This window comes from Dipodomys spectabilis, unplaced genomic scaffold (genome assembly GCF_019054845.1).
Source record: "Dipodomys spectabilis isolate Male_0828 unplaced genomic scaffold, ASM1905484v1 ptg000069l, whole genome shotgun sequence".
Lineage (NCBI taxonomy): Eukaryota > Metazoa > Chordata > Mammalia > Rodentia > Heteromyidae > Dipodomys > Dipodomys spectabilis.
Window position 1 is genome coordinate 18,831,171 of NW_024870746.1, and position 69,859 is coordinate 18,901,029.

Genomic DNA, 69,859 nt, shown 5'->3' on the forward strand with positions numbered 1-69,859 from the left:
TTCTAAGTCTCTTTGGGCGCCAGCTACGTCGCTTGGGGTGAGCGGTCACAGCCACGCCGGTGAGAGCTTTGGTCCCCGGCCCTCCCACACCCACCCTTCACTTCTGGGAGGCCGGGGAGGGATGGCGGGGTACCCAGCCAGCACCCTTCTGTCGCTACTCTGAACCTGTCAGTTCGAATCACATTAAACTCTGGCCGATGCACCCTTTTCTCGTTCTAAAAGCAATCCTGACACCGATCTCTCCGTACCACACCTGCATGGAGACACACACACACACACACACACACACACACACACACACACACACACACACACACACACACACACACACACACACACACACACACACACACACACACACACACACAGAGCGGTCTTTAAAACACACCGCCTGGGCTGGGAAGGTGGCTCAGTGGTAGAGCGCTTGCCTTGAGCTGAAGAGCTGAGGGACAGCGCCCAGGCCCAGAGTTCAGGCCCCACGACGGGACCCAAAAAAACAAATAAATAAATAAAACACACCCCCTTTCAGGCTAACCTTAAGTTTAGACCATTTATAATAAACTACAAAACACAGAATCTGTTAGCATAGTGAGCTCCCTTCCCACAGCTTCCTTAGTACACTCCCTCCCTTCTCTACAGCTTAGTATGCTCTCTTCCACTTAGTAAAAGCAGTAAATAACCAGCCTCCGACCCCCCTCTATTTGGGGATGGCACTTCTCTGGGGCAGATATAAGGCAACAGGAGCCCCTTAGAGCCCCCTTCATGTCTGGGCAGCTGCAGGGGGCTACTATTTGGATAGCAGCCATAAATCCTAATTTGCCATGATGAAGCTCCTAGCCTCCTAGCGCCTTCTAGCCCCTCCTAAACCTTCTAGGTTATATAGGTCACCCCAGACAATAGCTCGTTGCTTCTTCTCACTTCTCCCTTGTGAGCTTTCCCAGCAATAAACCTTTCTTTGTTCTCTGTACCTGGTTGTCTTCTTCATGTTCTCTGTACCTGGACGTCTTCTTTGTGGTTCTCTGGTATGTCTAATAATCTTTCAGAATCAATCTCTCTTTCCCTCCTTCCCTGTTTCTCTGTATTATAGTTTAGGCATATAGTTTAGGCATGGCTGTGAAATAAGAAGGGGGTCTTTTGAGCTTTTTTTCTGCCCAGCTGACCTCAAAACTTTCACAATTCCATTTTGAAAAGCCCTTTATTTTCATAAAATTCACTAAGTACTACAACGGTAAGGATCCTTGAAGAGGGAAAAAAAATAGCAGAACTGTCACATAAAATTTTATTTCCCAGTTGTCATGTCGAAAACGAGCTTTACAACATTGGTGGGGGGGGAAGGATTGGGTGGGGGGATAGGGAGGAGGCTAGGAAGGGATGTGAAGGGTAAACAAAGGAGGAGGCTGCAATGCTTGATAAGAAATGTACGCATTATCCTGCCCATGTAATTGTAACCCCTCTGTACAGTATGTTCACAAAAAAATTAAATTAAAAAAAATTTTATTTCCCAGCAAAAAAGTTATGAGGTACATATATATGTGTCTATATGTGTATAATACATACATATATGTGTGTACAAGCATATTTGTAATGTATAAACATACACATACACATCTCCAAGAAATAAGTTGGGCTTAGTGGTACACTATACCACCTACTCAGGACACAGAGACATTAGAATTGAGAATTTAAGGCCAACCTGTGCACAGCAGGAATTTCTTATGAAAGTGGAGAGTACTTGTCTAACAAGCATGAAAGCCTGGATTTAATCCCAAGTACCAAAAAACACATACACACAAGAAAATATGGCTCATGGGGGCTGGGAAGGTGGATCAGTGGTAGAGTGCTTGCCTTGCATGCATGAGGCCCTGGGTTTGATTCCTCAGTACCACATAAGCAGAAAAAAGCCAGAAGTGGTGCTGTGGCTCAAGTGGAAGAGTGCTAGCCACCCAGGCCCAGAGTTCAAGCCCCACGATTGGCAAAAAAAAATTTTTTAAAGAAAATATGGCTCATAAGCAGGGGGGAAAATTAACAGAATGGCCTTACAATAATTTTTAAATGGCCTATTTCAAATATATTAAACCAGCCAGGCATAGTGGCTGAAACCTGTAATCCTACCTACTTGGGAAGCAGACATCAGAGGATCATGGTTCATAGCCAGCCCAGGCAAAAAAAAAAAAAAAAAGAAGTTTGCAAGACTTCAACCAACGTCTGGATGTAGTGGAGTTCACCTTGTTTTCATCAAGGAATTACCGCAGAACATGTACTCATAAAGGACTTTATTTGCTTTATTGATATCTTACTATTGTAAGACCTTTAATTAAATTCTCCTTCCAACTTGAGGCTTTAATTTTCTAAGTCATTAGCAAGACCAGATGTAATATTAGGCTGGCTGAAAGAATTAGAAACAGTTTGAAAAACAAAAGGAAGTATTCTAGAACCAGGAAGAATTAGAATCCTACTGCACAGAACTACAGAGTTGTACAAGGGAAAGAACTATGTCACCATGACAACGAGATATTTTTGTTGAGAGAATTGGTAGGCTATACAGAAACATTTTCCAGAATTTGGAGATGGAGAATGAAATATAAGAACATATGTAGGAGTTGAGGGACACTTGGAATTGTATTTTCATCCTAATTTTTTTAGTTTTCCTTTCCCTCTACATATTACCAAATCTCATTTTATAAAAGCAAAATGACAAAAATAATTTGTATATCCCATAATTATAGATGAATGTTATGAACATGTATGTATAGTTATGCAAGTCATAACCAGGGAGACTCATTTAATAAGGATACTTGGTTTCTTGAAGAACAGAAATTTATATCAGTCAATAGTTCAAAATATACTACAATAGCATTCTTGGAAACATTTGAGAAATACTTCCTTTATGTATTGAAATTGAACTATTTTGATTTTTCATCATTTTGTCTCCTGCTTTTAATTTTTTTTTTTTTTGGTCGGTCATGGGGCTTGAACTCTAGGCCTGGGAGTTGTCCCTCAGCTCTTCAGCTCAAAGCAAGCACTCTACCACTTAAGCCACAGCTCCACTTCTGATTTTCTGATTGGTTTATAGGATATTAGTCTCATGACCTTTCCTGCCCAGGCTGGCTTTGAACTGTGATGCTCAGATCTCAGCCTCCTGAGTAGCTAGGATCACAGGCATGAGGAACCGGTGCCTGGCTTTCTGCTTTTAATTTCTCTGTACTATTTTCCCAAGGGTCTACATAAAGTTCTGTTTAGGTTCACAATATTTTACTAGCTAAGTATTATCAGTGTTATTTTACAGATGAGGTAACTGATCAAAGAAGGACTATATTTGCCTAATGCCACAGCTGGGAAGGTCAGAGTATGTGTAGAAATCCAAGTATATTTGACCCTTAGGAGTCATTCCATTTCACTGTTGTAACATTCTGATGTATAACTTTGTCTTTGTCCATTTCCAGGTACATACTGTGATTTGTGAAGATGTACTTGATCCTTGTACCTGTTTCCTGTCAAGCAGCTGCTAAACCATTGGAATTGCTTAAGTGCTAAATATCTTTTTTTGTATACTAATGAGTTGATTTGTTGCTGGGGCTCCTGGATAGCCTAAGAATGAGGATCTGGTTGCATGAATAAACACGATTTCTAAATTAGAACTGTTAGTTTCATCATTACACCTCAGGTGAGAGGAGAGTGCTGAAGGTTGAGCTGGTTGCTAATGAAAGAGATCTAATAAATCATGCCTATGAAACCTCCATTTAAAAAAAGAAGACTATGATTCAAAGAGCTTCCATAGCTGAACAACACATAAATATCTGAAGAGGAGTAGGCAGGAGTGGGCATAAAAGCTCTATTCTCCTACCTACATAGCCTACCCTATCCTATGAGCCTTCCATCTTTCTGTTCATATATACTCTCAAATTATAATACTCAAATTGGCTAGGTTTGGGGCACATCTTGACTTTAATGCCTTAAATTAAGAAAATTCTTAGCCAAGAATTTTTTTTCCTTGGTAATAATAGGTAAATTATGAAAATAATGTGCCATGGCCTTTGTTCACAAAGTACGTATGTCATTACGGACACACAGGAAACTGCTAGCCAACTTTAATAAACTGCAAAGTTGTGAGCACAATTAGAAAATATAGCAGTATAAATCAGAAACAATCTTCACTATTAAAGAGTCTACATTTTCAAATTTGCATGGTCACTGACATTTAGCTACAACCTCAAAATCAAGTCTTAAAGTGCAGAGTGACATTTTTAGATTTTCTCTGTTTTCGTATGTGTTTGTTCCTAGCTGAAACTGAAGAAGAAACTCTGCCTTCTTTTTCAGCCCTTATCCTGTAAAAAACTGTCTTTATAGCCTATTTATTGCCACTTCATTTATTGATAATGCTGTTTAGAAAGGGGGGGGGAGGTTCCCCCAAGACAGGTGCTGGCAATTCACATCTTGTAATCTAGCTACCACAGCAGGCTGAGATCTGACCATCTAGGTTTGAAGTCAGCCATAGCAGACAAATCCAAGGACTAATTAACCAGCAGAATATCAGATGTGGAGATAGGGCTCAAATGGTAGAGCACCAGCCTTGACCAAAGAAGTGCAAATGAGAGCACAAAGCCTGACTGAGTTCATGCCCTAGTACCACCAACACAAAAGAAAAAGGGTCCTCAAGAAAAGTACAGTCGAGTGTTCGTAAGTGAGAGAGGGTTGTGATGTAACTTTGAGGAAATACATGTATTGAGTTAACGTTGTTTAGGTATGGGTTATAGTATTGTTTGTTGACCTTGAGCTCAATATTGATGAACTAACATTAAGAAAATTTTAAACAGAAACACACAAAACACAATTAGGTATTGGCTGGTTGATAAAAATGTGACCAGAAGGAATCTAGCTTTATGCTTCCTCTAGGAGCAGTGGTTCTGAAATCAGTAATTCAGTGTCCTTTGCAGCATTAATAGAACCTAACACTGAAAATAAGGAAAATCAACCATGCGCGGGAGGGAAATTATTTTCCAAAGTTAGAACAAGGGGGAAAAGCCTCAGGAAATCACTAACTGAGCTCCCAAAGGACCCATGAAAGGAATAGTCCGTCCTGCTTTCTAGGATCCTTTGCCAGTCTTCTCTCTCCATTGTATTGTTCCTGTGACCTCTTTCTCCACTTACTGTTTTCCAAGGCTCTAGAGTCTTGTTCCTGAGATCAACACTCCAGACACACAGATAGACACTAAAAGTTTTTTGTCTTTACACAATTACTTGTAAAAACTTGTATCGTTTTCTCAGCATGGATATCTATCATATAGCTAGCTTCCCAAGTACCTTATGAAAACATGATACAATAATTCTTTTCCTCTTAACTCCCGCGAAGACGCCGTCACCCATGTACTCCCATAGGTCTTCGAAATGAAACCCGCCCGGCGCCGCTTTCTTTTTTCTCTCTGTTTCTTTAAGAAGGAAGTCAGGAACTTTGCCCAATACCAAGATGGCTGCTCCTGCTTCGCACGCCCTGCGCATGTCTCCTAAAGCGCGATTCTCGTTTAAAGAATTGGAATCTCACTGGGCAGGATGGAGACTTGGCCGGCGAGACTACATCTCCCAGCAGGCGTTGCAGTCTGGCTTCGCTGGATGGAGAACGGATGATTCTGAGGGTGTTGTAGAGGCTGAGGTGGATCGCGGGGCCTGGAAAACACACGGAGTTGGAAGATGGAAGCTTGGCGCTACGTGAGGAGAGGCTACGGCCGCTGTGTGGTGGGGAGAGGCCGGTCAGTTACGCCGGGGCTCGGAGGGAGGAGGAAGGGGCGGGGGGCCCGGGTTAGCCCGGGGCGGGGCGGGCTGGGAGGAGGAAGGAGGAGGCAGAGGGTCGGGCCCATGGCGGTGTCGGCAGGCGCCTGGGACCGTCCGGGGGATAGGTAAACCCGGGCCGCGGCTGGCGGACGCTGCGCTGCGCCGACGCGCTCGGGAGCCCGGGTGCGAGCACGGCGGCAGCCCTTCTGGAAAGCTCGAGCCTCGGCGACTGGCCCTTGGAGTCCGCCGTGCCAGCGTGCGGTCTCGGCCGGCTGCGGCCGCCGCCGCGGCGGTCCGCGGGAGGCCGCCGGCCCGCTGTAGGTCCCGGCGGGCCGAACCTGGAGGAGGGAGGCGCGGGTTGTGGATCGCTGCGGTGATGGTGGTGTCGCCTCGACTTTGGTCCCTTGTATGCCAGCTTGTATGGTTATTGCCAAGTTCTCGTTTTATCCGTGTTGTTTTCTGGGTATCTCTTTTCTTTCCATTGAAAGGGGTGCTGCCTCCGAGGGTACCCGCGGAATCGTGGCTTCAGGGTACTAACGATGTGTATGTTTTCCTAGTAAACTTTAAGGTAGGACCTAGATACGACCGATCAAAATGTTGACTCGGATAACCCCTGAAGCCAGCGGGTATACCACGCGTGGGAAACACGCCAGTCTGTTACATAAGTCATGGGGATCTTGTTTTCACTCCCATACAAGCCTGGGATTTGAGGGCAGTTCAGTTCTATTTGTGTGCTAGGCACTTGTGAAGAGACTGGAATTAAAATGAGTAATAGTGTCTAGGACAGAGTGGCTAAGGTCCTAAGTTCAAGTCCCAGTACTACTTTAAAAAGAAGTAGTAGTAGTAGTAGTAACAGCAGCAGCAGCAGCAGTATGTCTGAAGTCCTGGGTTCCAAACAGTACCAGAAAATTAATTTGAAGATTCTAGCCTGAAAGGAGCCAGCCTGCTTACAAAAGAAAAAGCATCTATCTAAATAACTGTGAACAGAAAATAAGTATTGTAGTTCAAGTTTTATATTTCAATAAGGTAGCCTGTGATCGAAAAACACATGAATCCAATGACTAAATTCCTGTGGCTTTTACAATTGTTACAGAATAGGCTAGAGTGCCCATTTCTTCCCTTTAAAAATATACAGCTTATTTAATAGGACAGATTTGAACTGCATATATGCAACCAAAATGCCTTTAAAGTAAAGATATGAGTCAAAAAATACTAAATGCAATTTTAACAAAATTCCTTTAGTGATTGATAGACATTATTGACACTAAGACATGTATTTACAGTGAGTTTATATCTTAAAAATCTTCATATTACTTTGTAGAACTTCTGGATGATACATTAAATTGATGCTGCTTGGTTTAGAGTTTTGGTGACCTAGTAAATAATCGCTACTCTCTTTGATTTCCCTCAAAGAGAAGAATGTCTAAAATAAATAAGTAAATTATGGAAAAATAAAATTTCCACACGAGGAAGTAGTTTGGTGTCTTAGCTTACATGTATTTAGAAAAATATAACCTTGACAGAAATTTTTTTTAAAAAAACTATTCAGGTATGTTTTTACTCTAAACCAAGTTGGAATAGAGATTCACTTTAATTGTAGTCTGAAATGTGTTCCATATTTGATGTATTATACTTACTGTGGATTTTGTTTTTCCATTGAGTTTTGTGGTGGTGGTGCTAGAAAACTACTCTGAGTACAATTAAGCTCTCAGTTGGAGTGTGGACTTTTTTGAGAGGTCTGTAGGGTTTGAAGAACCAGAGTGACATTCTATTAGCTGTTTAAGGGGAAAAGTATTAAAGTACTGGTACTACTGGTTACTTTTTCTTTCACCTTTCAAATTTAGAAGTCAGATTTTAAATATTAGATGCTCTCTTGCCTTAAGGAAACAGATTAAAATTTTGTATCTTGTAGCTTAATAAAAAGTGGTGCCTCAAAATGTGTATTTATTTCTTTTAGATACCCCATGTTTCCCCATCACCCGAAGAGTGTGGGCAGAGACTGGACCACACCATGGGAGAATCTACAAAAATGTTGCTGGAACAGACATTTTTCTAGTTGTATGAGGTGGCCTGGACATTATTCTCGTGTTCCATACCCATACTTGAGTAGTAGGCATTTTTCACTAAAATGGAGACCACCTTGTTTGTTTGAGTCTAGGACTCAGTATCAGTATTATAATTGGAGACCTGATCAACTGACCCAGACATCCTGGATTCATCTCTCTAGTTCCATCATGAACTCTGAGGGAGATGAGCCTTCATCCAAACGAAGAAGACACCAAGGTAAAGGTGTGAAGTTTGTGTTAGTGAAGAAATAGACATAAAGAATTAAGCTTTCATATCTAATCCTTAAAACTTTTAGAGGCCTTAATTTTCTGCTAGGAAAAAATAAACCCTTTTTTTAATGAAGGCATTTATAACTTTAAAAGTAAAAGTGTCAGGCTGGGAATATAGCTTAGTTATAAGAGTGCTTGCCTAGCATGCATGAAGCCCTGGGTTCAATTCCTCAGTACCACATAAACATAAACCTGGAAGTGGCGTTACATTATAGCAGTAGAGTTCTTGCCTTGATTGAGCAAAAGAAGCTCAGGGACAGTGCCCAGGCCCTGACTCCAAACCCCAGGACTGACAATTAAAAAAAAAAAAAGACTATAAATAGAATAAGGCTGAAAAAGAATGGAGAAACAGATTAAAATATTGCGTTTAAGAATGACTTTCACATCCACTGTTTTTAACATGAAACAAAAGTCCTTTGATGACTTAGGAAGCTGATAAATGTATTCTTGAAAGTCAGAGATCTAGAAAAATGTGATTTTGTGCTTTTATCTGTAATTGTAACTTTTTAAATAAGATAAAAAGATTCAGTAGAAACTTACAAATGAAAGAAAAAAATTTTTTTTTTTTGGTCAGTAATGGGGCTTGAACTCTGGGCCTGGGCGCCGTCCTTCAGCTCTTCAGCTCAAGGCTAGCTCTGCCACTTAAGCCACAGTGCCACTTGCAGTTTTTTCTGCTTATGTGGTGCTGAGAAATCAAACCCAGGCACTCTGCCACTGAGCCACCTTCCCAGCCCCCAGAAATTATTAAGAATCTGTCAAAATATCTTCTAGAAAGGATATTCAACAGTGAGAAAGTTTTTTCACTTGTTGTCTATGTTTATTTTTTTCGTATTCTTTTATTCTGAACAAATTATGAGACTTTCTCTGTGCTGCCACCTTCCCATATCCCCACCTAACTCCAACCCCAGAAAGTATAGATAGGTTGTCTTACGTACTATAGTTTTTAATGACGATAGTTCTTTTAAGGATGTTTGAAGTATTAATATATAGGGAGCTGACATACAAGTTTGTTGAAGAAAGATACTGTCAGTGAGTGTCCCAAAAGTCAGAGTGAGTTAGTGTGCTTTTAGGTTCCTTCTGCTTTTGTTGCCAGAAGTAGTCTACAGGCTTCAACTGGGTTCCAGATAAGAGTTGTGAAACTAATGAAAACTAAACAAATGAATAATTTACTGCTACATAGTTACAAAGAATCTACTTAGAATGAATAAACATATAAATAGCCATTCTAAACACTCAAAATTTAAAATGTGCTGGGCACCAGTAGGGCCTTACAATCTGTATTCCTAGCTGCTAAGAATGGTAGGATCATGGTTTGAGAATAGCCTAGGCAGAAAAGTTCATAAGACCCTGTCTCAATAGCTGGAGGCTCTGGTGCACCTGGCTTCTTAAGTAATGTAGGAGGCTGAAATTGGGTAGGATCATGGTTCCAAGTGAGCCCAATCAAAAAAATCTGTAAAACTCTACACATTGGAGGAAAACTGGATGTGGTAGCACATGCCTGTCATTCTAGCAATGACAGGATGCCTAAAATGGACAAATTTTTAGGAACAGGAGTCAGACTCTGTAAAATAACCAGAACAAAAGCCAGGCACCAGTGGCTCATGCCTGTAATCCTAGCTACTCAAAGAGGCTAAGATCTGAGGATCGTGGTTCAAAGCCAGCCTGGGCAGGAGTCCGTGAGACTCGTAACTCCAATTAAACACCAGAAAACTGAAAGTGGCGCTGTGGCTCAAGTATAGAGCACTCACCTTGAACTGAAGAGCTCAGGGACAGTGCCCAGGCGCAGAGTTCAAACCCTATCACAGACAAAAAAAACAAAAAACAAACAAAGTGGTATGTTTAAAGGCATTAAAATCAATTCCTAACAACGATTATGTATGATATGTATGTCCAGGTTTGTATAATGTGCTCACATTCCTTTGTATTTGTACAAAGGATCTGATCTGAGCATTAGATCAGCACATACTCTTCCTTTGTCCTCTTGTAAGTCTGATGTGCTCTCAGATGGAGCTATGACAGTGACATAAACATGGGCTTAGGAAACAGTCTACCTCCACCACTTGGAAGGAGAGGCTACTTAACCTCTTTTCTCTTTGGTTTCTTATATTGTAAAATAACACCCACTTTAGAAGACTGTTGAGGGTAAAATGATGTATGTCAAATTATCTAACACATTGTTAGCTTTATAGTAGGTACGCAGAAAATTGTGATGATGTTGTTTTCCCTTTCATGGATTGTGGAGACATTGACATACTAATAATCATTCATTGAAACCTGACTCTTTATATGTCCATTCTTCCTAGGTGTTGTGAATAAGGAAAAGCTCTTCGTTAAGCCATATTTGTGACTTCCGATATTTCACTAATACTTTTCAATCAAGAGAACTACATTGCTAACTTGCCTATCACTTTAAAGTGGTATTTGAAGGATTTGTGTGACACAATTGTGACTTTTTAATTAGGCACCCCAAAAAAACTGATCAGGCCTATTGCTTACTTTCTTTGATTCATCTATCTTCTCTGCCGTGATCACCTTGTTCCTCCTGACATGGAAGGTATATAAGTTTTTGCAGTGTGAATTTGTGTTGTGAAGTATATGAAGGCCAAAGACTGTTCACTGTTAGTAGTTTTGAAATTGTCTTCCAGGGAACCCTACCATTGAACACATTTATGCATGGTTGTTAAAAGCAAATGCAGGGGCTGGGAAGGTGGCTTAGTGGTAGAGTGCTTGCCTCGCATGCATGAGGCCCTGTGTTCAATTCCTCAGCACCACATAAGCAGAAAAAAGCCAGAAGTGGTAGGGCGCTAGCCTTGAGCTGAAAAGCTGAGGGACAGCACCAAGGCCCAGAGTTCAGCCCCACAACCGACCAAAAAAAAAAAAAAAAAAGCAAATGCAGTCAGGATAAAATGTGTGTTTATCCCTTTATCCTAGTCCTAGTCCTGACATGCTAGAAATGGGCAGCATGCCATAACATCAAAAGCAATACCCAAAGGATTCTGTAAGCTATAGGAGTTTGAAAGTCACTGTATTGACTAGATAATACTGGTCCTGGTTACTTAAAAAGTGGAATGGTAAAGCAATTTCTAAACATTCATAGGACCATAAAAATCTTAACATATTTATATGCTGCTATATGTGCATGTTATGTACTTGTCCATAGGAACTAGAAGCACCATTATTTAGGTTTTTTGCTTTTTTTTACTATGGCAGGCATAAAAGGATACGTACGGCTTTTATTTATGATGGTAGCTTACACAATAGAGACTTTTATAATGCATAGGTTAAAGATTGATTTGTGAGCCGGGTACTGGTGGCTCATACCTGTAATCTTAGCTGTTCAGGAGGCTGAGATCTGAGGATCCTGGTTCAAAACCAGCCTGGCAGGAAAATCCATGAGACTCTTCCCTCTAATTAATCACCAGAAAACCAGAAGTGGTGCTCTGGCTCAAAGTGGTTGAAGTACTACACTTGAACAAAAAGCTCTCGGGGACAGCAACCAGGCCCTGGGTTCAAGCATCCAACCAACAACAACAACAAAAGATTGAATTGTGACTAAAACATCATAGATAATCTTCAATTTATGAATGGTCTTCCACAAATCTTAAAGTAGGTCTGTGAAGCCTTAGTTGTGAGCTTTTTTTGGGGGGGGTGGGGCGAGGCGGTAGGAATCTTCATGTTAAGTGCAGGGTAACGATGGTATTCGTTTTCTTCCCTGGGCATAGGACAGGGACTAAGCAAAATTCTGTAATAGTTGAGGACTTTTGTTTATTTGGTTTTGTTTCCTTCCACCTTTTTCCTTACCCTTCTCGTAGTACTTTCATGGCATCATCAATTTTTTTCCTTGTTCCATTCAGATGTCACTAATTATATAAATATCTCCTATCATCTGGTCAAAATTTCTATTCCTTCAATGCAAAAGTTATCAGATAGTTAAATATTGAGAAAGCAATCTGATTAATCTGTCACAAAGTGTCTTAGACTGTTACTTACTGGCAGTTGTATATAGCTTATTGATACTTTGATTGTAAACACATCATCATTGTAGAAGGTTTGGAAAAGTCTTCCACAGTCCTGTGATTCAAATGACTTCAAAAAAAAAAACTTCATGTATTTTCTTTTTTTTTTTCACTTCATACATAAGTGTATAAAACAATTTAACCTTAATTTTTTAATTGATAAGATTTTAGGCATTGTGATCCAAGAGAAATGAACATCTTTTTATAGAGTCGAGGAAGATACTCTAGAGCTGAAACTTTTCATATAATGTATTCATTCTTGGCATTTTATTTCTAAATCTATTTTTTTCTCATTATTATTATATTTCTCCTCTTGAGCTCATAGGTTTGCTAAACATCCTGTTTTTCTTCATGCTTCCGTGGCAGTAACATCCCTTTAATGGTGGGGTATGGGATACAAGATCAAAGGTGCATGTATGTATATAAACACATACACACATGCAGTGGTCATTTCTGAGTTGAGACTACCTGTAATTGTAGTAGTTCATGTTTTTCTATCCTTATTTCATCACTTTTTAAGAGTTTGTGATGTGTTTGCAGAATATAAATAATGACACATTTGTGCTTGTTGTATGCTTGATTTGTCAGTCATTTCATTGACTAGCATTTTGTAACAGTTGCATATAACATAGACTTTGGTTTACATAAAAAGATTTTTTGCTTTACAAATAAGTCACACGTTGTAAATTGCCAATTGCTTATAACTTTTTAAAATATTTTTATTATCTTTAAGTAGCTGTACAGAAGAGTTGCCATTCAAGTTTATGAGTATAATACATCTTGATCAATATCATGCTTTTCAAAACATTCTTACCCTAAAAGAATTTCTCAGGTTCATTTTGTTCAAATTGTTCTCTACTTTGCTGTTTTAGACATTAAATACTGCTTTTACATATTGCCATTCCACAACCTTCATTTGTATGTAAACCAAAATTCTAAGTGTTGTTTCTAGAACTTGATCATTTGATGATCTTATCTTTCTAGTAGGAAATAAAATACAATATTAAACCATTCCACTGAAAAGCCAGCTTTGACATGGCTACAACATAATGGTTATTAAGCTTCTAAACATGTCTCACTTCCATAGGGAAGTGAGAAACTATCCACCCTTAGGTCTTAGCTTTGTTAGCACCTACTCAGTCTCCAGAATGATTTGCTTGATCCCTTTAAAACTTGATATTCGTTGATCAGTCTCTCATTTTACTGACAACATTGTAGAATTTCAATGCTATGTTACCATTTTCTTGGGAAAAATATTTTATAGACTAGCAAGAACATTCTTACTGGGAACTGTGTAGTCTTTTTATTAATTTTTCTTATTTTATCCAATATATTTTAACAGGCACAATAAAAAGGAATTGGGAGTATATTTGTAACCGTAATAAAGAAAAATCAGACATCCTGGGAGATAAAAATGTTGACCCCAAATGTGAAGACAGTGAGAACAAGTTTGACTTTTCAGTGATGTCCTATAATATACTTTCACAAGATTTATTGGAAGATAATTCTCACCTTTACAGACACTGTCGACGGCCAGTGTTACATTGGAGTTTTAGGTTTCCCAACATTCTGAAAGAAATTAAACACTTTGATGCAGATGTAAGTACAACATAATCATCAAAAAAATTTTCACACACAAAAAAATTGATAAATATTTTATTTGTGCCTTTGTAGAATAAGAAGGAAGATGTTAAAGCATAATGATGGAATATTATTTCATGACATACGTGACTTCCTTGCTAATGGTTATGGGTATAAATTGTCATCTGATTTCACTGAAAAGGATCTAAAGGGTTTTAATTATTTTGAGGTTGGGATTGTTTCAATAATATAAAGCTCTTATCTGAATGATAATCAGATAAATCAATCTCTTTAATTTTTATTAGCATAAATTAATTGTACAAAGTAAAGGATTTCACAGTGATATTTCCGTAATGTACTTTGATCATACTCACTTCTCTGTTACTCTTAAAAGAAATCAGTCTCAAGAAAGGATTCAAAAGATTAGTGCTAGTGTCTATATAAATTCAGGAAAGATAACCTGACATGTAAGTTAAAAATATTTCTTTGAGGAACTGGAGGAATGGCTAAAGTGACAGAGTGCCAGCTATGAGCACAAAAGGCAAGTAAGTACAAGGCACTGAATTCAAGCCCCACTACTAGCCAAAAAAAAAATTTGGAGGTTGTTTAGGATAATAAGCAAGTGCCGTGTGACTAAAAGTTAGAAATTTTAAGATTGATGATATTTGAAACCATTAATCAGATCCATGTATACATAATAAAAAGTGTATTAAGTGTTTGATTTGAAATTGATTTTGGAATTCTGGAAGCCTGTTTTTTAAAGATGAAAGAAAGCACCAAAAAATTTGTATTTGTGCCTATATGTTTTAATTTGAGCCATTTTTTATCTCCCAAGGTTCTTTGTTTGCAAGAAGTTCAAGAAGACCATTATGGAACAGAAATCAGGCCAAGTTTGGAGTCACTGGGTATATATAACCTGTTTTAGCCAAATTTACCTTTTTTTAAATTAGTATGAGCTAGTTATAGGGGATATGTGACATTTTTATACATGTTTATAGCATATTCCAATTAATCTCCCCTCTGTCACTCCGTATTTGTGGGTTCATGCATAACTTGCTAAAGAAAGGTATGTGACACATATGGCCTCAAAAAAATCTTAATTTTGAAACTCTTGATACATCTTTTAAATGATCAAGGCAAGATTGAGGTATTTCAGTAGGAAAATTTGTGTGGAGACATAATTTTAATTCAAAGAGTAAGGTTATTAGAATCCTTTTTTAGTAGTTTCTTTTCTCTGAATTGCTATAGTTCTGCCCACCACTAGATCTCTAAGCTTTTGAGCTCCATGAGATCAGCAGAGCTACCGGTAACTCATGGGCAAAAACTACAAACCCATGTGAAGAAACTTAGAGACAGGTCATCTCTGGTCACACAGATTTGAGAAATCTGCATTCATTCAGCAAATATTATTTGAGTCCCTACCACTTACTGTGCATTGTTCTAGGAAATGAAGTAGAGCATTTGGCCAAACAGGTACTGCCTTGTAGAATGTACATGCTAGTGGAGAAAAGCTGACAATAAAACAAGTGAGTGAATTAGTATATTAAGTAATAATAGTTTTCTGGAAAAGAAGCAGTAAAGTGTTTTAAACAATGATTAGACAAAGTGATATTTCAACAAAGACTTAAAGAGGTGAAGGAAGAGGCATGCCTAGAACATCCCAGATGATGCAGAGAAAGCGGGACTCTGATGTTGAAATGTGGTAAGGGCAGAGTAAAACTAGTATGGTTGGAATGGAGTGAGGAGGAAAAGTTCAAAAAGATGAAAGATTATAGGTCGAGTATGAGGACAGCCCATTGTAAGATCTTATAGTCATTGTCCTGTAAGTTTTACTATGTTGGAACTGAGAGAGTGATAATGCTCATAATCCATATTAAGGACTTAAATCTGCCATTAAAGAGACAAGTTAGATTCAAGTGTAAGCATTTTGTTTTGTTTTTAGCGTGGTTTTGCTATGTGGCATAGGCTATACTCAAACTGGATCTTCCTACCTTCACTTCCTTCCTGAGTGTTGGGATATCAGATATGTGCCACCAAAAAAAGTTTTGCCTAGCTCAAAAATGGATACTATAAAGTCCTACACATTTGTAATATCAGTACTCAGAAAATGGAGATAGAGGAGGATCAGGAGTGTGAGGCCAACCTAGACTACCTCTAAAAACATAGAAGAAAGGAGAAAAAAACTGAGAAAAAAATAGGATACTTTCCTGTCATTTTTTTCTTCCTCTAGTGCTGGGGATCAAGCCTTACCCATACTAAGAAAATGTTCTACCATTGAACTGGGTCCCCAGCTGTAGTCCTAAGGCTTTTGTGTTTTATTCCAATACTTAATAGCATTGTATTCTGTTGTGCAGAATACACTTTACTAAACATTGTCCAAAAATATTAGCAGAGCTGTATTTTGACAAATGTGTTGTTACAAATCTATTTCTCTTTTATAGGTTATCATTGTGAATATAAGATGCGGACAGGAAGGAAACCTGATGGCTGTGCCATTTGCTTCAAACACTCCAAATTTTCACTTTTATCAGTGAATCCAGTGGAATTCTACCGCCCTGATATTCCTCTATTGGACAGAGATAATATAGGATTAGTTTTACTCCTACAGCCTAAAATTCCATGTGCTTCCACTTCTTCCATCTGTGTAGCTAATACACATCTATTGTATAATCCAAGACGAGGTGATATTAAGCTGACCCAGTTGGCGATGCTGTTGGCAGAAATTTCCAGTGTTGCCCATCAAAAAGATGGCAGCTTCTGTCCTGTTGTTATGTGTGGTGACTTTAATTCTGTTCCTGGTTCTCCACTCTATAGTTTCATAAAAGAAGGGAAATTGAACTATGAAGGACTTGCCATAGGAAAGGTAAGTGCTTGTTTCATCATTCTTAGGTGGTTGCTCTATTCACCATAATGTGAGGGTAGTCATTAGGTGGCTGTTGGAAAACCTTCATGACCCACTATTCTATCTTACCTACAATTGGTCATTGGTAACTTAGTAAAACTTCATAGCATCTTTTCCAATTTTTTTTTTTTTTGGTCCGGTCGTGGGACCTGAACTCTGGGCCTGGGCGCTGTCCCTCAGCTCTTCAGCTCAAGGCTAGCACTCTACCACTTGAGCCATAGCGCCACTTCCGGCTTTTTTCTTTTTGCTTATGTGGTGCTGGGGAATCAAACCCAGGGCCTCAGGCATGTAAGGCAAGCGCTCTACCACTGAGCCACCTTCCCAGCACTCATCTTTTCCATTTATCCATGGAAACACTCTGCTTAGAGGTATTACCAGTCAGTCAAAAAAAAGGAAGAAAATCACTAACAAATATGGGTATCTCACAAGGAACTGTTTACAAGGTGGCAGAGTAGAATTTTAAATGCTAGATAGGGGCAGTATGATTAGCAAAACGGTAATATAAATTCTCCTTTACACAATAATAACTTTTAATTCTTCAGTATATAATTTACCCACATTATTTTCATTATGCTTTCTTCTGCCTAATTTACATGATTTATTCTTTACATTAAACCAAAATTTCCTTGGATGGTAGTTTTAAATTATACAAGATTTTTAACTCCTTTAGTATTTGATGTACTAGGAACTGTATAGCTGCTAGAAAAAGGGAGAGGCAATATTAGTTCAAATGAAGAAAAGTATATGTCAGAAAAGATTTATCATTTCATGAAAATGGTAAGCACTTTCTGAACTATATTTGAACATGATAAGCACAAATAGTCATTTAATATAGTGAATAAAAGGTAATAAGTTTTTAATTAGCTTTAAGACATGACTTTTTCAGTACATAAATAAAATCTATTCACTTAAGACACCTGTTGAAATTTTGTTTAGGTATCTGGCCAGGAACAGTCTTCACGGGGACAAAGAATTTTATCTATGCCCATTTGGCCCCCAAACCTAGGTATCTCACAGAGCTGTGTGTATGAGGTACAGCAGGTGCCAAAAGTAGAAAAGACAGGTAAGTGTTTGCAGTACATTTGGCAGTCTGCTGGGTAATAATTCTCCCTTTTGAGACAAAACTAAATTTTCAAAGGGATAATGTCTCATGGAATATACATATCTATATATAGTTACTTACTTTTATTTCAAGTTCACACGAAGTTAAACTTCCAGAATTGTCTATGCATGACCTACTTGCATGTTGCCTTAGAAATGCTTTTATTTTTCCAGTCTAGACTATGAGATAAAACATTTAATTCAGCATCTGTCTAAGCTAGATACATCTTAAGCATCATTTCTAGTGTAAGAGGGCTAGAACCCAGACAGAGTAGAACCGAATAAACTCTATGCTGATAGGACTAATACATTTCTCTCTTTTCTTTCAGATGGTGATGTGACTCAAGCACAGCTGGGGGAAACTGATGTCCTGGTAACAGCTGAAAAGTGAGTTCTGAAGAACAGCAATAGACATTTTCTGACTGCATGGGATAAAAATTACTTCTCATATACTTGGATCAAAATGAAGATGATGATAGTCCATGCTAGTAGAAAGAACTGAACCTTACGTCATGATAGGAATTTCACTCCTGACTGCATTTTTTGAGATATTTGCTTGTGTACAAGAAATTTAACATCTCTTGAGTTCAGTTTCCTCGAAACTCTAGAGTTCACGACCCAGTACCAGCACACGCAGACACACACAAAAAGTGTGTTTATATGTATAGTTGTTATCTATAAACAGAATTTTTCATAGTAAGATAGCAATTTGAAAGAGATCCATTTACTTTTATGTATGTTTATTGTAAGAAGACTCTTTTTTTGGGGGGGGGGGGGTCCAGTCATGGGCCTGAACTCGGGCCTGGGCGCTGTCCCTCAGCTCTTCAGCTCAAGGCTAGCACTCTACCACTTGAGCCACAGCGCCACTTCCAGCTTTTTTCTTTGTGCTTATGTGGTGCTGAGGAATGGAACCCAGGGCCTCAGGCATGCAAGGCAAGCGCTCTACCACTGAGCCACCTTCCCAGCCCTGTAAGAAGACTCTTACTACATAGCTCAGGCTGTTCTCAACTGACAAGATCTCTAGAGTCAACTTCACAAGCTCTGAGATTATGGATATGCACCACATCACCTGGCCCTAGTTAAATTTTCTGTGTGTCCGTGTGTGGTGTGGGCATGTATGTGCACATGCCAGTCCTGAGGCTTAGACTCAGGGCCTGGGCACCATTCCTGAGCTTCTATGCTCAAGGCTAGCACTGTATCACTTGAATCACAGCTCCACTTCTGGCTTTTTGGTGGCTAATTGGAAGTTGAAGTCTCACAGACTTTGCTGTCTATCTGGCTTTGAACTATGATCCTCAGAATTCAGCATTTAATAATGCTATATAAGTAAATAAAAGTTATCAGATACCAAAAGTTGCTAAGGGTGGGGACATGGCTCAAGTAGTTGCATACCTGCTTAGCAAACTCAAGCTTTCAGTACAAATCTCAGTACCACCAAAATAAAAAACAAAATTAGAAGTTAGAAGTTCAGAGTACGTTCAAGGGATTCTTTGTTCTTTGACATGAGTTTATTAAAGCAATGGCCACAGTTTTTTGAGTATCTCCTCAGTACCTAAAAAGGGTGCCTGGAACTTAGTAGATGTTTGGTTATCATTTCTTTTCAGGGCCTGGGCGCTGTCCCTCAGCTCTTCAGCCCAAGGCTAGTGCTCTACCCCTTGAGCCCCAGCGCCACTTCTGGTTTACTGAGTGGTTTTTTGTTTTTTTGTTTTTTTTTTGGGGGGGGGGTGTCCAGTCGTGGGGCCTGAACTCTGGGCCTGGGCACTGTCCCTCAGCTCTTCAGCTAAGACTAGTGCTCTACCACTTGAGCCACAGCACCACTTCCAGCTTTTTTTCTTTTTGCATCTGTGGTGCTGAGGAATTGAACCCAGGGCCTCATGAATGCAAGGCAAGCGCTCTACCACTGAGCCACCTTCCCAGCCCTACTGAGTAGTTTATTGGAGATAAGAGTCTCACATCCTTTCCTGCCTGGGCTTGCTTTAAACAGTGATCCTAAGATCCCACCCTCCTGAGTAGCTAAGATTACAGGCGTGAACCACCAGTACCTGTCCTTAGTTATCATTTCTTGAATTTTTAAAATGTTCAAAAATTTTAAGGAGGGGCTGGGAAGGTGGCTCAGTGGTAGAACACTTGCCTTGCATGCCTGAGGCCCTGGGTTCGATTCCTCAGCACCACATAAGCAGAAAGAAAAAAGCTGGAAGTGGCGCTGTGGCTCAAGTGGTAGAGCGCTAGCCTTGAGCTGAAGAGCTGAGGGATAGCGCCCAGGCCCAGAGTTCAGGCCCCACGACTGGACCCAAAAAAAAAAAAAAAATTTAAGGCATAAATAATCCCTAAAATTATGCTAATAGACAATGATCTAAAGATCATTGCCCCTTACCTATAACATCACCACTATTTATAGCAAGATAAAATGTAAGCCATTATAGAATTTGTCTTAAGATGTAGTACAAGTGGAGTGTGGCAGCGTGTCTGTCCTAGTACTGGGAAGCTGAAGCAGGACAATTGCAAGGTCAACGCCAGCCTTCACTGGAGACCCAATTCTAGGCCCTCAAGGCCTACCTAGCAAGATTGTCTGTCTATCTGTCTGTCTGTCTCTGTGGTGGAAAATTATTTATTTGAACAAGAATAACAGAAAAAATAGTTCATCTAACTTCAGAAATCTTAAGGATTTCAAATAGCATTTTTGAATGCTATGTTGGTGATTTTCTTAGAAAACAAAATAAGGGAGGCTAGGAAGGTGGCTCAGTGGTAGAGTGCTTGCCTTGCATGCATGAAGCCCTGGATTCAATTCCTCAGCACCATATAAGCAGAAAAAGCCAGAAGCATCACTGTAGCTCAAGTGGTAGAGCACTAGCCTTGAGCTGAAGAGCTGAGGGACAGCACCCGGGCCCAGAGTTCAGGCCCCATGACCAACAACAAAAAAAAAAAAAAAAGGGGCTTGGAGTGTGGCTTAGTGATAGAGTGCTTGCCTAGCTTGCCTGAAGCCCTGAATTCAATTCCTCTATACCACATTAAAAAAAAAAAAAAAGCCCGGAGTGACACTGTAGCTAAAGTGGTAGAGTACTAGCCTTGAGCAAAAGAAGTTCAGGAACAATGCCCAGGCCCTCAATTCAAGTCCCAGGACTGGCAAAAAAAAAAATTCTAAGTCTGGGAATACATGTTTCTCAGTTGTATGGCTTGAACTTATGGCCTGGACGCTGTCCCTGAGTCTCTTTGTGCTCAAGGCTAGCGCTCTACCACTTGAGCCATAGCACCACTTCCTGTTTTGAGTGGCCAATTGAAGGTAAGAGTCTCACAGAGACTTTTCTGCCCAAGTTAGCTTCAAACCATGATCCTCAGATCTCAGCCTCCTGAGGAACTAGGATTATAGGTGTGAGTCACCAAGGCCCAGCTATATGTTTGATATTAAGTAGAGACTCTCCATGTATTTAATTTTAGCAAGCACTACTTACTAAATATTTACTGTGTTAGTCTTTGTACTTTTTATTTTTGTTGTCTTTAAATGAGCATATATTAGCTGTATAGGGAGGATTTCATTGTGATATTTCCAAACATTTAAACATACTTAATTTTATAATTAGTGTATTGATTGAGCTCTTTTATCCTCAACTTAGATCATTGTTAATAGGTTTTAGTTATCACTACATGAATAAATGAACACTTACGATATGGTCTGTGGAAAAAAAAGCTTATTCATCTGAGGATGGTGGTATATACCTTAATTCTAGCTCTAGGGAGGTAAAAGCAAGAGACTCCCAAATTTGAGCCCAGCTTGGATTACCAAATGAGATCCTGTCTCACAAAGCAAAGCAAGGAAATGGAGCTGTGGTTGAAGTGGTAGAGCACTGCTAATCTTGAGCAAAAAAATAATAATAAGCTCAAGGAGAGTACCTAGGCCTATGACCAGTGCAAAAAAAAAAAAAAGCAAAACAAAAAATAAATATGTCCTAATGTATGGTCATAATCTAGAAATTGAAGCAAAGTTACCTTAAATAGAACAAATTTATAGAAGTCATGAAAAGCCTGATGGATGCCAATTACTTTTTCTTCTTAATTGTAGAGTATCTTCACATTTGCAGCACCATTTCAGCTTGTCATCTGTGTATTCACATTACTTTCCTGACACTGGAATTCCAGAAGTAACAACCTGTCATTCTCGAAGTGCCATAACTGTAGATTACATTTTTTATTCTTCAGAAAAGGAAGTCACTGCTGAGCAGCCAGGTAAATAAAGACTGTATATAATCTTAGTTATGCTAGAGAACACAGTGGCAAAAACCAAGGCTGAAATTGAGTAAGTTAGCTAAAATCTATATTTATAAGGAGCCCGTGGCTCACGGCTACTCAGGAGGCTGAGATCTGAGGTTTGTGATTCAAAGCCAGCCTGGGCAGGAAAGTTGGTAAGATTCTTATTTCCAATTAACCACCAGAAAACTGCAAGTGTTGCTGTGGCTCAGAGTGGTAGAGCACTAGCCTTGAGTGAAAAAGCAGGGATAGCGCATGGGCCCTGAGTTTAAGCCCCAGGGCCAATGGGGAGGAAAAAAGGAAACTAGAGATGTTTTAAGTAGACAGATGGGCAACATATATAAATGAATCAGATTTTAACTGCCTGTATATATCAGAGAGAGGCAATAAAGCAAATTATTGCATATTATGTCCTTGGTTCTGCCATCCAAATCCAGTCAGTTCCTGAGTTACAGATCTTTTATACTGCTTTATATTTTTCTTTATTTTTTGAATGTTACTGTAAATGTGAGTTATATACATTAGGTAATGAGTACATGTCTTTTTGAACAGTGCCAACCCCTCACATTCTCTTCCAGATTTTCCCCTCTGGCTTCCCTTCCCCCACCCCCAGTTGTATAGTTCATTTACAGCATAGTGTCTAGTTAATATCACTGATAAATTGGTTCACCCTTTTTCCCACCATGTCTGTGCTTTCTTCCCCTTCCTCAATCAGATAAACTTTTATACAAAAGGTACAACAATCAAAAACAGCAACAAAAGGGAATAAAACAAAGAGAAGGAAGGAAGGAGGGAAGGAAGAAAGGAGGGAGGGAGGGAAGGAAGGAAGGAAGGAAGAAAAGAAGGAAGGAAATGAAGGAGGGAAGGAAGGAAAGGAGGAAAGGAAGGAGGGAAGGAAGGAAGGAAGGAAGGAAGAAAAGAAGGAAGGAAATGAAGGAGGGAAGGAAAGAAAGGAAAGGAAGGAGGGAGGGAAGGAAGGAAGGAAGGAAGGAAGGAAGGAAGGAAGGACGGAAGGAAGGAAGGAAAGGGAAACAGTATAATCAAAAACTTCTTGTTTCCGTTTCTTGGGGTTCATTTCAATAAATATCCTTTATATGGTCATATGCACATAACTATTTATTTTTATTTGCTATAACCTTAGTTTTCTATTATAGAAATGGAACATAGTAAGTATGATCATAGAGTTTTGTGGTTAAGTTTCACTAAGATATGCTGCCTTTATTGTAGAACATGTTTATGTTAGCCTTTGAATATTAGTCTGTAATAGGCCTGTCTTTTCCTTGTATGACTCAATTAAGGTCAAGTTGTATACTAAACCAAAAGATTTTAACTGGAGAAGAAAATTTAAAATAAGTCAAAAATCTCTTTCAGAAAACTTTTGGAAGCCTTTCATAATAGTAGCCCTTTTCTCTGATTTTCCCCCTTTCGGTTTATGTGTGCTGCCTCTCCCTCCCCTATTTCCTTCTGGGAATTACCTTATTAGTAACATTCAGGAGATTGCCTACTCCTTCCAAACTATGCTTGTACAAAACTTCCTGGAGTTGTCATGCTTGTGAAAGTACACTAGGTGGCAGGAGAGTATCACAGATCGGCGTTTCAGATGTCTTACTAAGAGAATGCTTCTGTTCCCTTCAGAAGTGATTCTCTAGAACTGAATTATAATACTTTTCCAATCACCTCATGAACTTCCCAATGGCTGTGGTGGTAAATGTTTTCATAATACATTTTTTTGTTAAAAAACCTGCTGTCTTTGGGTTGGGAAGGTGGCTCAGTGGTAGAGCGCTTGCCTTGCATGCGTGAGGCCCTGGGTTTGATTCCTCAGCACACATAAGCAAAAAGAAAAAAAGCCGGAAGTGGTGCTGTGGCTCAAGTGGTAGAGTGCTAGCCTTGAGCTGAAGAGCTGAGGGACAGTGCCCAGGCCCAGAGTTCAGGCCCCACAGCCGGACCAAAAAAAAAAAAAAAGATTCAAAAAAACCTGCTGTTCTTTAAACTTAATACTTGAATCTATTTCATTTTACAAAATTACAGACTGGTGGATGGACAAATTTCTTAGGCAGTTTATCTCATATTCATCTTAATATGTTTATATATTACAATATTTTTCCAAAGATTTTGCAGAAATTAAAAAAAAAATCTGACATAAAAATAACATCAAAAACTGCTAAAATTAGAATTCAGCTCTGACTCAAAACCTTAACCATATCTTAAAACCTTGCTTATTAAGTCTTCTAAAGAATTGTCAAGTTCTGTTTCCTCCCTGTTTAGAGAGGACTTATGATTAACTTACAGTGACCTGGGGACAGTTTCACTAAATATGTGTTTCTTAATGTAGGAGCTGAAACTGCTTTGATTGGTGGCTTGAAACTTCTAGGTAGACTGTCACTTCTCACAGAACAAGACTTATGGACTCTAAATGGACTTCCCAATGAAAATAACTCCTCAGATCATCTGCCTTTATTGGCTAAGTTCAGGCTTGAGCTCTGATTCTGCTTTATCATTTTCTTTTAAATTTAGTTTTCAAAGAATGAAAAGCTCTTAAGTGTTTGCATGTTTATTTTTGTGCTATGGGTTTTCTGAAGAAGTTGTGTTAAATGCTTGAAACATATCAGAAGAAACAAGTTTACAGTATTTTTTTCAATAATGAAAAAATATTTTTACTAATAGTTGAAATCTAAATACTCTTTATTATCAAAGAGATTAAGTATTTTTATTCTGAATCCTAGTAATGTTGACAACAGCATTTCAATGTGGTGAATCTTCTTTAGCCCTCTGGGTAAAGAAGTTTACTTCATGTTTTTGGGAAGCTTTATAAAGGATCCAAAGTACCTGAGTTTTTGCAAGCCACAGTAGGTTCCTTTTCAGAAGGCCTGATTTCATTGGGAGAACCCTATGTTTAGAGTTCTCATTCATTCATCTCAGAAATTAGGTCATCCATAGGTATCCATCTTTAAGTTTTGAAGGGCTTGATAATGCTTTTTTTTTTTTTGTTTAAAAAAACTGTTTAATCCATCTTTTTACTGTCCTGAGCCTTATGTGTCTAGAATTTGTTGGTAAGAAAACAAGGTCCTGCTGGGCGCTAGTGGCTCACGCCTGTAATCCTAGCTACTCAAGAGGCTGAGATCTGAGGATCACGGTTCAAAGTCAGCCTGGGCAGGACTGTCCGTGAGACTCTTATCTCCAGTTAACCACCAGAAAACCAGAAGTGGTGCTATGGCTCAAGTGGTAGAGCACTAGCCTTGAGCTGAAGAGCTCAGGGATAGTGCCCAGGCCCAGAGTTCAAGACAAGAAAAAAGAAAACAAAGTCCTTCATGTAAGTCCATTCTTTCCACCCTATAGCAGACAGCAGCAGCCAAGAACAGCAGACACTTGGGTTATACCTTGCCCTGGCAGGCTTTTCTTCTGTTTTTATTTTTTGTTTTGTTTTTTTCCATTCGGTTGCAAAAAAAGATCCCTGGGTTGGGGAAGGCTTTATTTTACTGAACCATTTCAGCAGAAATTTATTAGGAAATTGTCTTTGAACAAAGTGGCAGCTCTCAGATTATTTTTTGTTATTCCTCAGAAGTTTAACAAAGTAGTAAAACTAGTGAAAGATACCAGCATAAGGTCTTGAAACTCTTAGGTTGTTGTGTTCTCTGTTGGTTTAAATGATTTGTTTCTCAGTGTTTTCTTATGATATACTCACATGAGAAGGTGCTTAACACTTTTTTATGAAGTGTTAGAAGCAGATCTCATAAATCTGGTAGTTGACTCTATACAAGTAGTCACAAAAAAACAAGCACAAAATGTGGAAATTTCCTCTGCTCTTAAGATAGTAGGATCAGGAATTATAGGCATTTTTACTAAGTAGTCATTTTGCACTAAATTATAAATGTTTTTACAGTATCTTTTATTAATAGAATGTTTTTTCTTAAACTAGAAAACAGTAGTCTTCAACTTTAAAAAGTTTTGTACTTAGGGTTGGAATTGTGACTGAGGTGGTAGAGTTCTAGCCAATGAGCGCAAGTGTCAGATAACGAGTTCAAGTCCTGCTCTTAGAAGAAAAGAAAAAACTTTTGTACTGAATCATTTACTATAATTATTTTTAAATAAAAGAGAAGCCTCAGAAGAGGCAAGTGGGTTATGAAGATGTCTAGTAAAAATAGTTCTAAGTGAATATGTTTAAATGTTTCTCCCTTTTAATTTTGTTTACAGTATTAACTAGTTCCAAGATTGTCCACATTTTTCAGTTTGTGGAATATTACATATCTTGAGTAACAGCTATAGTCATCATCAAATTACAATGATAGTCCAATTAGCCCTTTGTAGTATTAGGGAAAGAAAAATGATTCATTGATTAACAACTATTCTATATTGAGTGAATTTTTTAATAAATGGCTTTATTATAAAGATCATTGTTAGTAAACTAGCATCCTTGGAAACCTGTATAAGCTTAATTTTTTTGTATTCTGATTAATGTATTGTGAATTTAAGCCCATTTCATGTGTTTCACTATGATAGAGTTGATCTGTAAAACTGCTTTCTATGTTAGCTTATCAAATGAAGCATTATTTAGTGGACCAGAAGCCAATGGGTAAAAGTAATTTTCTCTACTAAAAAAGCTCCACACAAACAAAAATAATAACAATACTAACATACTTCTGTTTTCTTTTTTGACCTGTAGACTCAATAACTCTACTGGAGAGTTGTATTTACCTGACAAAAACAAAATCTGGTTAACAGCCACAGAAAACAAATCTCTCTTAAGTGTTACACTATACAAGTTTTAAATGCAAAGAACTGTGAAGTAATAAAATTCTGGCCTTACTATACTTTTTCATAAAAATATAATATGCAAATTTGAAATTTGTCCTTTTTTGGAATTTAACAACTGTCTGCTTTTCATCTTTTTATGGATGAAAAGAAAAAGGGGGGCTGGGAAGGTGGCTCAGTGGTAGAGCGCTTGCCTTGCATGCTCGAGGCCCTGGGTTCGATTTCTCAGCACCACATAAGCAAAAAGAAAAAAGCCGGAAGTGGCGCTGTGGCTCAAGTGGTAGAGCGCTAGCCTTGAGCTGAAGAGCTGAGGGACAGCGCCCAGGCCCAGAGTTCAGGCCCCACGACCAGACCCAAAAAAGAAAAAGGACGGGAGGGGGAAAGGACAGGGAGAAAAGGAAAAGAGTTTAAATGGTTGAGGAAACAGGCATCAGATCATTTGCACTTTGTACCTGTAAATTTTGTAATAAACTATTATACATCTGTGCATGAAGTTTTCTGCTAAATGTTTAAGGTGTTTAAGCTGACCTGTTTCATGTTCTTAAACTGTTTTATATCATCTTATAGCCTTTATTACTTAGGGCAAAGCTCAAACATAATGAACTGAGATGTACTAAAATGAAGTAATATTTATATAGTCTGAAAATTATGAAAGAAGTAAGGTGAGAGAAGGATAAATTTGCTCACTTAGGTCCAGTGTGTAGTAAGAGCACAAGAAAAAAATAATAAACCAGACAATTTTTTGGTTTTAGAAGAAACACAACCCTTTAAGTTTCCAGATGGTTTTATTAAAGTTCCATGCTGTATTATAAACATACAAGTGATGAGAAAACAGTAACTAGAAACATGCACTTATCTGGCATTCTCTAAAATACCATTATACAAGTTTTCATTGACTTAGAAAAATACCCACTAAAACAATCACAGTTATTCTGAAAGATTTAAAAAAAAATGTATTGGCCAGAACAAAGTTCAAGAGAATAAACAAGATTCTGAATTGTATGTCAAAAAAACTGTACAAGATTGTACATAAAACTATAGTTTACAAAAGCCTTAGGTATAGTAAGAATACTGAATTAAGATTTCCAAAGTTCTGTTATCAATATCTATTAATAAAATCCTTATGAAATAATTGACTTAGAAAAAGTGAGATGTTCATGATTTCCGTGAGTATAGAAAATAGTAAATATCACTAAATACCACTTTCTGAAATAAAGTGTACTCAAAACAGCACAATGTATAGTCTCAAATCTTCTGTCATTCATTTAAACTTTGCTTGTATTGCCATGACAATCTTACACATAAACTTTCTCTTGGACTTTTTTAACAATTAGATTCTGAATTATTTCATGGTTTTATTATAATTTGAGTTCTTAAAATTAGTTGTAAATGGTATAATGTTGGGTTTATTTTTCCATGTTACTGTTTTAATTACTTCATTAGAATTTAGAAGTTTAGGAATTTTCCTATGTCTTCTAGAAATTAGCGTGTCCTATAAGCAACAAAACAGTGTCGAGCATGAACAGTTTTTAAGTGTTTTGGTGATTTAATTGTTGCTTTGGAAAATGAATCTAAACACCACAAAGTAAGTGTGGAAGAAATTAAGTCACTAGTTAAGTCATCAAGCCAGCTGGCAGTTTTTAAATTATACATTAAGACTATTAGGAACAGTTTCATACTGCTTGTCTCTTTTCTTGTGTTAGAAGTTAGAGGCTATGCAACCATCTGTTTTAGATGGGATCATCACTCCTTAAGTAATACTTGGTCATAGGATAGTTGTGGCATTTTATTTATTGTATTTACTGGATATTGTAAGTTTCAAATGAATAAACAAGATAAATGGCTGAGTCAGTATTGTTTCAGAATAAGGATGAAATGATTCACTAGCTACTGAACAACTAAATGCATTGGCCATGAGGCTGCAGATATGTTTACCATGCAAAGATGTACAAAGATAACATTATTTTTAGAAATGATGGGATACTGGACACGAAACTCAGGACCTTGAACATGATACGAATGCATCCTACTATGAGCTATACCCCATGCCCTCCTAACCCACTTTAAACTCTAATAATGCTTCAAGGAAGTGATTTAAGTTCAGAATTTTAAATTTATGCTGCATTTTAGTTTGTGACAAGGACTGTAATGCACTAAAGGACATAGTATTTCCTTCAAGAAAATAAGTGCTTTTACTAACACAACTGATTTTTAGATTAGAGCCAGCTCTGGTGCACATAGCTAACTGACAGATTAAGTCCTTTTACTTTCCTTGTCACTCCAAAAGTTTTCTTTTTTAACCACCTTCCTGTAACCACTTTTAGTAAAGCCAGAGGCAAAGCACTTTTGTGGACCAGCAGACTTTCCTTAAGTATGTCCTTTGGTCTTGTGATTTGACATGGTTGAAAAGATAAAACAAATGAAACAGAATAGAAGCTCTCCTCTTGATACTTATATAACATACAGTTTACTTTAGTTACCCTGTGAGATCTGCAACCAGGAGTTACACTGTAACTTCACAGATCACACCATAAAGTGTAATACTGTACTGGAAGACTTTTCCATTTAAAAAAAAAAAAGTTTCTACTTTTTATAATTCATTCTATTTTCCAATACTTCTTAAATTCCATGAAATGTACCTAAAAGCAAGGTACTAGAAAATCATCACACCCTACATCCTTTCACCTTTGGGCTTAATATAAGATGTCAGAACACATCTTTATCAGTGAGTCCTTCAGAATCAAAGCTTGATTCTGTTTAAAATCAGTTAAAATGTGAACAGAAAAGTTATCTACTTCTTACAACTTGTTGCCTTGTTCCTGGTGTCTGCCTCTCTGACTGACTGACAGATAATATCCTGCTAACTAAGAAGGGCATGGCCTCCTGTGCTTTTAGCTAGCTAAGACTCCACCAAAGTTTAAACGTAATGACAGAATGTAGACTAATGTCTGAAGTGCTTGTTTTGTTTTGAACGAACAAAAAAACTGCTGTCAGTGAATACTGTAAAAAAGACTATAAGATCCTAAAAATGGGTCCCGTATTGCCAAAAGAATTTCAGTGCTTTTTAGTAAAACACTTGCATATAATACCTAACTCTCATCACGTGCATCAGGAAAAAAAACTCCCAAGCAATGGAGATTCCCCATGGGAAATACTGGGGAAACAATACAAATAGAATATAAAAAACCAAAATGCCATTAAATTTGCATATCTGATGTAAAAAAATGCTGAGGTAATATTATTAACTGCTTTAAAAAAAAAAAAACCACCCATCTTTGCTTCCATTATTGCTGAAAAAGAAGGTAATACTGACTGAGTTACCTTACTATACCAAAAAAGGGAGAGAAGTTTATGAACATTGACTACTGGTGAAGCATAATATCCAGAGCAAGTAAAAGTAGGCAAATGGGAAAATAAAAAACTAAAAAGTTAATGCTTATTATCCTTGAGATCTGGAGTGAAGGAAACAGTGCAGCCCCGTGGGGCTGATGACTTTAGCCTTATCGTGGTCACCTCTTCAGGAGTTTGTTTTGTTTAAAGCTAATCGTGTCCCCATTCACTCAGATTCTGTTTCTAGGTGAATCCTTAAAAATAAAATCCCCAAGCTCTTAATAAATAATTGCAGTTCCTCCTGAAGATGCTGGGTAAAGTGCAGAAAAAAGCACCACAGAAACTCTTGCTGGCCAGTATGGCTTGGCTACTAGATTCGGATTTGATAGCCCACTTCATTCAGAGTACTGAGGTCAGCCATCTTCTTTTCAGGCAGAGCAGGCCTAAGGATGAAAGACATGAAGAGGATGGGGCAGAAAGGTAATGAGCTTTTAAAAACCTAGGTCTTCTACTCAGTTCTGCTAACTTGTCTCATTCCCTGTGCTCAACACATACACACTCATACTGCCACTGCCACACTTGCTTCCCAACCCTATTTGTTCTCCAAGTCTGCTTTTATAGGTTTTCAGGGACATGCAAACAGATTAAAACACTTTCAGTGTTCAGTCTTAAGCTTGAACTGAGTGGCACTAAAACATTTTTAAATCCAATATCTTGCAAGAGTCTAATAATCATTTACTCCAGAACTCAGTGAAAATTCCCCCAGCAACACTACCTTCCCAGGGAAGCCCGGAGTTACAAAATGACTCGTGACTGAGGTTCTGGGAGAGGTCCTCAGCTACCCTTGGTGGAGGGTTACTATTCAAGTTTAAATCTATTAATTCAAGACGACTCTCTTAGAATTTTAAGTGAAAAAGGATGTCAGTATATAAACCCCATCGGTGGCAAAGCACCTCCTTAAATACTTTCTAAAATATTTCCCAACAGAAAACTACTCCTGGGCTGGGAGGTGGCTCAGTGGTAGAGCGCTTGCCTTGCATGCCTGTGCCCCTGGGTTCCATTCCTCAGCACCACATAAGCAAAAAGAAAAAAGCCAGAAGTGGCGCTGTGGCTCGAGTGGTAGAGTGCTAGCCTTGGGCTGAAGACCTGAGGGACAGCACCCAGGCCCAGAGTTCAGGCCCCACGACCGGACCCTCCCCCCCCCCAAAAAAAAGAAAAGAAAACTAAGCATTTATGTTGAAATCATGTAGAAGTACTTGAAAAGTAAGCCAGGTACCCGTGATTCATGCCTGTAACCCTAGCTGCTCAGGAGGCTGAGATCTGAGGATCGTGGTTTAAAGCCAGCTGAAGGCAGAAAAGTTCTTAAGACTGATCTCAAATTAAGCACCAAAAGAAAAAAGCCAGAAATGAAACTGGCTCAAGCGCTAGATGAGCAAAAAAGCTCAGAAATAGTGCCCCGGCCCTGAGGTCAAGCCCTAGAATCAGCAAAAAAAAAAAAAGTACTTTTAAAAGTATTGCAAAGATTTCTTATTAATACATCATCTGTTTCCACTAAAGTCAATTTCTAAATTACTTTACAATATAGCCCTGTGCCTATGGATTTTCATAGTTAAACTTGTTTTCCATTTACCAGTGAACGGTTCACTCTTACCAGCTTAGATAAAAGATAACCAAGACTATACTAAGTTTAGGACATTCAATGTATAGTGAGTTCTAATCCAGAAGTTTCAGATCTAGACAGTTTTGCATGAAAATAATAGCATTTTTTAGTTATTTGTGAACCTTCTTATGTGCTTAAAAATGAAAATATACTTGTAAAGATTGGGGTTTTTTGTGGGAAGGGTGATAGGTAGGACTGGGGTTTGAACTCAGACCTATACTTGTTAGGAGGTATTCTGCTGATCCAAACCTCCAGCCCCTTTTTTGTACTGCTGATTTTTCAGATGAGGTCTCACTTCTTGCCTAAACACATACCTGGATTATGATGTGCCTGTTTTAGGCTTGCCACCATAGCTAGGAAGATAAAGACTACATCCCTTCCGGTCTCACTGGATTTTCTATCTAAGCTGGCCTTGAATCACAATCCTGGTCTCAGCTTCCCAAGTGGCTAGTATTACAGACTTGAGCCACTAGCATCCAGCTGTAAGTTGCTTAATTTGTATCTTTGAAAGAGCTTCTGACTGCCAGTGCTTTCTCTTTGGCATGAAAATAGTCCCATCTCACTCAGATAGAAATGAACAGCTCACTTCTCAGCTCAGCTCAGCTCAGCTCAGTGAATGGCAGGTCCCAAGCCAACAGATTCCGCTTCTCTGTCTGTCACTCGCTCTCTGAGATGGAATCCTCATGATCCAGTCCATGTTCATTCTCTCTGAAGTGGTCAAGCAGCCTTCCCCAATGTACTATTTGGCCCTCTAAAACAACTAGCCATCTTAATTGTCACTGTTTTACATAGGGCTTATTAACCTGACCATGGACTTATTTCTATGAGTTTTTCCTCATGATCCCTGGGGCAAACCCTCAATGCTGAAAATATAGCTAATCGCAGGTAGATATCTCACATGTGTAAGATCTCATGCTTAAACCTTCCCATCTTGAGGTCCAATCATTCTTTGGAGATTCCCTGCTCCCTTTAAATAGGGCCCACTGCTGACAGCTCTGGAAGAATGGGCTCATGGGGGCCACAGGAGGTCCCTCCTCTTTTTTTTTTTTTTGGTTTGGTTTTGTTTTTTGTTTTTTTGGTAGGTTGCGGGGCTTGAACTCTGGGTTTGGGCGCTGTCCCTGCACTCTTCAGCTCAAGGTGAGCACTCCACCGCTTGAGCCACAGCGCCACTTCTGGTTTTCCGTGAGAATCTCACGGACTTTCCTGCCCGGGCTGGCTTTGAACTGTAATCCTCAGATCTCAGCCTCCTGAGTAGCTATGATTACAGGCGTGAGCCACCGGCACCGGGCTTGATCCCTCCTCTTAAGTGGACAGCTGAAGGGATCACAGTGTTGCTGAACGAGTCAGACTTTTGTTTCAGTCCCAGTCTTAAGCCCACTAATAGGGAGAGAGCCTAGTATACTTACAGGCCAGTCACGTTTTAAAGAGTCTTTATGTGTCTTGTTTGGCCAAAAGCCTAAATGAAATCTATTTTATCTCTCTGCTTAAGATTCATCTTTCAGCTAATTTGCAACACTGTCCCTGAAAGCACACTCCCCATACGTTAACAGCAGCCTTACGAGGCACATGCTGCTAGAAAGGTAAGTCAACTTCTTGCCTCCCTGATGGGCTCTACTTTAGAAAATTCAGCCATAAAAAGCTCATCTGCCAAAAGATAGGCCTGCAGCACTTCTATGTACTCCTTGGCTTTAGAATAGGATTAAATGCAGGCCATTTCCTACAGCAGTTATGACTTCCACACTACCTTTTTGGTGCTGTCACTATGGAAGCACAGATTTCTTATCCAAATATAAACTAGATTTGTATTAGCTGACTTAAACTGGTGCCGACTTTAATGATCTATGTGTGACAGAGTCAGTGGTTCCTCAACATCCAGGCTCATATTCTTTATTGACCCCACCCCTGATTTAGCAAAGCAAATGGTGCTTGACTACAAACTACATTTCCCAGCCTCCCTGCAGCCAGGCCTGGCCTTGGGTTAACGTGTAGCCAATGAGATTAAGGAAAGTATGGAGTAACATTCAGAACACCGCTTCAAAAGACAACTGGAAGATGCCATTTATCTCTTCCTTTCCTCTTTGTTTCTCCTTGTCTTTGTGCATTCCTCCTAAAGAGAATATGGAAGGGATGGGGGAAGCTCTGACCTCCAGGAGGTCACTAAAGACAGCACAAGAGGGAATAGCCTTGGGATTATAGGCCTGTACACTGTACCAGCTAGGGAATCACCCTTATAGTAACCCTGTAACCCTGTAATCTATGTAGGACTAAAATCTTGAGATCTCATACTCTCCCTGAAAACAATTCCTGAGCTTATCAAGAGAATCCTTTGTTTCATAATCCTACCAATTGACTCACCTAGATTCTGAACATGTGTATATATGCCTATGCATGTGTGCATAGTATATATTGGGGACTGAACCTAGGGCCTTAAACAGGCTTTCTATTACTAAGCTATAGCCCTAGCTATAGTTTTCTTTTCTTTTCTTTTCTTTTTTTTACCCTCAGTATAGGAACTTGAAGTCTGAGACTTGCTCTGTTGGTCAGCTGGAACTCTACCATTTGAGCCATACCTCTACTTCTAGCTCTTGGCTGGTTAATTGGAGATGAGATCTCTTGGATTTGTCTGCTCAGGCTAGTTTCGAATGATAATTCTCAGATCTCAGCCTCCTGAATAGCTAGAATTAATAGGTGTGAGCCACTGGTGCCTGACTTCAGCTTTGCTTTCTCCTCCCCCCGCCCTTCCCCAGGGCCTTGGCAGCAGCTTCCTCAGCATCAGATCGCACCCATATGAAAATACTGCCAGTAAGAAGCTAGCTTAGTATTGTTCCTGAAGTGTTGGAGTCCATGTGACCTGCCTGGCCGTTTTTTCTGTCTGCCCTGTGCCTAGCAATACCTTCTGAGATGTCTGTGCAGGCCAGGATACAGGGTCAAGAATGGCATCTGCTTGCCCACTTGTCCTGTCAAGTGGCCTCACTGCGATAGAAGCCACTTTTTGGCTACTCACTGGTTTTTCTCATAGGAAAAATTCTGTTTCTCAGGACTAGAGCCCCTCATACCTGAGAAACAGAATTTTCTCCACACTCCTTTGCATTCCTTAGACTTCACCCTTTTAGCTGTGTTCTGCTATTGGCACATCTGAAAATAGAGAAGGTTTAATTTGGGAGTCTTTGGCCTCCTTTTTCTAGACCTTTGCTTAGCATTTCCATCCATTCCCCTTGTGCTTCTTGGGTGCCCGGAAATTGCCATTATAAATAGCTTTTATTATTAGGTGCTTACATTGTGCCAGACATTGTGCTAAATAGAAGGTTTACATTGACACTCATCCCTTTTGTGAAAGAGCGAGCACTGAAGTCAGGGGACTTGCCCAAACTTGCACTGTTAGCAAGAATTGATCCTCAGAATCTAGGGCCCAAGGCTGGTGCTGGTGGCTCATGCCTATAATCCTAGCTATACTAGAGGCTGAGATCTAAGGGTCAAGGTTCAAAGCCAGCCAGGGCAGGAAAAGTCCATGGGACTCCTATCTCTAGTTAACCATAAAATGCCAGATGTGGAGCTGTGGCTCAAGTGGTAGAGGAGCTCTAGCGTTGAGCAAAAGAGCCCAGGCCCCAAGTTCAAATCCCAGTACCAGTGCGACCATGCATGCGTGCGTGTGCACACACACACACCAAGAATCTAGGGCCCATGACCTTAACCACAGTGCCTCCATCCTCTCACACCCCAATTAAGGTATGTTCACTTATCTGAGAACACATGGTCTCTCCTGCCTCCACACCCTGATCGTGCTGCCTGTACTTTGAAATGTCTTTCCCTATGTCTTGTCTTCAAGTCCAACCTATGGCACCAAGTACCATGAAGCATTTTCTAATTTCTGACACTCAAAATCCAGTACTTACTAAGTGTTGTTTCCTACTGACCACCATCCATGGGTCTGTCCCAGAAACTGAATAAGGGCAGGACGCAAGTACATTCATCTATGAATCCCACTACTGAATACCTACCATTCAATGAATAGTTGAGGTCTCTGATATGTAAATGGAAGATTGGGCTTCATACGCTACTATGATCATGGACTACTTTAAGTGCTAAGCCAGGAATTCATGTTGCTTTGCTAATTTTAAGAGTTAACAAAAAGAGGTTTTTGTTTGTTTACAAATTTTAACCTGTATAGGATCTGCCTACTAAGCTGAATGTAGTTCTGTCATGACAGATAGCTCATAGGCTCCCAAAGCAAAGACACGGTTTTCTTCTTCCTCATGGTCCCCAACCCACTTAGGTATCTAGAAGCGGGCAGGGTAGGGGTGGGGGTAAATTCTGGCAGAAAGCAAACAAAGCTGAGAGTCCTGGTGGATGGTGAAGAAGATGAAACCCTTTCACAGCAACAATGGCTGTAGTTTCTGGCATGGCAAAGGGCCGCACCTGCCCCAGGGCCCAGCTAGAAAGCCTGCTCAGTAGCCAGCTCATGTCAGGGCCAGGGCTGGCTGAGCTATTGGGCATGCAGAAACCTCTTCCCAATGCTCCCTAATTTATAATTAGAACCTTGCCAGGGGGTTATTTTTAAGGAACACAGGCACCAAGATGATGATTCAACCAGGTCTGCGCTTGCCCAGATCCTCTCATCAGATCCTGGGCTATTATTTTACACTGAACAACGCATTTCTCCAAGCCCCTCTGAGTCCAAACAAGGGCAAAGAAAGCAAAGGATTTTTCTCTCCTGGGCTTTTGAACAGCACTCTGGAGGAAGAGGGGTAGAAGAGTCTAAATTTCCTTTGAGTCACTTTGTGGGAAGAATAAGACCTCCTCTCTCAGCACACAAGGGTGATGCCAAACATGTCCATTGTCATGGAGCCAGAGTGAGCTAGGGTAAACAGCTGCCCATCCAGTATCTCCCTACCTTTAACCCTAATTTCAGATCTGTACCCCAGGAGCCAACTGGACCCAGGCTGTGAGGGGGAGGTAGGCTGGGAGGACAGCACCATGGGTACGTGCTATAGAAAGTACCCCTTCACAGTGGCAAATCAGGTGCTTCATGCACAGAAGCAACCTCTGCGCTAGATGCTGCCAGTAGCCACTGAAGCCACAAGAAGCCTTGGAGCCAGAAAAGGATGGCAGCATCTTAAGGACTGCAGTAATATATCACTGCACCTTGAGGCTGAAACACAAGTTGGTGTGTGTCTGTGTAAGGGTTTAAGCTACTGTAATCCCAGCTCCTTGGGAAGTAGAGAACAGGAGGATTGTAGTTCAAGGCCAACCCAAGCAAAAAGTTTGAGAGAACACTTCTCCTCCCCCCCTCCCCCCTCCCCCCGCACACATGTACGCACAGAACCCCCCCCCCCCAATCTCAACCAGGTGTGGTGCCTGTCATTGTAGCTATATAAGAAGCATCAGTAGGGGATGGTGATCCAGGTCTGCCTGGGGGGGAAAGGTAAGACCATACCAAAAAATTGAAAGAAGGTGCCTGCCTAGCAAGTGCCACGAAGCCCTGAGTTCAAATTCCCAGTACTGCCAAAGAAAATAAAAATTGAAGAGGAAAAAAGCTTCTAGGGCCCTCCACAACCCCCAGCCTCCCCTCTGCCCAGTTGGCAGTAAATACACACCCTCACACTCACACACCAGCATCGGCCAATTGCTGGTGGTCCAGGTAAGAGATAGGCCTTCCTCTCTTGCCAACTCTGGCAGGAATTAGAGCAAGGCAAGCAGGCCCCAATTTAGTATTTTGGGCCTACTGGGAAGGCCACTGAGGCAAAGTAGGAGAGAGCAGTTAGGTAGAGGAGAGGTTCATTCACACCTGTCACCCTCATTCAAGGCCAGTCTCATTCCTCCCTCACATTCTTTGTCTCCAGGATGGCAGCACAGCGGACAGGGCCCACAGATGACAGTTGCTATGTAAACGGAGAGACTTTGCTAAAACAGATTCCGCTCCAAAGAGATTCTCCTGCCCTGGGTCCTTCCGTGCCTCAAGCCCTCCCCAGGCAGAAGGCTCTGGCCAACATCCAAGAGCCACAGGCCATGTTTGAGATTCCGGGGCACCACTGGCAGGCTCTGATGTCACCTCTCCTTTCCTTCCATGAGTCAGAACCTCTCAGCTCTAGAAACCCTGACCTTGTCTGACCCGCAAGGCTCAGACCAGCTCTTGGCTCCCTCGGCCCTACATAATCTTTCCTGACAAGGCCCACCATTCCATCTTGGTTTCTTCAAGCAGCCCTGGGGTCTCTCAGCAACAGGGAGCTAGTGAGGGAAGCCAGGGGAGTAGAAATAGCTCATTCACATCAGCTGAGAGGCTTGCTTTTCCTTCCATAGCCTTCCTACTTTTCTTTCTCTTTTCTAAGTTCCCCTCTGCCTTTCACACTAAAGGAACATTTCTCTGGGGAGTTTTTCTTGCTTAGGATCCAAGGATAATGACTTCTTTGATCTCATTCATTGTATCTTAGATGCAGTGAGGCCATGGCATCAGACTTTCTCCCTGTGACGTCGTCATTAAACAGCCTCTGCTCACGCATCCAGATGCCTGCGCATGCATAACCCTTCCTGACAGAAAGGAGCAGGAGTTTGTCCAGCTTGTAGCCCTGTAGGAAGGGAAATTTTATCTTGAAGTGGGGTTTACTAACCTCTGGAACTCTGAGGGGCTCCAGCAGGGTAAGCTACCATGAAGATAATGATGGAGGAAAAAAGAAAGATAAAGCACAAAAGCTGGGTGCTGATGGATTATGCCTACAAGGACTTCAGAGCACAAATGTGCTTCTCAAAAGGTGTTCCTTCCTCCTTTCCTGTTCTAGAGTTTGAACTTAGAGGCTGGTACTCTACCCCTCGAACCACACCTCCAGCCCTGGTTGTTGCTGCTGGTTTGGGGGATGGAGTCTCGAGGACTTCTATGCCCAGGCCAACTTTGTACTTCAGTTCTCTAGGTCTTGGTCTCCTAAGTACCAGGTGGTTTTATTTTGAGACAGATTCTCACTATGTTGCCCAGGCTGGTCTCTTAACTCACAAGCTCAAGCCATCCTCTCACCCTGGCCTCCTGAGCAGCCCTGCACCACTTCCCCAGGCTCCCACACTCCTAGCCTTGCTCTTCAGTGGAGACCTACTGGGGATGGAGGCCCAGAGTTAGAAAGGAGTTGGTTTGAATTCACAGAAAGGCTTTGGAACAGGAGATGAAACCTCAGTCTTCATCTCCCTACCTTTAAAGAGTCATGGGGGAGCCAGGTACCAGTAGCTCATGCCTATAATCCTAGCAACTCAGGAGACTGAAATCTGAGGTTCATGGTTCAAAGCCACCTTAGGCAGGAAAGTCTATGAATCATTCCATCTCCAATCACTCAAAAACAACAACAACAACAACCAGAAATGGAGCTATGGTTCAAGTGATAGAACACTAGCCTTGAGCAAAAACTAAGCTCAAGGACAATACTCAGGTCCTGAGTTAAGCCCTAGGACAAGCACCAAAAAAAAAAAAAGAGAGAAGAAGAAGAAAGAGAAGAAGGAGGAGGAGGAGGAAGAAGGAAGAAGAAGAAAGGAGGAGGAGGAAAAGGAAAAGGACCACAGCTGGCTGCCAGTGGCTCACCCCTGTAATACTAGCTACTCAGGAGACTGAGATCTGAGGATCATGGTTCAAAGCCAGCCCAGGCAGGAAAGTCTGTGAGCCTCTTATCTCCAGAAAACCAGAAGTGGCACTGTGGCTCATTGGTGGAACGCTCACCTTGGGCTGAAGAGCTCAGGGACAGTACCCAGGTTCAAGCCCCATGACCAACAAAAAAGAAAAGAAAAGAATCACAGAGGGAAACATGACTATTCTGTGGGAAAATCGCTTTAAAAACTCCTAGGGAAAACCATAATCCTGGAGTTTGTTCTCATCCACATGTATCTGATGGGAGCTGCATGTTCATATCAAAGCAATTACTGCAACAAAAAGCTTGAAGTTAAAAAAAATAAAAACTCCTAGGGCAGCAGAGGAAGAAAAGGGATGGGGGTAGAAGCAGGGGGAGCCCCATCCTGCTCTGGAAATTTGATCCTAATAGACTCTGGTGAAGTCATCTCTTGCCTCCCACTCAGCTGACTCTTGTGTCAACCCGGTTGACACGGATCCTCCTTTCGGAAGGGATTATTCAGACAAGTGCAAAAGTGAGACAGAATTCAGGGCTGGAAGTAGCCCCAGCTGTAAGGAGGAGGGGGAAGGGGGACAGAAAGACACTAAAATTATCCAGTCAGGGGCCAGAGCCCTACCACTGATGAGCCTCTGGCCTGTTACAAGAGGCCCATCAGCCTTTTTTTGCCTGCTGGGCTACTCCCGAGTTTCCTGCTGGCACCCAACACATTTAGAAATGACCTGCTGGCCACATGTGATACTAAAATAATAGCACAGGGATGGTGTCACTGATCCTTTCCTGGTGCTGACAGACCCACAATAGGTTTCCTGGACCAGTGTAATTATTGGGTCATAACCATACTTGGCTCTTTCTCCTGGATATGTAGGAAGCAGCTCAAATTCCACAGTCTAAACTCAAACTTGCCCTTGTCCTACACGTTCCTCAGTCCACCACCAGCTGCCACCACTAGTCTTTTGACCTCAACCTGACTTTTGTCTTCACACCAATCCTAGTATCTTTCCCTGGTTAAAAACCTCATGTGTCCCTGACTGCAAAGTCCTCATGGGTCTAAGTGAAATGGATCCAACTGGAATGCTTCTTAAAAACTAGCTGCAGCCATTCTGCACATGACTCTCGGGAGGGGGGAAGAGGTGCATCTTCATAAGATGCTTGACCCTAGCTGAAGATGGGGAGCTCCTTGCACTGCATAAGAGGAAAGAGGACTCACGACTTGTCTCGTCTGCCAAGCCTTCTTGAGGGGCTTGCTTGTCTCCTCCGAGGGGACAGGGATTTTCCCCGGCTTCTCACTTGGGTCGGTGAGTGGGCACTTGCAGGTTTCAAGATCTACGGAAGAGATGAAGAGTGATTCACATAGTTCCTTAAAAATCCCCCACCCCACCCTTCCATTTTCCCACCACATAGCATCCTAGCTCTCAGTTCATCCATAAGCTTGTGGTTTAGAAAGCACTGAGCAGGGGCTGGGGACATGGCTCAGTAGTAGAATGCCTGTCTAGATCAAATCTCCTCTCATTCCTCCCTGTAGAAAAAATAAATAAATAAATAAAGGATGGCACAGAGCAGGAACAATTCTGCCCTGGAAAAGGCAAGGATACTACTTTTCTAGAGGATGATCACACTAAGATGAGCCCAGTGCTTCAGTTTTCTGGTGCTATGTTTAGTTGCTTAGAAGTTTCTCCTCAAGAGAGCAAAGTCTCATCTACATGGCCTCCCAAACCAGCCTCCTGTGATTCTCCTATCTCACACAGGCAGTATGGTCTCAATTTATCAAAACCTACACTCCAGGTTCCTGCAGAATGAAAAGTTCCCGGGTGCTAAACATAACCTAGCCTGAAGTCAGCAGACCCCTGTCCCCTGGGTCTTCAGTGTGCACCAGCTTTCTCTTAGCAGTTTGGCAAGTCCTGGAAGTCACAGGAGCAAGCCGGTATTATGTCACTGTGGAGGTAAAAAGATCTACATGAGGCTAGCTTAGTGAAAGTTCTCGCCTGCAGTGGTGACTCCAGGTTTGAATTTTATATCAAGGGCTTTGCAGCTTAGAAGCCAGACCAGCAATACAATGTGACTCTGAAATAGATCCTAAAGCAGAGAAGCCACCCATCCTGGTTTTCAGAGTCTTTTCTTGTTTTAGTACTGAGATGCTCATGTTCTGGGAAGCCCCTCATGCACTTCTCAATGATTGGTCATCCTACTGTAAAGACAAAACAGACAGAACTGGAGGTCCAGTTCAAAAGAACTACCATTTGAGGACCAAGACATTTCTTTAATTATAATGTCTAAGTTTGTATTGGCTGTTGGATTTGAAGTTCAGCTGTTTCTCAGGATCCTCACAGGGGATTGGTTCCAGGAACCCCTCATGGATGCCCAACTCCAAGGATGCTCAAGTCTCTTATCTAAAATGATGTAGTCTTTGTATATAACTTATGCCCTCCTGTATTCTTTAAAGTCTGTCTAGACCAACTGCAAGACAACACCAAGTAAATCCCACCTAAGTCATTGTCATACTGTACTATTTACGGAACAATAACAAGAAAAACAGCCTGTACATATTTACTACAGCTGCAATTATTTTTAATCCAAAGTTGGCTGAAATTGTGAAGATAGAAAGGTGAGAAGAAAGATTTAAGAATAAATGACTTGGGCCAGGCACCGGTGGCTCACACCTGTAATCCTAGCTACTCAGGAGGATGAGATCTGAGGATCATGAATCAAAGTTCGCCTGGGCAGGAAAGTCTGTGAGACTCTTGCCTCCAATACCTCCTCCAGAAGTAGGAGCTATGGCTCAAAGGGACAGCACCCAGGCCCTGAGTTCAAGCCCCAGTACCAACAAAAAATAATAATAATGACTTGGGACTTGGGGGAATGGGAAAAGAGAAATAAGCTCTATTGGGTGATGTATATTATTAGTGGGAGGGATGAATATGGTCAAAATATGCAACCATCAAAATAGAATAATGAAACCTATTGAAATTATTTTGGGAAGGGAGGAGATGGGAGATGGCAGAGCCTTAGATGGAGTGAGACTGGAATATATTATAAATGTGTGGACATATAACAGTGAAATCCCCTCTGCATAGCTAATATAAACTAATCATAATAATAATGTGGCATATTTTTCACTTTAATAGGGTGACCACTAAACAAGAAGAACCAAAGAAATGTAGGACCTGGAGCAAGAAAGAGGGAAGGAGAGAGAGAAATGGAGAGCGCGCTCTCACAGATCACTTCTTTGTTGACCCAGTACCTACCTTCATTCTCATATCCCTGGCATATTTCTCCAACTCCTTCTTGATGTCAGCCCTCAACATCTTTGAGACATTGAGGACAAGCTGCTTCCACTCAATAGGTTGGAAGCTATGAGGCTCATGGGGGACATAAAGCCCAATCTTGACCTTCTTGACTGTGTGCAGGTATTTCTTGTAGGAGTCTTCAAAGTCAAAGACAAGGTCACTCAGAGTCCGAAAGGTCAATGGCTTGTCCATCAGCTCAGCCCTTCGGCTCATGCCCAGTGAGCCATAGTGGCCATTACAATAAATTCCCAGCACAACATGGTGAAAGTAGTTTCCTGAGAAGTAGGTTTTAAAGCTGATGGGGAATCGCTCGATGGAAGGCTGTCCATTGGTTAAGTATCTTAAACAATCTGAGTCAAGGAAAACACTAAAGACCTTGGAAAGAGCATGAGCTGTAGGAAGGGACAGAATCTCCCAGGGGTGCCCTGAGGAGCCACATCTAACCTGTCCAGATGAATCCTTTTCTAAGACATTCGCTTGAGATCTCAGTGTTCACTGCTGAAACCAAATGACCAAGGACAAAGGGAAAACAAGCTATCTTCTTCAGTTATTAAATGCAAAAAAAAAAAAAAACAGTTACAAGTCACTTTTTTCCTTATTTTTCTACAAGATACTGGGAGCTTTTGTTGTTGGATTTTTTTTTTTTTGAGTCAGGGTCTCCCTATATAACCCAAGCCAGTCAAACTCACGATCCTCCTTCCTAAACCTCCAAAGTGCTGGGATTACATCACAGGCTACCTTACCCTTTAGGTTTTGGTTGAACTGCAGTTTGAGCTCAGGGTCCCACACTTGTCTGGCAAGCATTCTGTCACTTGGCCTAAACCTCCAACCCTTTCGCTTTAGGTTGGTTGTAGGTTCTTGTGTTTTTGTGCCTGAGCCACAATGGCACAATCCCAGATGTATGCCCAACTGTCCAACTCTACTTCTTTGTTTCTTTCTCCTCTCTCTCCCTCTGTCCTTCCTTCCTTTTTTTTTTGTACATTCAAAAAATGGGCTGGGACTGTTGTATGTGGAAATACCAGGACTTGAAGGCCAATGAGATGGCCCAGTAGAGAAATGAAACCCAGAACCAAGGCTATAGAGAGATGTGAAGCACGTGCTGACTGGTGATCGGGAGGAGAAGAGGCGGAAAGGGTCACATGTGCACCTCATTGGCAGGAGCCTGGGGTAGCACGAGAAAACGGCCTCCATACCAAAACCCAAGGCTGCTGCTCCCTCCCAACCCACATCATTCAACTTCTCTCCACTCGCCAGCCCATGTGCATTTGGTAGCAGCCTCTTAACCATCATCTTGGCTTTGACCCAGCACATAGCATTATAAATGTTCTTACTATCACTGAACCCAACATTTGTAATGGTTGCAATGGTAAATTTTATGCCATGTTTACTACAATAAAAGAAAAGAAAAACAACCATAGGCTGTGAGAGAGGCAAACCCAGCATTCTTTAGCAGAGATGGAGGAACATCCGGGCTGTGGGCCAGATATGGCCATGAAACTATTTGATATAGGCTGGGTCAGACGTGCAGGCTTCTCTTTGGCTGCCCCTGGACTGTGCACTTGAATAATTTTGTATGGCTTGCAAAATAATGTTATAAATATTCAGATGGTGGCCTTTGGCAGGGAAAAGTTTCCTCACCCCTACTAGGACTGTAATATGGGCATCTGTCCTAGGGGACAAGTATAGTCAGCCAGGTCCCAAGTCACTCATCTCTAGGATTTAATTCTATCATCACAGCCATTGGTAAAGCCTTGGGGCCTGGAAAAGGAAGGAAGGGAGAGGAAGGACAAGCGCAGGAAGTAGCCTGAGTTTTTTCTAGGGAGAAGAGAGCGACAGCACCCAAAGTCCATGGAAAATGAGCCAACACCCAGCTTTCTGGGGGAAATGATAACCTGCTTCTCATCATGTACCTGTTGCTTTCACAAACCATGCTACTATGAGCAAGGCTTACCACGGTCAACAAACCCCTTCAAAATAAGTGCCATCATTGAGAAAATAACTTGAAGCCAAACATCTATGTATCCAGAATGCAAGTGTGCAAGTGTGCAAGACAGGACTTATCACAGACAAATCCCACACTCTGGGCTGAAGTAAAAAGAAGGAACCAGGAAGGAGGTGAATGGATGTAGCTTCCATACAGCCAGACTGACTAGATTCAAGAAACTCCCAAGGCACTGCTTGTTTCCTAGGACCCATGACAGAGGAGGTCGCAAGTCATCCTTCACTGTCCACGAGGGGACACAAGGATGCTGACACCGAGCAAAGAGAAGGCAAAGATGCTGCGACTTAAATGTAGGTCTGTGTCCAAGACTCAGGTTTCCCTGAGTTCAGCAGTGTGTGCTGCATCTCCCCCACTCTCCCTTGCCCTTTTCTGCAAAGTCACATGGGTAAGAACAAAGGAAAACCAACAGCACAAACCCAGAGGCAGGGTCACTCAAATCTGTTCTCCACAATCCCCAAAGGTCGTGGCTAAAACCAGTGACATGATGCTTAGATGTATAAAACTGTGCAGAACAAGATGACCTATATATGTCTGAGTACATTCGGATGTCCAGCAGCAAAGCAACTGAAGTTAGCTCATCTACCCAGCAAAGGGCCCCGGCTTATGTTCTTTGATTTCTACCAGCAGATCCCTGGGCTGTTCAAGCCATTAAACTTGCAAGAGTCCCTGCTAAACAGCTGTGGCTGATTCCTGCCACTCAAGAGTTAAGGCCCTCCCTGAGCCATCTGTTGCCAGACCCCAGCCCTGACCTCCTGCTGAGCTCCCCAGACACAAGTTTCTTCTCCTTTGTGGGAAGCAGACAAAAGAGAGGGAGGAGGGGGAGAGAGGGGCTTCAATAAGGCTTAAGTGTCCACTTTTCAAGCACCTGTGAACTGTCTTATTCTATACCAGTGAGTGCTCTACAGAAGGCAGAAAGGAGCAGAAATTCCCTGTCCCATGGAAATGTCCAGCAGTAGTAATGTGAGAAGCCCTGTGTGCCACCTTAGAACACACACACACATACACACACACCACACACACACACACACACACCATAAAACCCTACAAAGAATGAAACTTTGGGACTTGAACTCTAGCTCAGTGATAAGAGTGCTTGTGTAACATGCATGAGACTCTGGGTTCAATCCCCAGCAACTCAAAAAAACACACAAAAACAACAAAAAAGAAACTGCTCAGGAGATCAAGAAAATAGACTAGATGCCTCTACTTTTCCCAGTCTAACTCTCAACCATGTATCCTACCATTGTGGTTGTAACTCTTGTCTCCTGGTTTTCCTTCTACCTCTTTGAGTTTCCTTCCTGTCTTTCTTCAGGGCTCTTTATATCTAACTGGAATTACTCCGATTTCATCTTTGATCAGCTTCACCTCTTCTTGAACAGGAAGCACAACCCCTCCCCCATTCTCACAACCCTCCCCAACCACTCACAATTTTGCATTTCCTGTACAGATTCATGTCAGCCCTACACTGCAAATATTCCATCCCGATATCCCAAATTCAATAAGCCAAATTCATTACAGTCCAACTCAATTCATACCCCCATAAGTCTGATCCTCCCCTTCAAGTCCTTCTCTTAGGCTGTGGCACTATTAGTGCAAGCAAGGAGTGTAAGGCCACCTCTTTTCCCCTTTTAACTCTTCAACTCACATAAGTCCACAGTAACACTGATATGTCTCCTTCCCTTCCCTCCACCTTTACTTGTCACAAGTCAAGTCTCCACTAACGAATCTGTCACCCTCATTTCTCCAACCCATCTTCAACAGAGACTGTGGCCAAGTCAGGAAATCTGTATTTGTTAACTTATCAACTCCAGTATCCAGTTGGTCTCTAAGTCCTATTCACTCAATCTCCTTGACATCTCGAGAACACCCTCTCAAACCCACACCCATGCCAGGGCCATGCTTCAAACATCACCATCCTCTTCTGTAAGAGCTTCCGATGGGCTTTGAAGAGGCAGTACCACCTTTCCCTACTCTATCTTCTTTGGTCTGTCCTTTAGAAAGCTTCTCTCTAAAGAGTACATCTGACCCTACCACTCCTCTGCTTCACAGCTTCCACGGTCCCCCACGGCCTTTAGGAAATGGTCTCTCCTTAACACAGTACTCACACATCCAACTTGTTCCACCTGGGACTATCTCCAAAGCTCAGATCTCGCTGTTTTACTTTGGCCACTCTCTCTTCCACCCACCCATTCCAGGAGACTTGGAGTTTCTCTGCTCTTCTATCCAGTCATGTTTAATTGCCATCACCACCAATAAGGGACTCATCTCAGTTGTTCTGAGCAATACTCCTCCCAAGCCAAAAAGCCAGAAAATGGAACAGAAAGTAGGAGAGAGATTAGCCCATTATGTCAGCTGTAACTCATCAAGATATACTTCCAGTGTTTGGTCTCTCCCATAATCTACTCTTACATGTCTCCTGAAGATAGATTTGCATGCCAGACCACTTCCCCAAAACTAACTTTCTTGGGGCAATGTCAGATTAATACCAGGAAGAGCTCTAAGAGCTCCCGGTGACTGGTGAATCTGTGTGGTCACTGGCTTGATGGCTGATCCTGACAGATGCTACAGCTAACATGGTAGAGTAATTTTGGTACAATAAAATAGGAACGCCAGCAGAGTTTGATACTTTCCAAGGAGACAATGAGCATCATTTCTGTGGATGTAGGACACTATAGACACACCCATCCTCACAGTACAGTCACCATGTGTGCAGTAAACTTAAGCACACATAACTAAAGGATACATGCCCAGGATGACAGCCTCAAGGCATTTGATAGGCAATGATTCACGGGTCATTTCTTTTGCTGTTTCCATTAACCTGTAGGAGAGAGCACAAGAGAGAACCTCAGGCCTTATTTAGTTGTGCAATTAGCCCATCTACCTGTCAATCATCAGCATGCCTGTCTCCACATTTGGCATCATGCAGAAATATAGAGGGAGAAGGGAGACCTTGCTTCATAGGAATACACAAAAGCATATCTGCACTTGGCTAAACTAAAATCCTCAATTTTCCACTCTACTCTCCAAGACATACTTCCTAGAGAGAGCACCAGTGTTCCAAAGCATCCTCCCATTGCGCATAGACCAGGGGAGCCTACAATGGAACCAATAAAGGAGGCCTCATAGTCTTTTGCTTAGTCAAAAGGGCCCAATCCTCAGTCCCACCTCTAACCTGGTCCTGGACACCCCATCCTTCTCTCCCCTATATAAACCAGGATCTCTGAGCACTAGGGCATAAGGTTAAAGGTTGGAAGAGGGAGTTAGCATCTCTCAGGTAGGAGAGAGGTCATCTGGCCCACACATCATGCACCACTTACCCACTAAGCGGTCTCATTTTCCTAATTTCAAAGAACTGGGTCCCCGTATGATTGTATCTGTGTGAGGTATGTAAAGGGAAAATGACAGAAAATTCCAAAAGTCCCAGTCATCTAGCAAAGGAAAACATTCACCATCATGTCTCAAATGGGGTAAGGAACGAGGTGTTTTGCAAAAGTGGCCAGTAATCAGAAGATAGCTCTTCCTCTAACTCCTCACCGTCCTTCCCAAGAATTCTGATTACTTTTTTTTTTCTTTCTTTCTTTCTTTCTTTTTTTTTTTTGCCAGTCGCAGGGGGCCTGAACTCTGGGCCTGAGCACTGTCCCTCAGCTTTTCAGCTCAAGGGGAGCACTCTACCACTTGAGCCACAGCACCACTTCTGGCTTTTTCTGCTTATGTGGTGCTGAGGAATCGAACCCAGGGCTTCACGCATGCAAGGCAAGCACTCTACCACTGAGCCACCTTCCCAGCCCAAGAATTCTGATTTCTAGTTGAGGTCTCCAAAGTACCTTGAACCTTTATGATAGCTTTTGTCAATCTGTTCTGTATTATGGTTAGTTGAATACATGTCTTAATTCATCTACAACTATGAGCTCTTTGAGAGTTGGGACCATCCTTTATTATCTTTAGAATACCTATAAAACCTGGAAGAAGCCACAAGTTGGCATCTATTATTAATAGATAAGAAATAAGTGAATGAATGGATGGATGGAAAGATTAATGAGTAAAAAGATGGATGGACAGATGGAAATGATGGATGGATGGATAGATGGAAGGAAGGATGGATGGATGGATGGATGGGATGGATAGAAAGATAAACAATAGTAAGGTTTTTCAACAGCAGACTCCACAGAAGAAACATCATGTGGAAACATCTTTTCATGGACTGACACTTGACTAATTTGCAAAGATGGCACCACTATGAACATCTTGAATTTGATTGCCCAGTTCTCTGGGACTAGCAGGCATGCACCAGGTGATTCTGAGATTCCCTGATGCCTTGTTTTCTGACATGGGATCTTGATTTTCTGAGCTTAACTAAAAGTAGCTTTGTGCGTTTTGTGCTTTTGTCTCAAACAAAATCCTATAGAAAAAAATGCCTGTTGAGACTGGAGATGTAGCTTAGTAGTAGTGTTTGTCTAGTAGTGGCTCTGGAATTGATCCCAAATATACAAGAAAACCAGAACAAAAGCAACCACAGAAAAGTTCCTGTTGGGAGGGTGCTAGTGAAGCATGAGCTTGTGTGGCCAGAGCTGCTGCAGTCCAGGCCAGGTGCATGAGATTTGCTGCGTCCCACATTTTTTGAGCCTACTACAGGACTCCAAACTCTCACAGCACTGACATGGGCATAGGTAACTTCCATCCCCAGGGCTCAACACTTTAATTCTAGGCACACCCTAGAGATTGTGCTTTCAGGCAATGATTCTTAAACCTGGATGCTACTCAGAATCCTCCACCTCAAATTACTGAATTGAAGGCTCCAGCGTAAGATCCAGGGCATGATACTGACTGTAAGACTATTAACAATACAAGCTGTGAGCCAGATACCAGTGGCTCATGCCTGTATCTACTCAGGAGGCTGACAGCTGAGGATCAAGGTTCAAAGCCAGCCTGGGAAGTCTGTGAGACTCTTCTCTCCAAATCAGTAGAGTCACAAAGAAATTAAACGCATCAGATCAGAAGGCAGAAAAAAGAGCCTATCCTCTGCCTCCCTAAGTAATGACTCCAAAGGCCCGGTGACTGCCAGCAGCACAGTACCCACAGTTTCCCTGTGCTTGCTCAGTGATGTAGGCCAACGACCACTGTAATGGGTCAGAGGAAAGGATGATTAAAAACCAGATCCTTTCAAAGGTGGAAAACTTGGCTATGTTCCTACTGTACTGTCTGTGTGAGCTCTGCAATTGATCTAACCTTGACCACAAACAGTCTGAGGACCCCGGAGAAGGATGGGACCAATCTGGCTAGCCCCAACTCAGCCTGAACCCCACAGTTTCTCAGCAAGTTCACCAGGCTGGGTTGGGGAGAGCCAAAGACAATAGCAGGTGGGTCTCTTCAGCTCATGAGAGGTCAGGGGCCAAGTCCAACAGGTGAGCAGGAAGTAGAAGAACAGTAAAAAAGAAGAGGGAGAGTGAAAAAAGATATTCAGTAGAAAAGAGTTAAGGAACAAGGATGTTCAAGAGGAAGGAAGTGGAAGAGAAAACCAGAGGAAGAGGACACTGCTGGGAGAACACAGGAGGTCAGAGGGGAGGAAAAGAAGCCAGAGGCACTAAAGGCAGACCACCTGCCTCACTTCCCCCTTTCTGCCCTCGCCTTCACGCTGTTTGAGGGGAGAAAGGCCTGGTAGATGCAATGACATCCTTCATTATTGCTGTTTCCAGGCTCTCACCCAAGAATCTCTCTCCATGCCTGGCCTCACCAACCTTAGAGAATGTTGGATGCTTGGCTGGGGACAGACAGACATGCCATTAAGCTTGCAATCAGCATGCCTACCCCTCCCAGGTCTGCTCAGATCCTGGCTGGAAGGATACTGTAGAGTCTTCATGTAATTCTGGATTGCCTGGAGCCAATCTGGGATGGTCATTGATAGTCTGTAGTTTGGAACCTGGGGTATGGAAGGCTGTGAAGAAATAGAGAGATCTTTTTTTTTATCAAGGAGGTACTCTGGGCACAGCACTGAAACCACCAGGGGTGCCTGCTTCACCGGATCTTCTCAGAACGGTTGGTTCTTCATCAAAGCTCCCGGTCTGAACTCCCACCAGACACCCGGTATTTGGGGAGAGGTTTCTTGTGGTTCTTTAGGTATTGCCTCCCTCATGGGAGTTGAAATGCTTCTTTAGTCCTAGAACCAAGTCCTATAGATCTTGGCCTAGAATGGACAGAGAGGTAGTGTATACCTTGAATTCTGCTATTTTTATTGCATGACATATTTTGGTGCATGGTTAACAATGTGCAACCTTCCATTGTATGTGCTCTGCTCTAGGCATCATTTGCACAGGATACAAGGCCAATGATGCCCTGGAAACGTTGCATCATGGAGCTTTGGGGCACCATGTCTTCCCGCAGTGGCCACTGGGTCCCTTCCCTAAATGGATTAGAAATGATTCCTCTTCTTTCCTTGGCTCTCTGCAGCTCTTCAGACTCAGGAGGTAAGGCTCTTACTCTTTTACCCCTCAGCGCAGCCAGGTCAACTTTAATTTCTACTCTGCCTCTTGGTCCACACTAAGCCAAACCACTCCATGATTTGATTTCCCTTTGTTGTGTGTATACTTGAGCTTTTCTGTTCTGCATGTGCTTATTCCTCCCTTATGTTTCTCAGTCTCCCGATCTCGTGTCTGTGAGATGAGTCACTGGTGACAGAGTAGCTTAGCGTCTGTGGAGCTAGGAGGGAGATTCCTCCAAGCATTATTAGCCTCTTAGGGAACAGCAGAAAGAGCTCAAAGGAAGATTAGCCCTTTCCTTGGGGAAAACAGGGCCAGGGAGCCCCCGTCCCCAGGATCAGTCATTCGAGATAGGAAGGGAAGCTGGTGAGATTTGGGGGCCAGCCCTGGACAGCTTGGTGGGCAGCAAAAAACAGACGCTGCCTCAGTATGTTCCTGGCTCTCTCACTGGCTCTCCAGGCACAAACCTTTCGAGTAAGCGGAGGGCAAGCTGCCCCGGGCACGGGCAAAGGCTTTTCATACCTATACCCCTCAGGCTGTTCTTTGACCTGCTTTCCTCTCAGTGCCTCTAGCCCACCACGGCTTTGAGACGTCTCAATTCACAGCAGCTACCAGTGAAAGAGAAACTAGTCACACTTTCTACGTCAAGGCATGTGTGTGTGTGTGTGTGTGTACGCTCGCGCGACCGTGAATGTGGCTGTGTGGGTGACACACAGGCACAACTGTTCTGCAAGCCATGCTTTCTTTATAACACCTCAACACAAATAAATCACATTTCTGGCTGGGAGAGTCATGGGAGCAAATGTTCACACTGGAACATTCTTCTCACCAAAATGACTTTACACCACACACACACACACACACACACACACACATACACACACACACAATGTGTCTTTGTATTTCTACCCTCAAAATGTAATAATTATCAAGCTTATCTTGATATTGCAGTAATATCCACAGACGGGTCTACCTATACCTGGAATTCTGTGTAAGAAGGTGTCAGAAATTTCACAGACAGAAGAGAAGACAGATGGGAACAAATACCTTACCACTATCCCTCTATAGGCAGGTTCAGGAGGACAAGAAGCGTGAGTACAGGAAAGAAAGGAGGAAGAAATTTCAGCTTATTAAGCTATGTATGGTGCTACACAGAAAAGTGCTTGAATCTACTTAAGAAAAAACTTGGTAAGTGTGGGGAAATTTGAAGGGCGCATAGCTTGCCCTGCATAGCCTATAACTAGGTTATTGGCTGCTGAGGGTCCAACCACCGCATTATTTCAACTCCCCTCAAGGTCATAGGGTCTACAGGACGGATAGTGGGGAGGGGAGGAGAGTCAGGCAGCTGCTGGTTCTCAGAATAGCAACCCAATGGCGCCCAAGGGCTTTATAAAACAGCTGCACAGTTACCTCAGCCTGGCTGTGAGCAGAGCAATGGAAATGTGGCCACATTTGCTCCCAGCTGGGAGGCCAAATGTATACATTCCCCACTCGTGGCTGCAGTAAGGAGAGGAGCAAAGGATGATGTCATCGGCTACAACTCGCCCTGGCTGGGCTCAGATGAGGGAGCTTTTGACTAATGCCTTAGGCTGCCAGTGTTCCTACTGGTGGGCTTCTTGGAGCATTATGAGGAGACACACAGAGACAGGTTCTAATCCCTGCTCTGTCTTCTACCTCAGTGAAGCTACATAACCCTTCTAGGCCTCTATTTTCTTCCTGATAAAATAGGAATAACACCATCTACTTCAGGTCTCCCAGCTGTGAAAAATCCAAGACTGCTGTATTAAAGCAGGCAGAGTAGAGCCTGGCACACAGGAGATCAGTAGGTGCAGGTTGTGTTGTTACTCCTTGCCAACTGTGTCAGAGGTCTAAGACCAGGAAGGCCCCAATGGCTTCCATTCCCTTTCCAAGAACTGGAAATCAGACTCAGCAAGGGTCCTGAGCTCCTGGACACTTAACTCCAGAGCTTCACATGCTAATGGAATTTAGAACATCAACTTCCCCCTGGGGACATGTGGTGATGGTGAATTAATATCCTTAATTTCTGAAGAATTCATACAAAGAAAAGTCTTGAGGCCTCCATGTCTCTCCAAAGGTAGGAACAATCCAAGTTGTTTCGTCTATGGATGGATAAAACAAATAAACAAAATGTGATATACACACATCATGGAATATTAGCCTTAAAAAGGCTAACCTGTGGATGCATCATAACCATATTTTGCTAAGTGAAATACACCTATCATAAAAGGGCATATAATGTACAATTCCTGTTAAATGAGACTCCTAAAGTAGTCCGTTTCATAGAGACAGAAAGTTGCAAGGACAGTTGCAAGAACAGTTGCCAAGGGGACCAGGCAGAGAGTAGCTTATGGAGTTAGTGCTTAATTTGAACAAGTGTCAGGGAAGGAAAGGTCCTAGAGTGGTATAACAAGCACAGAAATGTGAATGTCCTCAGGTCATAGAATTCAATCACTGTGGCAAAACACCTGAGATAACAACTTATAAAGAGAAAAGGTTGGATCATAGCTTCAGAGATTTCAGCCAATGGTCACTTGATCCTATTGCCTTTGGACCTCTAGTTGGCAAACAGCCAGAGTGTGTAGTAGGTGAGACTCATTCACCTGATGGTGGCCAGGAAGCAAAGGGGGAGACAGGAAGGACTCAATGTTCCCAATACCCACTTCAAGGACACAGTTCAATGACCTAACATCTTTTTCTTGGCTCCATCTCTGAAAAATTACACCACCTCCCAACAGGCTGGGGACAAAGCCTTCCACACACATAGGCCTGGGACAAGGGGGAGGAGTGGGGGGGGAGGGGGGAAGATATTGAAGAACTGAACTAGAGCAACTATACAACTTCAACTGGTTCAAACAATAAATTTAGTGTTTCGTGTGTTTTACTGCAACAAAGGAAGCAGCCACAAAATGACAATGAGTGACAGAATAAATGCAAAGAGTGAATACATATTTGAAAAAAAAGGTTCAAATCAAAAATTTAACGCAAACAAAAGCTACTGTAAAATAGCATTTCCCACTTTTTCAGCTGGTAAGGACATCCTGAAATGCAGATAACCCAGTGCTGGCAAGATGCTTTCCTACAGTACTGAAGGGAACATAAATTGGTCTAGCCTTTTTAGGAAAAGCCTAGGATTACTCTTTTTCTTCTTCCCCATTGAATATCTCTCCTCAGGCTAGTTCCCTTTGGATTTTACCAGTTACAACCTGAAAGCCAACTTTGATTTTCTATGATCTTCCCTCTCAATGCTATCACCTTCTGCTACCTTCATCCCGCCTTGCCAATACTCTAGCTGACTGAGGTAGAATCCAGAAGGAACTATGGGCCTATGACCAGAGGGAGGGGCCCAGCGAGGCTTACTGGGGAGGAAAAGAAGAGGGAGGTGAGTGGGCAAAAAATGGTAGTTCAAGAGGAACAAGAATAACACAAAGCTAGAGGTTATAGCTCGAGTAGCGGTAGAGGGTTTGCCTATACAGCACAAGACCTTTTGTCCAACCCCCAGTGCTACTTAAAAGAGAAAAAGATACCAGGCACCGGTCACTCACACCTATAATCCTACCTACACAAGGAGGCTGAGATCCAAGGATCATGGTTCAAAGCCAGCCCAGGCAGGAAAAAAATTTGTGAGACTCTTATCTCCGATTAACCACCAGAAAACCGGAAGTGGCAGTGTAGCTCAAAATGGTAGAGCACTAGCCGTGAGCAAAAAAAAACTCAAGGACAGCACCCAGGCCCTGAGTTCAAACCCCATGACTGACAAAAAAGAAAAGAAAAAATAAATAAAAAACTTAACTAAATAAAAGACAAATCACAGGCAAGACTGTTGCGGCCAGTCTCTCTTCCACCCTACTCTTGCCAACCATGAATGGGCTGTCAGAAGAAAGCAAGAGGGAAGGATGTGAGGAAGCACAGGTGTGTAACATGCGGGAGGGAAGGGGAGGGCAGGCAAGGAGCCAGGGAGGCAGCAAGAGGCCCAGAAACTAGCAATCTGTGACAGGAACCAGGAGAAAGCAAAGTGCTTTGTTATCTCTGCTCTGAAAAATACACAGCACAGGCTCCAAACAAAGAACCCACCCCACAACATGGGAGAAGCACAGAGCAGCACCCATGAACCTGATACGGGCTCCGGGCACCCAAATCAGGGCCCTGGTATAGAGGTCCTCTCACCAACTCAGGCTGAACAGGATAGACAAGACCATTCCAGGCCTGGACAGAGGGAGGGAAGGAGCTGCCCATGTGAACTTGCAGAGGGCAGGCTCCGTGTGGAGCCCTGCCTGCAGCAAAGTCTTGTCCCCCTCACTCACACATTTGCACCCAGGCATAGTGAAGAACTTTACGTGTGAATGTTTCCCAATTTGGAAGAAATGTGAGAGTGAGACCCAATAAAACACCTCGAGTCTGCAAGAAACCAATGGATATTTCCTCCGGAATCTATCATGGGTGTGTGTGTGTGTGTGTGTGTGTGTGTGTGTGTGTGTGTGTGTGTGTGTGTGTGTGTGTGTGTGTGTGTGTGTGTGTGTGTGTGTGTGTGTGTGTGTGTGTGTGTGTGTGTGTGTGTCCCTCCCTGCACCTTTTTTTCCAAGGTTACTTGATCCTGTTGCCTTCTGAACCTCCTGTTGCCTTCTGAACCTCTAGGTGGCACATAGCAAAAGTGTGTGGTAGACAAGGACTCATGGGAGAGGCTCACTTCAGGAGGCAAAGAGAGACAGGAAGGAGTCAACATCCCAATACTCCAAGGACACACCCTGATAACCCAAACCTCTTCCTCTAGGCCCCATCTCTGAAAGGTTCCATCACCTCTCAATAAGCTAGGGACTGAGTCTTCAACATATGGGCCATTGGGGGACATTAAAGATCCTAAGTAGAGCAACTGCACAACTCCAGTTCATTCAAACAGTAAATTCCGTGTCACATATGTTTTACCACAACAAAGGAAAAGGTCACAAAAGGATGATTCACCACAGAATGGTGAATAAATAATTGAAACAATGTTCAAAGTAATAATGCAAATGAAAGCTTCTGTAAAATATAATTTCCCACCTTTCCAGCTAGCAAGGACATTCTGAGATGCAGATACCACTGCTGGCAAGAACGCTTTCCTACAGGATGAAGGGAACATAAATTGGTGTGACCTTCTTAGGTCTTCTCTTCTGTACAAATTTCTCAGCAAGAGTTGATTTGGTGGAAGGTGAAGACTTGGCTTCTGATGAAAGTCTGCCAAGCTGAACATAGGAACAGCTCTTGCGTCTGAGAGATGGAGGCTCTAGACACAGGAACTTCTAGAATCATTTCCATGTCTGGGCCTGGGTTGAAGCCAACGTTTGGGGAAAGTGAGGGCCAAGGAGAAGCCGTGATGGTATTAGAGGTAGAGAGCCGATGACTAAGATGCAATATAAAAGAAGGAAATATTTAAGTTTTTATTCAGATTCAAAAGTCCAACTGCTAACCTTTGGGTGGGAGAAATCCTGGCTGAGTAGCAGTTGTCATGTGACCCCTGGGTTACTATGAAAGTACAGTATGATAATACAGTACTGTATTAGAGAACAAATAATGTTTTGTTTTCAGGCAGAGTCTTATATCCCAAGCTAGACTTGAACTCATGCTCCTCCTGTCTCCACCTCCCAAGTGCCAGGATTACAGGCAGGCAGCCACTCTACTAGGCTAGGAATTTTCTTGTTTAAGAACAGAATTCATGCCGGGCGCTGGTGGCTCACGCCTGTAATCCTAGCTACGCAAGAGGCTGAGATCTGAGGATCGCAGTTCAAAGCCAGCCCGGGCAGATAAGACCGTGAGACTCCTATCTCCAATAAACCACCAGAAAACCGGAAGTGGCGCTGTAGCTCAAATGGTAGAGCGTTCGCCTTGAGCTGAAGAGCTGAGGGACAGCGCCCAGGCCCAGTTTAAGCCCCACGACCGACAAAAAAAAAAAAAAAAAAAGAACAGAATTCAGCTATAACACTGAACAAATCAGGTGCAGGTCTCAGAAGCAGAAGTTCTATGTTCTAAACTACTCAGACTAGCAACTATCCTAGGAAGTGGCCAAGGAAGGAGTGTCCATTGGTCTGGGAACTGTGACACATAGGAAAGGGTGAAAGGTGATACTGGTGGACAAAGAAGACCAAAGGAAGATGTAGAATGACAGAGCGTCACGGTTCTGGGGGCTCATGATTTAGTAGATTGCTAGACAGATCAGCATTAGAGATCCAGAGACTCACAAATCGAATGTTATGGGATTTTAGAATTAGAAAGAACATTGGCTAAAACCTGGACCACTCTGATCTCACAGATAAGAAATGCAAAGCTAGAGATCTGAAATGAATGACCTGACTGCAAAGCTAGATGTAGCACAGCCAGGACTAGAATTTACTACCTTGATTTCTATCATCAGAACAACATCTCATAGTATTCAAGATCATTGTAAGCAGCAAAGAAAGGTGATATGCTGTGTTCTGATTCAAAGAGCAACACCAGGATCAATGGTAAAATGTAATTGTGGGCATGTGTGTGTGTGTGTGTGTGTGTGTGTGTGTGTGTGCATGCGCGCACACGCGCGCACGTGTGTGTGGTAGGTTTCTAGTCTACAAAAAATGCTTCTAAAAGCAGAGCTGTGACTCAAGTGGTAGCACATCAGCCTTGAGAAAAAGAGCTAAGCATGAGGCTCTAAGTTCAACCCCCACTATCTCTATACACACACATACAAAGTAAAAAGCTTCTCCACAATCAAATCTGGCTAGGCCTGGAATTGCCTGGGATGGTGAGCCTCTCACTGCCTGGCAGTCTTCAGGAAAAAGAGATTCAATACTAAGATTCCATAGTTCCCGTGTGGATAAAGGCTTCCACATACAAGGTTGGAAGAAGGCTGAAGACACCATTAGAGGCAGGAAGGGGGCTGAGGATGTGAGTCAGAGAGGCAACACGGGTCAGTTGCCACACTATCCCCTATCCCCAGTGGCCATCTCTTCCACATTTAAGGGCTTGGGCTGCTCATGTGAAAGTAAAGAAAAATTCTGAATTCACCACTGCAAACCAGAAACAGCGCTGTTTGTGTTCAAGGAGAACTGAGCAAGTGGTAATTGCAGATGGCATTCAAGCAGACAAGCTTCTAGTTGGGCATAATGAAGACTTCCTTGACCAGCAGAGTAATAAAACACTGACTGATACAGCAGGAAGTTACTGTTTCTGTCACATCCCCAAGGGCACACGCAGCCTCTTGGCTGGCAGGCTCAGAGGCTCAGCTGTCACCAGGCTGGGGACTTTACCAGATGGCCTTCTAGGTCTCGGGTTGGTTATTCCTAGACCTGTCCAGGAATTTCGGCCACACCAGTGTCCAAGAGACGCTACAGTTAGGCGCCCAGGCTCTTCAGCATCTCTCCCCAGCATACATTTTGAATTTTTCTAGAAGGCAGCTATCCCCCCCCCTCCTTCTGTAATAATATTCTTGATTCCAAGCCCAATCGCCTCACTGGCTTCTCTCCAAGGTAAAAAGAGAACTTCATTCCTGAAGTCTCTCTTCTTTTATCCAGAAAGACTAATTCATCGAGTGTATTGGAAAGTCCCTTCTAAGACACAGCCAAAACTCTTCCTCCCCCCCTCCCATTCTGATCCCAGATAAGCTAAGAAGAGCCAGATCTCTGTTTATGCAAGTTTCAGAGGTGAAAGTCACTGTCATGAAAGAGAAGAAAAAAAATTGGCAGAAAGTCTAGAAATGAGTCAACTGACTGGTTGACTGCAAATTCATTCACAACTTAATCATTTGCTACGAGAAGGGGGGCTGGGAGAGGAGCGAGACACTTCCAAGAGACAAGCACAGCGGATCCTCAGGGACGTCTGCGCTCTCAGCAGGGCTGGTGTGGCGGGCGGGTTCGCAGGATATACAAGGCCTTCAGGAAAGGAGTGAGCTTCGTGGAGACACCTTGGCCCAACCCAACCTCTCAGTTCCAGGACAGCTTCCAAGACAAGGCGCTGACAATGAAGGCAAGAGCTGGCGGGAGGACCTGGAGTTCCTAGCGGGACTCTCCCCACTCCCCCACCCCACCCCCCGACACGGAGATCTCTTTCCACCGCCCATCCCACCCTCTCCGGCGGCGGCCACTGACCTTTGCCAAGAAGGCGGCGTTCCTGATGGCGCCCACCATCTCTCCCCCCTTGGGGTGCACCTTGGCCACGTGCATCCACATGCGCTCCCAGGTGTGGCTGTCGATGGGGAAGCCGCTCTTGTTAACGTGAAACAGCACCCCACCGTCTTTGTCCTCCTCCTCGGAACCCCCGCTGGTGGCCAGGCTCACGGGCCGCGCGTGGCTGCTCCGGGATCGGGTGCCTTTGGCGTTTTTGGGGTGGGGGCAGCGCTGAGTGTCGGCCGCGGAGCCGGTCATGGCGCGCGGCGGCAGCGGCGGCAGCGGGGGGCGCGCGCGCGCGGGCGCGGGCGCGGGCGCGGCGGGGGGGTCAGCGCCCCGCGAGGCCGGCCTTCTCCATGCCTCGCGCGGCGGCGGCAGGACGCACGGAGGGGAAGCGGCGCAGGGGCTCGGCGGGGGCGGCCGGGCTTCCCGCTTACCGGCGGTGCCTGAAATCAGCGGAGACAGCAGACACCCGGGCTAAGTGGCCATGGGGGAGGGAGGGAGCGCGGGGAGAGGGCTGGGGAAGGGGAGTCCTCCAGGTCACACCCCCTTCTCGGTTTCCCCTCGCAATCGGCCAGATCCCCTCCCTCCCCACCTCACCCCCCCCCCCCCCCCCACACACCACCACCACCACCGAAGGATGGGATCCGAGCTTCCAGCCTGGCCGATTACCTAGAAAGGTGGATGAAAATTGACCACAACTTTTCATACACATCTAGAGGCCGAGGGGGGTGAGGAGGGATGCGAGGATGGTTAAGGGGAAGAGGAAGGGGGGTGCGCAAGGGGGTTGGCGGGGAGGAGGGACGGGGGGGGGAAACGATGTGGGCAGAAGACAGACAAACTCGGGTGGCGTGGAGCAACGCGGAGGTCCCCGCTACGCCCCGCAGCACATTCCTCGATCCCCAGATCGTGGCTGAGCCGCGGGCCAAGCCAAAATAAATAATTGATTAATTTCAAATTAAATGAAACGTGCGGACACGTGAGCGCCCGGCGCCGCAGCGGCCCCGGCTTGCAAAGGCGGCCGGGTTTTGCCCCAGGAAGCCCCCCCTACCCCACCCCGCGCGCGCGCGCCACCCTCTCTTTCCCAGGACCCCCCCCTCCCCCGCCAGCGAATGGCTGGGGGCGGTTCCAGCCCCGGATTCCCCGGAACGCGCTCCACGCCCCCCTTCCACCGAGTTCCAGCGCGGGGCCGGCGTGGAAGGGTGGGGTGGGGGGTCGGCGGGGCGGGAGCGGCGTGGGAAGCACCCTCCCGGCTGCAGACGCGGGGCGCGGGAAGGACGCGCGCAGCTCGCCCGGGGACCCACCTCCGGCCGGCCGGCTTCATGACCGCAGCGCGTCTCGGGGCGGCGGGCACGGCGGGGGGTGCTGCTGCTGCGGCGGCGGCGGCGGCGGCGGCGATCGTCGCCTCATTCCATGTCCCATTCTCGAATGTTATTCTGTGACAGATAACCGAGTCACCCGGGCAGCCGCCGATGTTCTGAATGCGTCCATTGGCCGCCGCAACAAAGAAGGGCGGGGCTCGGGCTCGGGATTCTACAACCCCGAGCTCCCCCGGCGTTCTGATTGGTTCCAGGGCTTCCCGGGCGGGAGGGGTCTGGAGTAAAAGGAAGCTGGGCCGGCCACGAGAAATCCGAGATCTGTGTGTGCGTGTGCGTGCGTGTCTGTCTGTCTGTCTGGAGCCCCTGCACCGCTGAGGCTGGAGTTTGTCATGGGGGACTTCGTATCTAGTTCCCACACGGTGAGGGTTTGCGACTGTGGGAAGCAGAGGATCAGTAAATGAGTCAAGGGAGGCTTAGGGCTTGGAACAGCAGTCCCTCGAGCGGACTGGTCAGTCAAGTCGCCTGTCCCGACCTGGAAATGCCAGGTGCTTTGGTCAGGGGCTATTTCTATCTATGCATAAAATTAACTGTTTTTTTTAAAGATGCTACAAGTTCCTCTTAGAGCCTCTGTTATCAGTTATGGTTAATAATAAAGTGTCTTCAAACCCATCCTGACATTGGACGATTAGTCCAGCCATACCCCAATAGCTGGCAACATGCTTCAAAACCACGACAACAAAGTGGATGGCCTTCCCACACTCACCAACGAAACATCTCTTTCTTCAAATTTTTAAAAATTATTTAAGATAGGGCTGGGAAGGTGGCTCAGTGGTAGAGCGCTTGCCTTGCATGCTCAAGGCCCTGGGTTCAATTCCTCAGCACCACATAAGCAAAAAGAAAAAAAAAATTATTTAAGATAGTACAGAACAAGGTGAGGTGGGAAAAGCACCAGATTACTGACCTTTGGCTCTGTAAGTCTAGGCGTGCCTCTTGTTGAGCTGTGTGACTCTGAACACATCGCTTGTCTCCTCTGGGCCTCAGCTTCTCTTCCTAAAAAAACTAGAGTAGAACCTTCACTCTGCCAGTATTCTTCCAGTTCCAGGCTGTGTGGTTGCCCAACTTGATTTCTTGTGGACACTTAGAAACCTGGCCATACTATTTTTTTTTCTCTTTCAACTCCCAGCTTTCCAGCTTTGAGAAGTTGAAGCTCCTATGACCACATTGTGAACCTTTGGTTAAGAATGTCTTGGGTGTGATGGTACATGCCTATCATCCCAGAACTAAGGAGGGTAAGGCAGGAGGATCTCAAGTTTGAAGCTAGCCTGCACTAAAGAGTGAGACCTGTCCCTCAGAAACTAAAACAAAAACAAGCAAAAAGTACCCCATGGTGCACAGGCACAGGTAGGGAACCTGATTCTTGCAGACTTCTCTGCGCTGGCTGGTTTTGAACCTCAATCCTTGAGTAACTAGGATTATAGGTATGCAGCACATGCACCCAAAAGTTTTAATTTCTGGATTAACAGAAGTCATGCCTTGGAGAGTGATCTATTGTTTCCTCATGAATATTCTTCCTTCATTTTGCGTTTATCCTCAAATCGCTTTCTCCCTCTTCCCTGGAGTTTTCCAGTCCAGGGCTCTAGAGTTTCAAAATGAGGTTTTATATACAGAGGACAAGAACTCAACCTGACATTACCCCAGGAGAAAACAACTCTCACCACTCAGACCAGCCAGTGAACATCAAAGAGCATCAATGGTCACTTTCTTCAGAAATGCTTCCTGCTGCCCCATATAGGCCAAATCCAAAGATCTATAGTCACCTTGTTAAACCAAGGCTTGAATCTACTTTACCTGAGTACCAGATGGAGCTGTTATTTTATCTTCTTGTCTTAGAACACTGAGGACTTCCTGGGGTGGTAGAGCTTTTTTTGTTTATCTCCAATATTCCCGTTGCCTGTTTTCTTCTTTTGCAGGGATTGGGATGGGTGCAAAATTAATGATGTGTCCTATGAAAACAGAGCCAAGATCTGCCTTCTTTTCCAGTGAAGCAGTAGGGAGGCTCCTGGAAGGAACTGTGCAGTCCCAGGGAAGGCTTTGTCAGTCACAAGGACTCTTGTTCAGAATTCCTATGCATTTGACAGCTGGGTCGCATTGCACCACCAGCCAATTCATTCCCTTGCATATTTTGTATTACATGACACTCTCAGTGGGACCCAGATCCTGTAGATTAGGGGTCTGAAAGTTCCAATAGTCTAAAAGCTCCAATAGTACACACATGTGATGGGACAAGGTCAATTTGTGATTTGAACAGGGACCTACGGTAACTGCATGCTCAGCCTCAGAAGTCATGGTCACTTCCATTCATAGGAAAAAAACTAGTTTGGGAGAGCAGTGTAGTGGGGAGACTTGGAATGAGAATAGGGTTCAAGTTGTACCTCATTATTCAAGTGTCAGCTGTCAGAACCACAAAGGTAAGTAGGAGGATAAAATACTACTCAGATGGACTGCATTTCTAGCTCTGTCACTTGCTCATGCTACAGTTTGGGATAAATTAACGTTTCTGCGCCTTACTCACCTCAAAAATAGATACACTGTTATGCTAGAGGGATGTTGTGGATTCAGAAAGACAAAGTTGCATTATTCAGCAATGACACAACACTTCAGATGAGGTATTTTGTCTCTGTCAGCATGTATAAGGAGGAAAGATTGATAATGGCTTAAAGTTTCAGAATTCATTCCATGGTTGCTTGGTCCCATTGCTTTCAGATCAAGGACAACATGGGAGGCAGGCAGAACATCATGGTGGGAAGCAAGTGTTGGAGCAAAGCTGCTCACCTCAGGGCCTCCAGGAGAGAAAGAGACAGACAGACAGACAGACAGACAGAGAGCGCACCAGGAGTCCACTATTCCCTTCAAGGATATGACCCTAGTGACAACATCCTTTCCACCAGACCCAGCTCCCACCCTCAATAACTCCACCACCTGGCAATCAAGATTTTAGCACATGTCCTTTGGGGAATATTTCAGATCCAAACCATAACATGAGGTCTGTATAAACACATGCTTATGAGCGTACTACATAGAATTGGATCTTACTCTGAATCTGAGGCCATTATCCAAACAGATTTGGAAACATCTGTTCCTAGCACATCTGGGAACATTATTCCATTACCTGAGAGATAATGTTCCCAATTTTCCAGGGAAAGAGGCAAACATTTAAATCAAGCCATGGGTGTATGGAAGGGAAACGGAAAACCAGGGAGGGAGCAGTTGACACACGCTGGACCTGGCAGTTTCCTTCTGCCTCTACTGATAGCACAGAGGAAAACCCACCCAATTATGGGTGGAATTTTACACCCCTCTCCCCAACTCTTGACAGATAAACACATATGTTGAAACTCTAACCACTAGTACTGAAGAATGTGACCGTATTTGGAAATACTGTCATTGTAGATGTAATTAGTTATGATGAGATCATACAAAAAAGGCTGGGCTCCAAAGGCAATAAGATTGATGTCTCCATAAAAAAAGGGAAATTTTGGATGCAGAGCCAAATGAGCACAGAACTAACTCCATGGGAAGACTGGAGCCCTACTGCCACAGCCAAGGAACTCCTAGAAGCTAGGAGAAATACCTGGAACAGATGCTCCCCTAGTGCTTCAGAGAGGTCTGGACCTACCAGTGCCTTGATCTTAGCCTTTAGTTTCCAGAAGTGTGTGATGATGAACAGCTGATTATACCACAGTTATGGTTGAAAAGTGAAAAGTCTCCTCATGACCCCATGTGTTGAATGACTAGTTCTAGCTAGTGAATGGGATGTAGTTGGAGGAAATAGGCCCCAAAGAGGCATGCCTTTGAAAGTTATACCTGGTCTCCAGTTTCTTCCTCAATCTAGCTTCCTGTCCACCATGAGGTGAAGAATATCCTCTGCCTCCCACATCTACCTCCAGGATGCTTTGCTTAAGCACATAGGGCCAGCAACCATGGACTGAAACCTTTGAAATTGTAAGCCAAATTCTTGCTCTGTTAAATTGCTTGGTCAGGCATTTTGTCACAGGGAGTAAGTACCTAATGCAATCACTCAGCTAGCCCAGGTATTCAAAGATTGGCCTGATGAGAGAAGTAAGTAAAAAAAAGCATTGTGCTCGTTCAAACCCCACATCCAACAATACAAAAAAACCTAAATGTTTGCCAGGCACTGGTGGCCCATGCCTGTAATCCTAGCTACTCAAGGGGGTGAGATCTCAGGATTACAGTTCAAAGTCAGGCAGGAAAGTCCATGAGACTCTTATCTCCAATAAGCTACACAGAAAAAGCCAGAAGTGGTGCTGTGGCTCAAGAGAATTAGCCCTGAGCAAAAGAAGCTCAGGGATAGTGCCCAGACCATGAGTTCAAACCGCAGGACTGGCAGGAAAAAAAAAATACTGTGCTAAAATGACTTCAATGAAATGACATTTTCACTAATTGCCAACACTTATATTTTGTCAATCATTTAACAATTCTGGCATTGTTCTAAGAAAAAGAAAGACAAAATGCTCTACTACCCCCTCTTTGCACTTAATAGAGACCTGAAAGCAATTTTTCTACCCTGTCATGGACTAGTACCTCCAAAACCATCAACCAAAATAAACCTTTCCTCTTGATAAGTTAATTGTTCTCATGTGTTTATAGAAATAAAAGAGAATTAAAAACATAAACAGTGAACAGGAAAAAATATTGACAAATTAGACTTGGAAAAGAACCAACTAGAGCTAAATAATATGACCAATAGCAGGCATAATGGCACTCACCTGTATTACCAGCTACTCCAGAGACAAAGACAGACAATTAGCACTTTACCATCAGCCCAGGGAAAAGTTAGTGAGGTCTTATCTCAAATCCAAGCCAGAAGCTATAATCCAGCTACTTAGAATGTAAGAGATTAGGAGGATCACAGTTAAAAGCCAACCTAAGCAAAAAAAAAAAAAAGGGGGAGGGGGGAGACACCTTTCCCCCACCCTGCATCTCAAGAAGACAAGCCAGATGTCATATCTTGTGATTTCAACTATGCAGGGGGTTATGAATAGAGTACATTAGTTCAAATTTAACCTTAGACGAAAATGAAGATCTTTCCTGAAGCAAAAAAAAAATACCAAAAACCTAATAGTACAAGACAGCTAAAGAAATGGCTCAAGTGATAAGCCAGGGGAATGTCCTGAGCTCAAAGCACAGCACTACCAAAACAAACAATTGAAAAATTAGCAAGGATGTGGCAGCTACTCATGAGGATGATTACAGTTCAAAGTCAATGTGGTCAAAGCCAGCATGAAAATCAAGCTAAAAGCAAAAGGACTTTTTTTTTTTTTTGGTTCAAGTGGTATGACATCTGTCTAGCCAAGAACCAGGAGTGCAATCTCCAGTACTAGAAAAATGAAAAATAAAACTATCATCAGATGAAATTAAAAGTATATTAGATGCTATAACAAACAGATCCTATAAAATATGGATGGAGAGTCTGCTCACTCTGGGAGGTGAGCAAGTTGGTAGAGTAGATTTCCTATATTCAGCGGTCACAAATTAAGAGGCTATGCCATTCTTAACATATAGTTTTCAGATTTCTCTGGGTATCCTCTTTATTCAGATCATCGGAAAGAGGGGGAAAGCAGAATAATCATCTTTTATTTAAAATCTTCATTAAAAACTTTTCTAAACCAAGAACCACTAGCCTTCTGGCTCTTTTAGCCAATATCCTTCATATTTAAAAATTATCTTTAGGTAGTGGTATAAAAGGTTTCAATTCAACATGTCAATTTATGAGTACAATGCACCTTGATCCATGTCCTTTAAAGTTATATGGTCTGTCGTAGGCACTTGATCTGACTAGCTAATCGCTGTAAATAGTTTTTGTTTTGTTTTGTTTTTGTGCCAGCCATGGGGCTTGAACTCAGGGCCTGGGCTCTCTCTCTGAGCTCCTTTTCCTCAAGGCTAGTGCTCTACCACTTGAGCCACAGCTCCACTTCCAGCTTTTTTGGTGTCTAATTGGAAATAAGAGTCTTATAGACTTACTTGCCTAAGCTGGCCTCAAACCATGATCCTCAGATCTTAGCCAACTAAGTAGCTAGAAGTGTAGGCACTAGCCATCAGCACCCAGCTACTGCAAATACTTTGTCAAATGTTTTTATCACTAAATAACCAGAGTGTCTATCTTCCTAGTCTGTGGTATATAGTTCCATGTCATTTATGACCAAATCATGATGAGAAGATCCCGAGTTTTAGATTGGGATCCCACTTCTGGTCCTAATAAAGAAAGGTAAAAAGGCCGGGCACCAGTGGCTCACACCTGTAATCCTAGCTACTCAGGAGGCTGGGATCTGAGGATCACGGTTCAAAGCCAGCCCAGGCAGGAAAGTCTGTGAGACTCTTATCTCCAATAAACCTCTAGAAAACCGGAAGTGGCGCTGTAGCTCAAGCGGTAAAGCACTGGCCTTGAGCTGAAGAGTGCAGGGACAGCGCCCAAGCCCAGAGTTCAAACCCCATGACCGACCAAAAAAAAAAAAAGAAAGGTAAAAAGTAATCATGAAAAGGTGGGGAAAGGGAAAATAAAATAGTAGATATAAATAAAATAAATAAGAAAGATCTAAGAGAAAGGATGAACAAGACCAAAAGTTTTTTTTGTTTTGTTTTGTTTTTTGCCAGGCATGGGTCCTGAACTCTGGGCCTGGGCGCTGTCCCTCAGCTCTTCAGCTCAAGGCTAGCGCTCTACCACTTGAGCCACAGCACCACTTCCAGCTTTTTCTGCTTATGTGGTGCTAAGGAATGAAACCGAGGGCCGCATGCATGGAAGGCAAGCACTCTACCACTGAGCCACCTTTCCACCCCCCCAAAAGTTATTATTATGAAATGACTGAGATGAAAAACTTTTAATAAGAAAAAAGAGGAATGATTTATACAATAACGTATAATAAAATGAAATTGAAGGAAGAAATATAGATGCAACAGACTAAAAAGATAATAGAGTACCATAAACAATTGTATGCCAATGAATTTGAAAACAAGTAAACTTGATCATTTCTACAGACATATATTACCGAAACTGACTTCAGGAAAAATAGAAAACCTTATAAGCCCTGTAAGTGTTCAATTTTACCCTCCAATAAATTATCTGACCTGGAGAATTTCACATCAATTATAACAAATATTGATGGAATAAATCTTACATGAAATTATTTAGAAAATAGAAAAAAACATTAATTATTAAACTGGTAAAACATATCCAAAATAGGCTGAGGAAAGTATGAAATAAGAAAATTACTGGCAACCTTACTTTTGAACATAAAGGAAAAATACACCAAACAAAAATACCCACAAATTGAATCTAACAATACATAACTTCAATCATAGTGAAGTTGAATTCCTACCTCCCACCATATAGAACAATTAAGTCTCTGTGAGTTTACCAGTCTTAGCAGATGACTATAAAACAAAAATAAAACATACATGTTCATGCAAGGCAATTTCAACACAGAACTGAGCATTTTACAATGTTAAAGATTTATGTTTAGGTCAGATATTGATAAGATATGGTCAACTCTTATCAGAGATGCATAATAAATTATTCATCGATGAAATGATACAATGTTTATGACTTACTTAACAATGTCCAGGTTTTTTGACAAGGCACTCTTCATTGGTGTGCTGAAAAATGATGATTTTCTTATGAATGTTTGGCATTTTCCATATAAAACATACATGCACTGAATCAATATACTATTAAAAGATGTATCAGATATATTAAATATTTGTTATTATATTATATATTAAATATGCCTCCTCTCATTTTCTAGACCTTACTTTTCTATTGGAATCAACACCTGCCTTTATGGCTAACCAAATCTGTGTATTCAGCTACCCTAAACTGACAAGAAAACTTGCCCAGAAGTACCATACTCTTCTTGGCTTTTGCTGCCACAGTCAGGCTGGCCAGACACAGGAACTAGAGTCTGTGATCCTCAGCCACTTGCTGGCCTCAGATGAAATGTCACACTGCATGCTATGGGTGCTGCTTCTGAACAGCCATCAAAGCGGCTGGATGATAGAACTGAAGGAATTCACTCCATACGGAAAACACGTTGACCGGTGAGAAGCAAGAGTTTGGAGGAAGCCTGAGCAGAGACATTATTTCTTCCTTCCTCTGATGGGCTGTTATAAGATTCTTGTTCAGTGCAGCCAGCCCAGAGATATACTGCTTGGCTGAGCAGACATACTGAGAAACATGCCATGGCCCTTATAGCTGGTCATGAAGCAGATAACTGCTTGAGACACTTTGCGTTGCTTGTCACTCCAGCCACTCTCCTTTCCCTTTCATTTACTCCTGCTGTCTTCCCAGTCTGCATTTGATCTCTATTTTGGGTCCTGATTCTCAGAGAAACAGCGCTAAGACAACTGATTCCACAGGAATAGTTCCAGAAAACAAATCCTCACAGTGGATTTGCGGGTTGTATTGCTCACCCCTCTGAGATCAATAGACATCCCTCTGCTGATACTAAGAGGGATGGTAATGACCCTGACCTGCAATAGCCCCACCGCATTCCACAAGGATTTGGGGATGAACTGAGACAAGATATTAGGAGCACAAACAGCTGTGAAACTTGTTTGGAAACAATGGTGACTATAAGCTACAAGAGAGCCTTTTCACCAAGATGGCACCAAAAATGAAGAACAACTCTCTCAGTCCTTCCTAAAGCTGAAGCTCTGAAGGTCAAGAAGGTCAGGCTAGAAGGGATCCATAGACAAGCAAGGAGAGCTCCCTGTGACTCACCTTCTAGTGACCCAAGACACTGAGGCTTGTTGTAGCCCAAAGAGCCTCAGAAGAGCACCTGTAGGACAAAATACTTGACCACTGTGCAGTCATTCCCCTCCTCCCCCCACCGCAGAGTGCTCCCTGGAGAAGGCACATGACAGAACTCTCATGTTCACTGTGGATGTCAAGGTCAACAACAGAGTGAGCAGGCTGTGAACAAGGTCTATGACAGTGATGTGGGAGAGGACAAAACGCCATTTATACCTGATGGAGCTAAGAAGTCATATATTCAACTGACTCCTGATTGTCATGCTTTGAATGTTGTTAACAAGACTGGGATCATCTAAACTGAATCCTGGCCACAGCGCCGGTGACTCACGCTTGTAGTCTTAACTACTCACGAGGCTGAGATCCGAGGATCAAAGTTTGAAGCCTATCTGGGTAGGAAAGTCCATGAGACCCTTATCTCCAATAAACTAATCAAAAAAAAAAAAAAAAGCCAGAAGTGACCCTGTGGCTCAAGCGCTAGTCTTGAATGAAAGAAGCTCAGGGATAGCACCCAGGCCCAGAGTTCAAGCCCCAGCCTGGCAAT

At 42.6% G+C, this 69,859-nt stretch overlaps 2 protein-coding genes and 1 long non-coding RNA gene across 8 annotated transcripts in view; 2 read left to right on the forward strand and 1 right to left on the reverse strand.

Annotated features, from left to right (window-relative positions):
- The window catches only part of LOC122109739, a 3,737-nt gene extending 102 nt beyond the window's left edge, over positions 1 to 3,635 (forward strand). The window contains exons 1-2 of the long non-coding RNA XR_006147733.1: positions 1 to 59; positions 3,444 to 3,635. The exon at positions 1 to 59 is cut by the window's left edge and continues 102 nt beyond it. This is a non-coding gene — a long non-coding RNA (uncharacterized LOC122109739). The remainder of the gene's footprint in view (positions 60 to 3,443) is intronic.
- A 1,969-nt stretch (positions 3,636 to 5,604) lies between these two features.
- Angel2 (angel homolog 2) lies at positions 5,605 to 25,079 on the forward strand. 6 transcript variants are annotated; one of them, XM_042681673.1, is made up of 9 exons: positions 5,605 to 5,744; positions 7,724 to 8,055; positions 13,461 to 13,717; positions 14,535 to 14,604; positions 16,141 to 16,562; positions 17,538 to 17,664; positions 18,032 to 18,089; positions 21,760 to 21,923; positions 24,277 to 25,079. In XM_042681673.1, the coding sequence occupies exons 1-9, from the start codon at positions 5,686 to 5,688 to the stop codon at positions 24,426 to 24,428; spliced, it is 1,641 nt and encodes a 546-aa protein (XP_042537607.1). In that variant the 5' UTR covers positions 5,605 to 5,685; the 3' UTR covers positions 24,429 to 25,079. The 6 variants fall into 6 exon arrangements, with proteins under 6 accessions (XP_042537607.1, XP_042537608.1, XP_042537612.1 ...); XM_042681674.1 differs by having other exon boundaries at positions 7,724 to 8,049; XM_042681675.1 differs by lacking the exon at positions 5,605 to 5,744 and adding an exon at positions 5,871 to 5,891.
- A 2,380-nt stretch (positions 25,080 to 27,459) lies between these two features.
- On the reverse strand, positions 27,460 to 59,430 carry Vash2 (vasohibin 2). The gene is made up of 7 exons (XM_042681679.1): positions 59,155 to 59,430; positions 50,411 to 50,499; positions 47,885 to 47,941; positions 47,311 to 47,385; positions 42,524 to 42,905; positions 40,489 to 40,604; positions 27,460 to 30,466 (listed from the first exon to the last, which is right to left on the reverse strand). Exons 1-7 carry the CDS (start codon positions 59,428 to 59,430, stop codon positions 30,394 to 30,396), a joined length of 1,068 nt encoding a protein of 355 aa, XP_042537613.1. The 3' UTR covers positions 27,460 to 30,393.
- Positions 59,431 to 69,859: the final 10,429 nt, after the last annotated feature.

Coding starts and splice junctions, on each gene's coding strand:
- Angel2 (XM_042681673.1), top strand. CDS start 5,686: ATGGAAGCTTGGCGCTACGTGAGGAGAGGCTACGGCCGCTGTGTGGTG. Junction 8,056..13,460: donor AAGAAGACACCAAGGTAAAG/GTGTGAAGTTTG, acceptor ATATTTTAACAG/GCACAATAAAAAGGAATTGG. Junction 18,090..21,759: donor GTCCTGGTAACAGCTGAAAA/GTGAGTTCTGAA, acceptor TCTTAATTGTAG/AGTATCTTCACATTTGCAGC.
- Vash2 (XM_042681679.1), bottom strand. CDS start 59,430: ATGACCGGCTCCGCGGCCGACACTCAGCGCTGCCCCCACCCCAAAAAC. Junction 47,942..50,410: donor AATTACATGAAGACTCTACA/GTATCCTTCCAG, acceptor TACCTCACACAG/ATACAATCATACGGGGACCC. Junction 40,605..42,523: donor CCAGGGATATGAGAATGAAG/GTAGGTACTGGG, acceptor TCTCTTCCGTAG/ATCTTGAAACCTGCAAGTGC.